The sequence below is a fragment of the Pelodiscus sinensis genome, chromosome 2, assembly GCF_052426305.1.
Source record: "Pelodiscus sinensis isolate ZL-2025 chromosome 2, ASM5242630v1, whole genome shotgun sequence".
Classification (NCBI taxonomy): Eukaryota; Metazoa; Chordata; order Testudines; family Trionychidae; genus Pelodiscus; species Pelodiscus sinensis.
The window spans coordinates 249,964,067-250,025,014 of NC_143053.1; the positions used below are offsets into that span (position 1 = coordinate 249,964,067).

At 45.8% G+C, this 60,948-nt stretch overlaps 1 protein-coding gene and 1 non-coding gene across 2 annotated transcripts; one reads left to right on the plus strand and one right to left on the minus strand.

Moving 5' to 3' along the window:
* Positions 1–14,298: 14,298 nt before the first annotated feature.
* TRNAK-UUU (transfer RNA lysine (anticodon UUU)) lies at positions 14,299–14,371 on the minus strand. Its single transcript has one exon. It is a non-coding gene; the product is annotated as a tRNA-Lys (tRNA).
* A 10,140-nt stretch (positions 14,372–24,511) lies between these two features.
* Positions 24,512–44,757, plus strand: CSRNP1 (cysteine and serine rich nuclear protein 1). The gene is made up of 5 exons (XM_075922854.2): positions 24,512–24,936; positions 34,244–34,442; positions 37,187–37,446; positions 38,410–38,706; positions 40,690–44,757. The coding sequence occupies exons 2-5, from the start codon at positions 34,268–34,270 to the stop codon at positions 41,698–41,700; spliced, it is 1,743 nt and encodes a 580-aa protein (XP_075778969.2). The 5' UTR covers positions 24,512–24,936; positions 34,244–34,267; the 3' UTR covers positions 41,701–44,757.
* Positions 44,758–60,948: the final 16,191 nt, after the last annotated feature.

Here is a 60,948-nt window from a genome sequence, read left to right on the forward strand (position 1 = left end):
CCCACACACACACACTGCCCTTTTAAAATCAGGAATAGAACTGGGTAAAAAAAATTCAGATGAAACTTTTTTCGCCCCAAAAAATTCAGGATGGCCGAACCATTTCACACATGTGTGTTGAATTTACCAAATTATTTTGGTTGGGGTAAAAATTGAAAAAAGGCAGTATGTTGTGTACTCAACCCCTCTTCATAAATAGTGAAGCAAGAGAACTCCTGAATGCTTATTCCAACTAGTTCACTAGCTCATCAGCATGAAAGGTCCTGAATGTGCAGTGAAATCACATTTTAATGCTTAAGATATTATAGAAAAAAGCCTGAGAATTTGTTTGGTGCCTAGAATTACAGGTTCATTGGTGCTACGAAGCAAATACACACTCAGGTTTACAGTAAAAGGATGGTATAGAAAGTTAATGCAAATGACTCATCTGCTGAGCTTTTTCCCAGTATTAGACAGCAGCAAAACACAACTGTGTAAAATGAACTTTGACAGAACTTTTAGTTGTAATGATTTTAATACCTCTGTTAGTAAATTATAACACACAACTGTAAGAACTGTCTTTCCCCTGCAGCATTTTTATGTTTCGTTATTATAGCTATGATGCAACAACACTGTGTGAAAATATGACATAGGCTGCAAAAAGGAAAAATAAATTGTGCTACTATTCACAGTGCTGAACAAATAAAATTGATTGGTATAGTCCTGTCTCCCTGCTCCGTCAAGCTTCCCATTAAAGAAGGTTAACAAATGTTCTAATGAGTAAGGGTTACAGCTGGAAACTTCATAACTGCCAAGAGAGGGAATACTAGGTAGGGAAAGTGTTTATAAATACAGTCAGCTAGTGAACTAATGTGCATATTACATTGTAATTTAGCTTTAGATCTCTAGAACAAACTGGGATTCCATTTCTGTGGGTTTCTGATTTAGTCATGGGAAGATGAGCTAATCAATCATGCAGAGTTACATAAAAATATTAATAGCCTTCTTATGGAATCAAAGGATGAATGAAGGAATGAAATCTACATAAACTGTGGGTATGATAAAGCCATAGTTTGGTTCCTGTTTCCATACATTCACTGATGATGCAGGCAGACGTGACTGTGTTGCAAGTGTCACAGAAGTAGGGGGTTTTCTTTTTTCTTTAATACCCCAGCTCCTGGAGTGAAATAAAATCCATGTTTTTGTTTAAAATCCAAACGTACGTGTCCAGCTCTGAATGATGATGAGAACAGCTTGAAAAAGTGAACCCTTAAAAGACACCAAATCCTGAACACAGTTTAAAAGAAGCTAGACGGACAAATGTCTTCGTTTTTCAACCAATGGCATGATTTTGAGGGTGGGCCTGGCTCATGACTTTTGAATGTTTGGGGTTGGCGACACTGCACCTATGTGCACAGAAATGCTTAACTTAGGCCTGGTCCTGCTGCGCTCATTCATCTGGGATGTCAATGAGTGTTTTATCCTGAGTAAGGGCGGCAGGATTGTGCTGCTTGTTAAGAAACACCCATTCTCCTACTCTCCCTATCTGCCACTAGTTAAGTGGGTAGCCTTCAATGTTTATCTTGCGGCCAGTCATTTCCTTACACAGGTCTTTCACACCCACAGATGTCAGCCACCGTGCAACTGCTGTTTTGCGTCCTTAATACTGACAACTATCCCAGCCTGGCTAACAATCTGTCAGACAAAAGTCCCACTTTCTCCTTCTTCCTTCTGGGTGCCCTCCGACTTCGCTCTCTCAAAGGTTCTGAGCATCGCGGTCAGTGCTGTTTGCACCAGGAGGAAGTTTCGCAGCCTCGGCGCTACACGAGCAGCAGGAGTCTTGCTGCTTGCTGCTCTCATGGGAGCGCTGGGAGTGGATTTGGCTGTGGTTAGGGTTTCCGTCTCTGCACTTCCGATACCTTTGCCTATATATGGGCTATGCCGTTTTGTAGCTAGCATTGCCTCAGTGAGTGTGACCAATCTAGAGTTGGCTTCTTAGTCACTTCTGTCCCACAAAACATAAATCATAGTAACTGTGACTAGCAGCATGTGAGGGAACTGACGCTGCAGGATCTGGACAGTTTATGCAGCATATGCAATAACAGCATCTAGCACTTCTCGGCGGCGCTTTTCATCTTCAGCGGCTTTGCAAACAGCCTCATCCTCACAAATCCCTGGTGGCTACTATTACCACTCTGAACAAGTCACGAATTCTCTGCACCTCAATTTTCTGGCGGGATGCTCTGACGCTTGCTTAATACACTGGGGAAGTGCTGTGGTCCAGTGAACTGCAATTCAGGAGCCTGGGATCACAGCTCTGAGTGAGTGCTGCTTCCTGGCCACCCACAAGCTGAGAATCTAAACCTCTGTTACTCTGAATCCGGGGGGTGTTGCAAATTCCTGGAAGCTGGCTGGAGTCCAGCCATTGCCCCATGCTTGGGGGCTCCATCTTGGTGCACAATCAGGCCTTAGCCCTTCTAGCCAGCAACCCCCTGTGAGTGTTGGAACTTGCTGCCCAGCAGCACTGATCCCTCAGATGCCCCAGTAATTAAACTCATTCTCTGTCTGCCACCCCAGAACTCCACCCAAAGGGTATACAGCCCCTGGTTACAATTTTAGCTCTGGCACAATGCAGCAGCTGTGAAGCAGACAACAACACACACACTTTGCACAGACTCTCTACCAGCTGTATTCTTTCCTTAACAGATAAAGCACAGGAGAAAACAGATCATACAAAACAACTGAATATTTTAAATGCAATGGCCCTCACTAGCTCACCCTTCCCCTGGGGGAGTCTCTGTGCCCCATGAGGCAGGGTCCTCCCCCCCATTTCCACTGAGCCCCGGAGGGAGCCATCCTCATCTTAATCTGGTGGAAAATGGGTCTTCTCCCCATTTCTGCCCTGGGAATCCTGCTAAGGTGACTTACTTCTCTTCCTGGTAACTTTGCATTCCTGGCAGCCTCCCACCCACAGACAGGAGGAGGAAATGGCTTCTCCCAGTTAGAGTAAACCTGCTGTTTCTCAGGGGGTTGTCTCTGGTCTGGCAGAGGCATGACACAACCCCTGTTATCTTATGGAGGGGACAGTAATTTCCTATGATACAATTCCATAAATTCATCCACAAATCAGAAGTAATACAGCCAGAGCCCCACAAATCACCACATTCAGCAACCCCAAATCATCACACCTGGTTTCTGTTCCTGCCTCTGCTACTGACGTGCTACGTGACCTGCAGGCAAGTCATTTCACCTTGCTGTGTCACTGATTTCCTCTTCCAGCTTTTGGGCTGCCGGGCTGGCATAATTAGACTGAAAGGGTTAGGCTGGTGACTGGCTGGGTCGTCTAGCTGCTCTTGTAGTGCAAACAAGAGATAACATGCTTTGAGATCCCCACATGGCAGTGATTGCAGAATGGCAAGTATTCAATTTTTAAATAGCCCAGCAATCCAGTTCCCTGGCGAGATTATACTTGCACAACATTGTTTTACAGTAGGGCTGTGCTACATTTCATGGCAGGGCTCCAGCCTTGTAAAAAGGCACGTCACTGCGAGCAGTTTGGCTGTGGACTGCCGCTGGAAAGCATGTCACACGCCACCGAAGGATGCAGTGCCGGCTCACGTTCCCTTCGTGCAATTTCTATTTTGTGTTCTGACATCAGTCAAAAATGCCAATCGGATGACCCAGCACAGCCGTCACGAACACAACGGCCATGTTTACACACCCTGATATCACGCACGGCTTTCCGCATCCAAATTCCTACCAGGAAAGTCAGGGTTGCAGTTTCATTGGCCCCAGGGCAGTATCATTTTCAGTCCGACGGCAGCGACACCCGAAAACCCAGCAGAGATCCAGATCACATGCCGGATGAGCAGAAAGGAAGGCTCCGTCCCTGCCCTAGGGAGATAATGACCCAAATAGACAAGACAAAAACAGGTGAAAAGAAGTAACTTCATCCCCATGTTACAGGCAGGGAGTTGAGGGTCCCAGCTTACCCCAGACCACACAAGATCGCTATGGCAGAGCTGTGAATAGAACCCCTCTGAACCCTCCTAGGCCAGCATTGTCACACCCACTGACTCCTGTAGTCCAGGCTGAGCATAGTTCGGGGAGATCTGTCACAAACTCACTGAGTGACCATGGGCCAGTCACTGATCTTCCCAGTGCCTGTTCTCTCTCTAAAGCACTTTGATCTATGGGGGGTGGGGAACCTTTTTGGGGTCGAGGGCTGCTGACCCACAGAAAAATCAGTCGGGGGCCGCACAACAGTGAGAAGCCAAAACACAAAAAACGGTCACTGGCGTGGCCCCCGACTCAAAAGGGGAAAGTCATGCCCCACATTCCCTCCCACACCAGAGCCGAGGGGGCCCAGGCTAGTAGATTTTGTGTGCTCCAGCCCCCTGGTGGGGCAGCAGGGTGGCTGGAGTGCCAGTGCAGGCTCCCCAGTGCAGCAGGGGAGCCCTGAGCCTCGAGGGCTGGATCCAGGCGAGCTGGGGGCCACAACCGGCCCTAGGGTATGAGGTTCAGGTGCAAAGCAGTACAGGCTGGACCTCTCTGGTCTGGGACTCTCTGGTCCGGCAACATGCCTGGTCTGGACCGTGGATGTTATCAGACCAGAGAGCCCAAGTAGCTGTCAGCTGGGAGTCCGGCAAGGGACCAGCAGTGGAGTCCAGCCAGCAATGGCTGCAGGCTGGAAACGGAGCCCGACGAGACATGCAGCCCTGGGGCTGGGAGCACAGCCCGACTGGCAGCTGCTGGGGGCCAGGAGTGAGCAACAGCCAGGAGGGGAGCCATCCAGGAGGCCAGCGCTCCTAGGTCCTGACCTCCCCAGTTCCGGCAAACTCCCTTGTCTGGGACTGTCAGGTGCTGAGGGTGCCAGACCAGAGAAGTCCAAGCTGCATGGGCACAAGCATCTGCAGGTGGCTCATTGAGCTAGGAGCAGGCTAAGCTCAGTCCTAGGGAATCACTGCTTAGTCTCGCAAGACTGGCTCATGCAACTGACTCCCGGTTTCAGAGGGCAGGAAGGGAATGGGTGCCTTGTGCTCTCCTTTGGGCTCAGCCTCCCACTTTTTGCCGAGCTGCCTCCCTAGACAGGGAGGCTCTCGCACGTTGGGGCGGATTCAGGCCACGTTTTGAGATCCTCTGGAGACAGCAACGTCAGCACAGATTCCCGGAGGGCTGGTGTCTCTGAACATCCCACTTTCGACAGAGCCTCTCCAAGGCTGGTCTCAAGACCGAGTTGGGCCCTTTGTTCTCCTGGGAGTCAGGGAAAAGTCTTGAGCTGGGAATGTCCTAGAGAGATGAAGAGGCAGGTCCTTCCTGTCTCTTCCCTTTGAATGGAAGTAGCTCACTGAGAGCCCTCCTCACTGAGTCCCCCTCCCTTCCCGGCCAAAGCAATCCCCTTCGGTCACAGGTCAGCACCCCTGGTGCACATGCAGGTTCTTCCTTCTTTCCAAGCTAAGCACAAGGTTAGGATGGTTAAAATTCAGACCTAGTGGAGGGAGGCACAGCTCTGTCAGAGACACCAGGGAGGCAGTATTGCCCACTGGATAGGGCACTAACCTAGCACTCCGTTCAGCTTCCTGCTCCACCTCTCTAGGCCAGACTCACACAAGGACGTAGGTGGTTAAATGCCTCTTTAGACATCGATATGCCAGAAACAGGCCACAGTGGGATTCACAAAACCCCCTGCTCAGCTGCCCCCAGTCCCTGTAGGGGCCCAAACTTCCTCAGTGCCTCAATTTTACAGTAAAAGATCCCTAGGCAACCATGGTCCGGCCTCCGAGCATGTGCACGGCAGCCCCAGGCCCAAGCATCCAGATGCCTACGCCCCAAAGCAATTCACAAACCAGGCAAAGGGAGGCGCTCCTCTGCCTATCTCACAGGCGGGACCCCATTGGGTAAGCCTGCTCAGAGCTCGCCTGCTGGATCAGGTCCCTACAGAGGAGCTTATGCAAAAGAACTGCGGGGGAGGGGCGTGTGGGTAACCTTGGTTTAAGTCCCCTCCTCCCCCTCGCACTCCACCTGAGTTTGAGAAGGGAGTTGGACTGGGATCTGCCACCTCTCGGCTGTGTCTCCTCCCCACCGGGCACTCTCGCCTCTTGAAGCTCTCCCAATGTGGAGTAACTATTTTTAAAAAGCATTAGAGTAGGGGTGGCTGGTACCCTGGGCTCTCACTTTTCCCCGCTTGAATCATTCTGGGGCTCAGGCATCCAGACCCATGATGTGAGGCTACAGCAGGTGTGATGGATAGGAAGAGCACTGGCTAGCACTCGGTGACTAAAGGGTTAAACCCATGTAGCTCACAATGATAGCAGAGGGGCTATCCTATGCAATACTTAGGACTATCATGTCTCCAAGGAATTTGAGGCATGGAAGGGTGTGTCTAGACTACAGGGTTTTGTCGACAAAAGTGGCCTTTTGTCGACAAACCTATACCTGCGTCTACACTACCGCCGTGTTCTGTCGACAGTAAGTCAACAGAACGCGGCAGTTTTGTTGACAGCGGTAAACCTCCTTTTACAAGGAAGAACACCTCTGTGTGGACCCAGGGGAAGTGAACTGGACCATGAAGGGATAGGGAGAAAATAAGAGGAAAATGTATATTTAGTTGTGATCGGGATATTTTTCTTTGTTTTGGTTGTTTGGTTAAACTTCTCTGTGTGAATTCCATGAACACCATAATTTAAGATACAGCCCAAAGAGACTGTTTTTTGTGTTTTGATCTGTTCTTTTCTCAGTTGCTCTGTAACACCTAGCAACCGAGTATGCTTTATCAAGTGTATCTTTTTGTTTCGGTAATAAAATCCCCTTTTTTAAGGCAATGATTTTACTCTTGTGTCCTAGAAGGTAACAGGAGGTCTCTATGCGTCTCTCTAGCCTAGGAGGTCAGCTATCAAAGACACAGTTTGTTTTCTGTGTTTTCTTTTGTTTCTTTTTTCAAGCTCTCTTGTGGCAGAAGAGCTTGGGATGCCCCTGGGGAAGGAATTCAAGTGTTCCTTCCTGATTTTTTCAGGGTTCTTTAAAAAATCACTTGATGGTGGCAGCCTATCTTCCAGAATCAGTGCATCTGTGACTCTGGGGAGGTTTTGTTGTAAGCAGAGCCTATAGAGGCAAGGTATTTAAAGTATTTTGCGAGCCCCCATCTTCTGCACTCAGAGTGCCAGAAAGGGGAACAGCCCTGATGGCCCAGGGGCCAGATGCGGCCCACCTAACACTTTGATCCAGCTCGCAGACTGCATCTGGTCACTTTCTATTTATATTCAATTGCCCATGCCACCGAATATTCTACTTAAATAGTCCCTGGCTCCTAGTTGGGGTACTATCCTGGCAGGGGCCAGAGCTGCGAGCCTTTTAAATAGCCACAGCAACCGTGGGCGGCTCCCAGGCAACATGGTAGCAACAGAGGTGCGAGACTGGTGCTGTGTTTTTAATTCAAAGCCTCCAGCTTCAGACAACTCTGTGGGGGAGGCTAGTCCTCAGCCCTGCCCCTCCTCCCCAGGCCCCGCCCCCCCCGGGGGGGGGGCGGCTGAAGCCACCCGTGACCACGTACCATGCAAAAATTAAGTGGTCCCCTCTGCAAAAATTATTGCTCACTGCTGGGCTGTAGTGAGCCCATGTTGCGGCAGAAATATAGGTGCCTAGGGACAGTCTACTGCAAAAATGTAGGCACCAAGCAAATTTAAGTATCTGCAAGGTTCAGCCAGGGCTGGCCTTACCATGAGGTGAACTGCGGCAGCCACCTCAAGTGCCAGACTGTGGGGGAGCGCCACTAGGACCCAGAGTGTAGAAAATTGTGTCTCTGCTGGTGCATATGTATTCTCTCTGCTCTAGATGCACAGAGATGGTGGCGTGCTGTGCTGGAGGAAGGAGGGCACAAGAGACCTAACAGGCAGGCAGGAGAAAAGGTGGGGTGCCCAGGTGTCCGGTTTTGAACTGGACAGTCCGGTATTTGAGGGTTCTGTCCGGGAAACAAATTGAGAAATTTTCTAATTAAGTAAGTTTTATTATTATTAGGAGTATCAGTATGTAATTGCGAACTGCCTGGCTGGGAGACACGCTCATGTTGCGTCAGTGTGTCTACCAGCCAGGCAGTACGCAACTACATGTGGGGGCGGGGGGGGGGGGAGGAATCTCCAGGGCTGGACTTGCTCTTGCTTCTCCAGGACTGTGCACAGGACGGGCAGCGTCCCGGGTTCTGTGCGCACCCGGATCACTCCCACTCTCCCGCCGCTCTTCCCCCCGGCCAGCCCTGCTCCTCCCCACCCCTTCCCGGCCAGCCCTGCTTCCCGCTGGCCAGTCTCCATCTCTCCTAATCTCCCCCGGCCAGCCCCACTCCCCCCGACCAGCCCTGCTTCCTGCCGTCCGGTTCTCCCCACCTCCTCCTCCTGATCTCCCCCCGGCTAGCTCCACTCCCCCCAACCCCCTCCCAGCGAACCCTGCTCCCCGCCAGCCGGTTCCCCCCCCCCCCCCCCCCATCTCCCCTGACCAGGCCTGCTCCCCCAACCCCTCCCCCCCACCAGCCCTGCTTCCCGCCAGCCAGTTCCCCCCGCACACACACCTCCTCCTGGCCAGCCCCGCTCCCCTCCCAGCCGGTCCTTCCCACTGCCATCTATGATCAAGTGTGTCCGGTATTTTTTTTGAAGCCACCTGGTAACCCTAAGAAAAGGGGCCATGGGGGCGTCATTTGAGCTCCCCACCTCAGGTGCCAAAATGTTGTGGGCCGGCCCTGGGTTCAGCGGTAGCTGAGCAAGGGCTGTGTGAGTCCCCAGTTTGGGGACTTAGATGCCTAAAGGGTTAGCTAGGCTCCCCATGTCCTATTGTGAATGTAGCCCATACATATAAACAATAATTAACTTCCAGTACCTCATTCCATGCTCTGGCCTTTTGCTTCTCCTTGCTAAGCGCTCAGATTGATACAAATCCTCCACATGGTCAGCATATGATGCTGAAAGTAAATGACACTGGGCAGGCACCATGTGAGCAGCAGAAGAATAGAGGGAAGATAATCGTCCTGCAGTTAAAACCAATCTACAAATGGAGATTTGCTGCAGTTTTAGTTGCTTTCCTTGGTTAAGTAGGTTTTATCAGCTGGCGCTTAGCTACACGAACATTGAGTAGCTCTGAGCTAAGCTCTGTTGTGTGTCACCGTGAAGTGATCTACGCCACAAGATGCCTGATCTGTGAGTGACACAGGACAGGGTTTTTACTGCAAATTTTGCCACAGATTAATGCAATCGGGTTATAATAATTATAACAAAAACACTGCTGTCTTGTTACAGGCCAAGCGGCATGACAACTGTGCAGCCTTGGAGACATCCAGTCCTCAGCACGCAGCCTGAGTAAGGCCTGTTCTAAAGGAAGCTCTTGTGCTGATTTCACTAAGAGCAGTTTAGTAACAACTTTTAGTACAGTTTTTTAGGGAGCAAGTTTAAATTGAAATCACTCCTGTACTGCACTGAGGGGGGCCAGAAGTTAGCTAAAGCAGTGCTAGCTAGTGCGTGGGACAAAGCTCAAAGGCCCTGCAATAGAGAGGTAGAGGACAGAAAGTATTATACCCATTTCACAGGTCCCTGCACTAATGCCCAGAAACAGGCAGTGACTTGTCTCCGATTACACAGGGAACTGTGGCAAAAATAGGAAATGGACTCCATCCTTTTGTGTTCCCAGACATTACCTTCACCATAAGACCACCTCTCTCCCTAATCATGCCCTCCCTTGGGTATCAGGTCTCTACTGCATAGGGAAAGAGGTAGCAGGGATTGATTTTTTTTCTTTTGCACTAGCTACTAGCATGCAATAGAATGGAACACCCTCCTTCCCCCCCCCTCCCCCCCCCCCCCCCGCCCCCCGCAGTTTATGATAAAAGGCCCTTATGTTGCATTTCAATTTGTGAAAATTCTCTTCTGCTATTCTCATGTATCACAGTTCTGGAGTCTCGCATAATTATTTTTACAAGAAATGCTTTCAGACAAATAAGTCTGGGGAGGCTTGTAATTTCTATTACCTCATGGCGACTCTATTGATAGACACCAGCACACCTTGTGAGAATTAGAGAGTATAAAGTAATGGAGGTTTTGTCCTTCCGAGACAGAGCTGCTTGCAATGCCTGGCTCGCTGCCAACAACACCAATTACAAACCTAGAGTAGGAGACAGGTTTTAATGCTGAAAAACTACCATATTTCACCTAACTTGTTAATGACGAAGCCACATTGTAGCTTCCACTTTCTTCAAGGCCTGCTAAGAATCCAGGAGCATGACATATTGTAAGTGCTCTAGGTGTCTGCTTATAGATAGTTTATTGCCGTTACCTTTGGAGAAGGCCGGATTTCAGTCTACTGTTAGTTGGCTCTGCTGGCACTAACAATGTCCTACCAGCTCTTTGGAAAACCTTTATGTAGACTGATGGAACAGGTCAGTATAAAGAGCAAATTCCAAGCATTGCCATTGGTAGTTCTTTGAAAAGGACAGATTTGATTATTGTGAGAGCAATTGCCTTGAAAGACAAATGGTAACCGGTTTATCAATAGAAACATTTAAATATCAAAATTATCAAAACAGGAGAAATACAGTGTACAAACAGATCTTTTCCATCTCTGATTTCTGGCATCATACTTTCTATGGACTCCGAAGTTACTCTTGATCAGACTAATTAAACACCCAGATGACTGAATTGAATTCAGTTGGTTGTGTAACATTTTGATGCACCTTACAATTTTTGTCCTGCCACTAGTCAACTACAGTTGAGTGATTTAGTTAACTACATGACACTTTCACAGTTCATCTTTCATGGCTTAATTTTAAAGCAAAACTTTATAAACTTTTCCCATGTTGACCATTTTGTGTGTTTATGAAGTGCAGAAAAATTATGCCTGCACACCCTGGCAAACAGACTACTCTCTCCTGATTTACCAGTGTGGCTCTATGCAGAACATTGCACTAACTTGCTACAGTATATACCCCTAAAGGCTAACAGAATAGCACATATGAAAGAAGGTGAGAGGTTAGTTCATGGCTTTAGTTAGTGGACAAGTAATTTTCAAAGTAATAGCGCCCCATATATGCAATATAAACTCTATGCTTCTGATTGTCTTCTCATTTTAAATCATAAATCATGCCACTGAGATAGCTGGAGTTACACTGGTAAAAAATCAATGAGGAGGAGAATTAGGCTTTCTTCTGTGTCAGTTTCAGGATGTAACCTTAGGCCTGGGCTACAAAGTTAGGCTGAGCCAAGTTGTATGTGTGTTTACCCCGTCATCACAAGCAATACAGTAACACCGTCTCCCTGAACAACAAAGAGCCATAGCTGACATGCTTAGGTGACAGCAGTGCAGGTGTAGAATCTACATGACATGTGTCAACCTTAGCAGTCCTCCAGAAGCTGTCCCACAATTCCCCAGTCCTTGCAACAATGGGTGCTCGCCACTGATAGGCACACCCCTCGCTGGAGCAGGCAAGACATGTTGGGCAGTGATGAAACGAGACTGTCTCAGCCCAGCTAAGGAGCAGTCCAAGGAGCAAAAACATTGTGCAGACTACATAGGGGATGCAGAAATGGGGGAACACCAGGGCTGAGCAGCAGTGCCACATTTCAGCAAAGGAGCTTCGGCAGCCTGCCCCCACAGCTCCAACCTTCCTCTTCTACAACGACCCACATGTCATACTCGGTGTGGATCCCACCAGCACCCCAAATTCAAATGTGGGCACTTCTTGGGAGTCTAAGATGAGGACTCCTGCAGTACACAGCAAGGGGGGGAGAGGCACTCATCCCATCCAGACATTTACAGAGCAAAGACATTGGCTTCTCAATGCTCACTTCCCTCGCAAAACATTAGAAAATCAACATTAAAAACAGCGTGGCAGTCTGCATTACGCAGCCCACCTCCGAGCAGTGGTCTCTGCTCAGACGGATGTAGGAGACACAGGTCTTCCATCTGCTCTTCCATCCTTTGGCTTGTTGGGCAAAGCAGGGGACCATGCAAAACCCTTTAAGAGCATCTAGATTGGCAGGGACGCTTTCCCGCAAAAGCACTTTTTGCGGAAAAGCGTCCGTGCCAATTTAGACGCGCTTTTCCGCAAAAAAGCCCCGATCGCCATTTTCGTGATCGGGGCTTTTTTGCGCAAAACAAATCAGAGCTGTCTACACTGGCCCTTTTGTGCAAAAGCTTTGCGCAAAAGGGACTTTTGCCCCAACAGGAGCAGCATAGTATTTTTGCAAGAAGCACTGATTTCAGACAGTAGGAAGTCAGTGTTCTTGTGGAAATTCAAGTGGCCAGTGTAGACAGCTGGCAAGTTTTTCCGCAAAAGCAATTGATTTTGCGGAAAAACTTGCCAGACTAGACACAACCTTTGTGTATCGGAACAGGGGTGCCTTTTTGCCATATTGAGTGGTCCCAATAAAAGTTTCCTGGAGATACTCAGCCATCCTCTCCCAAACATGTCTGGGGAGGAGGGAGCAGCCTCATTTCTTCCCTTGGAACAGGAGACATTCCACGATGCCTCCCACTGGTACCATTGCAGTACACAGTCTAGCAGCATGCAGGCCCAGGTGGCTTTGGGAGGCCAGTTGCAGCTGGTTTCTCTGTGCCTCTGTCACCCTCAGGAGTGAGATTTCAGACTGAATAACCACGATCTGGGAACATAGTGGCAATAGGCACTCCACTTGGCCTGTTCTCATCCCCATTGGTACCCCGGTGTTTCTATGCAACAGGACACCCTCCCTGCCATGCTAGGCCAGACCCCCCCATAGTCTGAGCGACAGAGCAGCGCTGTAACAAGGACTCCAAAATTAAAGTGGCATTCAATATTTCTTTTTTACAGGTCTTTATGGGAACAACATAAGGGTGTTTTGAGGCTTCTCCTTTCCTTTCCAATGTGACGGTAAATCTAATGGTAGATCCATTTGTTTTACCCAATAGCCTAGCATCATACCCGCTTCTGGCCTGCTGCATCTTTTCCCAGGAGAAAAAAGTAGACCAGGGAGGATACCTTCTCTGCTGTCCTCCAGTCTTTTCCCGCCACTGACAGTGAACACAAGGCTTGGAGAAGCTATATACCACGACCCGGCAGAAGAAGTGAAAATGGAGAGGGTTGCTACAAGAGAGGACTAAGGGGCACCTCTGGAAGTGCATCAGAACATCATGGGTCAGTCCAGGCAACATTCTCAATGCTAGACAACATTTATCAACCCACATAATGAGAGACCCTGGACACAGCAGCCTTTCCAAGCCATAGAAAATCTCCCAGGTCGCTGCTCCTTACACATAATTGGGCAGCGTGGTACAAACTCCCTAAACCAAGCAATCCATGCAGGGTGGGGGGAAGAGAAGCAAGGAGAACTGTAGCTATACACAGAGATGTGCAAAAACCACAGGAGCCACTGTGTGCTTTGTAGCAAGGCTGACACACTGTCATGCTTTTTCATACACAAACATAAGCATGTATTGTTTAATTGCATTTTTACAATACAGCGCCCTCTTTTACAGTGCTGCTAACATGGTTTGAACCTGTGTATTTGTTCTGTAACTTTGTTTCCTGCTTCTTTGCATACAATAAAGTTCTATTTTTGGAAACTTGGCGGGTTTTTTTATTTTTGTCATTTACACCAAGCATAATCACTGCATTACAGCACTCGTAATAACTTGTCCATATTTATGTTCCGTACACAAGAAGACTCATTCGTCTATAAAGGCATCACAGAACACTACTGTGGCTGACTGTTAACACCTCCCTGAGCAGCAGAACTCCATGGTGAGCTCTTCTCTTAGCTTGTGTCTAGCTTTTCAAAATGAGCAGGTAGCCAAAGCCCCTCACTCCTCCATGTCCGTGGTAGGCTTCCCTCCTTTGCCTCACAGATATTAGGCAGTACACAATATCCAGCTACAAATGAAGAGGATGTTGACTTCACTGAGATATCACCTCTTGGTAATGCTTTCCTCTACCAAGCACATGCAACTGTCTCCCTGTACCTGCCAAGCCTGTATTTGACTCTTTCTTTGATGTCATCAGTAGGGCTAGTTTATGGTTTTGTGAGCCGGAGGAGCAAGAGGTAGATTGGGCCCCACAGTATCACTATTGGTATTTCAGCATTACCCATAGGAATGAGTTGGTCCAAGAAGATGCTCCATGCTTGCAGCTTTGTGAACAATCTTGTGTTTACAAAGGCGAGCACATCACATCCCACATGGATATCAGTAGCTTGCCCATGGTGATCCATTTCCGCAGCCAGAAAAGAATAGCCCTTTCTGGGTATGTACTCATGAGGCAAGCAGGGAAGGAGTCTTGCATCATTGGCCCAGGGAAGAAGAACAAAGGCTCATAGCCTGACCAGGGACTTGAACCCTGGACCCTCAGATTAAAAGTCTGATGCTCTACCAACTGAGCTAGCCAGGCTTGCTTTGTAGCTAAAATGAGTGCCACACTGGAATGAGTGCCATCCACTGCCTCACTGCAGTTTGGGAACCCCACTTGTGCGGGTCCGTCCACTAATTCCTGCACACTGCTGAGAGACACAGTCCTGTGTCACAAGATATGCTTAATGGCCTTTCACACTTGGAAACCAATGGCCCCCGTTGCACATATTTCAATCCCAGACTGACTGTTCATTGATAGCAATGCAATGCTGCAGACTTCCAAAGCATGATCACGCTCACTTCTCCACTGTCCATGCAGCTCACGCTGTCCTCCCTGCACTGAGGGTGAGCTCCAGGAATGTGGCCCTTCACGCATAAAACTTCTGCAGGTGCTGGTCATCGTCCAAGACTTGCATTATGATACCACCCCACCAACCAGTGCTTGTTTTTCAGGCAATCCAGACTGCAGAGCTGTTCCGTGAATGCCAGCAGCAATCCGGCATTTTTATTTCGTGTGTCCATCAGCAGCCCACTATCGTGGTTAAACATCTCCTCATCAGCCTCTTTGCCCACCTGATTGTCCTAGTACTTGTGCAAGGTTTGCAAATATGGAAGAATCATGCTTCCTGTGTTAGCAATGGTCATTAGACTCATGCTGAGCTCTGCAGGGTCCATGCAAGTCCCAGAATAATGGCAGAGGCTAAAAAACGATCCACAAGACGGTGGGGGTTTTAAAAACACCACACAAATTATGGGGTGGAAAAAGCATTGTGTGGGATGGAGAAAATGGCATTGAGGGGAACTGAGTCCTAGTTCCCAGAAATCCAGGGGCGAATGGCTGTATTCCACAAAGCACCACAAAAGTGTCCCATAAGCTAGAACAACAGGACTATGTAGCACTTTAAAAACTAACAAGATGGTTTATTAGGTGATGAGCTTTCGTGGGCCAGACCCACTTCCTCAGATCAAATAGTGGAAGAAAATTGTCACAACCATATATACCAAAGGATACAATTAAAAAAATGAACACATATGAAAAGGACAAATCAAATTTCAGAACAGAAGGAGGATGGGGGGAGGGGGGAGGTAAATGTCTGTGAGCTAATGATATTAGAGGTGATAATTGGGGATTATATATCACCTTTGATATATATGGTTGTGACAATTTTCTTCCACTATTTGATCTGAGGAAGTGGGTCTGGCCCATGAAAGCTCATCACCTAATAAACCATCTTGTTAGTTTTTAAAGTGCTACATAGTCCTGGTTTTTGTTTCAGCTACACCAGACTAACACGGCTACATTTCTATCCCTATTCCATAAGCTAGAGTCAGACAAAAGCAACAGGTACATTGGACTAGCTACCTGTGGGGTACCTGTGTGCAAGTGTAACCCACACACCTAGGCTATGTCTACACTCGTGGCTTCTTGCACGAGTAATATGCAAATGAGGCTAAGCATGGAATATTGCTGAGCCTCATTTGCATACCTAATGAGCCACCATTTTTTTCAGAAGAGGCTCTTGTGCAAGAAGGAGTGTCTACACTGTCCCTTCTTGCGCAAGGAAAACCCTCTTGTGCAATGCCTTTCTTCCTGAAAACTAATAGGTGTAACGGCATTGTGCAAGAGGGTTTTTCTTGCGCAAGAAGGGGCAGTGTAGAAGCTCCTTCTTGTGCAAGAGCCTCTTCTGAAAAAAAATGGTGGCTCATTAGGTATGCAAATGAGGCTCGGCGATATTCCACGCTTAGCCTCATTTGCATATTACTCGCGCAAGAAGCCACAAGTGTAGACATAGCCCTAATGTGGTTACTGAGCAATGCAAGTGGCACCTAGACCACAGCAACAGTTAAGACTAAGAGACCTCTACAGCATGGGCTGGATGCCAGCTGGCTTTTAGCTCCTATACTCTGCTTCAGAGGGCCCAGGTTCAAATCCACCCAGTGGCAGTTACATAAGCACTCATAGTGCATATGCACAGCACTGACACAAGCAGCCAGATGTGCACACATCAGGGATGTACAAAAAGCCAGCAGCTATACACATGGCCCAATAAAAGATGTTACGTTGCCTACGCTAAGGCCAACACACTACACTAATACTTAGTCTGTGGCTCTTTGTGGGTGTAGACTGCAGCTCTTCAAGGCTCCCTGGCAGAGTGATGCAAACAGCTAATTCTCAAAGGAGGAAGCCACCCCTCTTCCCCCACTTTCTGTAACTTCTTTAAAAGGTGGGGGGAAGGGGAGGCTCATTTTAGTACTTAATCTGGTGACTTCAGGAGCTGGCCCTTTAAAACCAACACCAAACATTGTGAGTGTGGTGATTTATTACAAACACACAAAAAACACCTCAGCAATTGGCAGCACTGCATTAGCTTTGTCATGTCTCCATGGGCTACACTCTGTCCTCTGGAGGAAGCACCTGAAAGCACCAGAGCACAGGGAAGAGATTTGTTCCCAATAATGTGTGTCAGAACCCATTGTTGGATGGGCCTGGCTGCTTGTCTTCTGGACAGACTGTGGTCTGAGCACTTAGCAGCAACAAAGCACTGCAAGCCGTGGCATCTTTACAAAGAACGCTTTTCTCCAAGCTGTTGGTTTGGCCTCTGAGTTAAGTAGACGCAGGCTTCACACTTCATCTGCAGTGTGTAATAAATTAGTCAGCTACAATTAGTTTTCATTGTACTGGGATGGGGTTTTTTTTGAAAATTTTAGAGTATTTGGTTATATATATATAATTATCTATTTAAACGTATTGAATGTGTGTATTGGTAGGGTTGTGCACAGGGTATACAGTAGTCACGTGGCTCTTTTGATTAATAGTGATTGCAAATTTGGCTTTTGAGTCACATACCTGTGGGTGCCACTGCGCTACAATAACGCTGCCAACAACTGTATCATGTGGGTCAACCAAACTCTGTAGTGTAGACATGGCTTTGTTTGCACACATTTCTCCCACCATCCTGGCAACTTCAGGACCCACTCCCCATGCAAATCTTGGTTTAATAAAAGAGTGTAATAGCCCACACTAGAGAGCAAGTTACACACAGCTGATTGAGCAATCATTCAAACATGCATTTCACAAGAACAGACACAACTTGAGGTTCTTTTCTACTTTTGTTTTAGATGCAGGTGTGGAAGGGGTTCGAGCACAGAGAAACCATGGGTAGATGCAACACCATTTGTCCAGTTTACACAATGCGTTATACAGATTAAGAACTCATTTTGTCCGATTGTGAAAAGTGACTGGTCTGAGCAGGGATGCCAGCTGGCAGTTTTACCAAACGTGATTGATCAAGGGTTTCTTTTTCTCCTATAACTTCATTTGAAAATCAGTGACTACTCTGTACAGTAGCACATGGGTGATAAGATAAAAGGAGATAAAAAAGGCTGATAAGGCATTTAAGGTACGTCTACACTGCGGGCTAAAGTTGAGTTAAGACATGCAACTTTAACTACGTTAATTGCATAGCTGAAGTCAAAGTAGCTTAACTCGACTTTTGGCACTGTCTACACAGCAGGAAGTTGAAGGAAGAACACTCTCCCTTCAACTTTCCTAACACCTCCTGAAATGAGGGTTACAGAAGTCAGAGTAAGAAACCTGTTATTTCAAAATTATTTCAAAATAACAGGCTTGCTGCATAGACGCGCACTCTGTCATTTCGAAATAACCTGAGTTTTTTCAAAATGAGCATGCAGTGTAGACGTAGCCTAACATTTTAAATTTGGTTTAGTGCTATGCACATTAAAACATTACAAAGTAGAACTAAATTATTCTACCTTGTGAATTCTGTAAGTACTTGGAGAACATGTTTACAAAAGCACTGATTTCACTGCATTGATTAGAATGGGATTTGCAGGAAAATTAATAGTTGGCAACTTGGAACTGTGCTTCTGGTCCCAAATCATTCATACCCATTATCACCCCTTAGTTTTCTGAGTTCAGCTCCCTGTTCTGCTGGGCCAGATCTGTGAACATAAGAACATAAGAATGGCCATACTGGGTCAGACCAAAGGTCCATCTAGCCCAGTAGCCTGTCTGCCAACAGTGGCTGGCACCAGGTGCCCCAGAGGGGGTGGACTGAAGACAATGATCAAGTGATTTGTCTCCTGCAATCCTTCTCCAGTATCTGACAAACAGAGGCCAGGGACACCATTTCTATCCCCTGGCTAATAGCCTTTTATGGACCTACCCTCCATGAAATTATCTAGCTTCTCTTTAAACTCTGTTCTAGTTCTAGCCTTCACAGCCTCCTCTGGCAAGGAGTTCCACAGGTTGACTATGCGCTGTGTGAAGAACTTTCTTTTATTAGAAAAAAAGATTCCCACTTTGTGCCAAGTCCCTTCAATTTGCCATAACTGATCAAGAGGGCAGTATTGGAGCAATACAAACATGGCATAGAGCCAGCATAGCTCACTTTGGGGCAACTCTCCAAATAACCCTCACCACAGGGAGCATGGTAAGCGTGCTTTGGGGAGAAAGGGAACATGGCTGTGGAGAGCTACTGTGCTGTGGCGGCTGCAGGACTGCAATCTGCTGATTGACAGCTCCTGACGCAGTCCTAATTTTACTGGAAGCCAGGATATCCCTTCCTCCCACCCCAAACCCAGTGCCAAACTTAGTCTGGCTGCACTGATAAATTAGACCCTGTAACTTCAATTTCATGAATATGTCTTCTCAATAGACCTGCTGCTTTCCTTCGTCTTGGTGTCACTGCATTAAACTCTCATAAACCCTGAGCTTTCCCTTTGAGAGGTGAGATTGAAATGCACACTGCATGGGCCCAAAAACATAAGAGTCACACACACTGATGTAAATGATACCTACCTCTCTGCACATGGTATCAGCCAAAGCCTCAGAAGCTGCAGCATAGACAGGGAGGCAGCCAGAGGTCTAGGGTGGGTCTCAAAGCAGGAGGAAGTGAGGAACCAAACTGCAACCTAGCCTCAATAGCCCTTGACACAAGCCCTGCGTAGGAAAGCCTGTACTCATGACATTTTCCTGTTAGGAAATATTAATCGCAGCAGTGTCCAAACATGGTAAACAAAACCTCAAGGAAATTGTTCCTTTGGAGATCAAGTGCTGTACACTATCATAGCCAGGAAAACCCAGTACATTAGAGATAAGAATGTACTGTAATTGGCATACTATCAATTCAGTGACATATTTACATATTGCCTGAGTGACAAAGACAAGGGTTAGAAAGGTGTATTTTATTGGACCAATTCCTGTGAGTAAAAGAGACAAGCTCCTCTGCAGATCTGAGAAAAGTACCTGTCACCACTAAACATGAAGTGGAACTGACGGTTAAGCATAAGACATTAACACATATTGCAAGAAGCCATTCAAAATTACAACCTTGGTGTGCGATGAGTGGATTGTTTTTTTCTGTATTGAAGCTGGTTCTCTTGGGAATAGGGTGTCCATTCCATGTGTGATCTATTTCTCTGGTGGGGTTTCCTTATTTGATGACGGTAGTTATTTGGGGAACTCCTAGATGACGCCTACCACCTCACACTGGAACCCATATGGGGTTATAGCCAACAATTACAATCTTCATGGGAACCAAATCCTAGAAGAAATCTTTCCCAAATTTCCTTTTCTGGCTTCAAACAACCCTTCACACTCACAAAGCTCATCATCCAACCACACAAGCTCCTCACAGACTAGGACACACCTAGTCAAAGCAGCAACAGATCTTGCCAGAATGAACAGATGTAACTTTCAGCCATAACTCCACGGCTACAATAATCAATACCCACCACCCTGCACATCTTTCAAAATCTAGGGGTCCTAATCATGCCTGCCATACATGTGGTGTATCTTATCCAGCACACTAAAAGATATCAACTCACCCACTTTGTCAGGAAAGATTCAGAGCAATCCAGGCCACGTGGTAGACTGGGTGCATCCAAACAATATTCACTTTAATATGTCTGAATGTGAACATATACATCTAGGACAAACACAGTAGGCCATATTTACAGGGTGGAAAAGGGGTGTTTCTATGCTGGTTCTTTCCTGAAAATAATTGGATGTTGTGGTGAATAATCAGTTAAACACAAGCTCCGGGTGTGATGCTATGGCCAAAAAAAATGAATGTGATCTGGGGATACATAAATAGGAGAATCTTGAATAAGGTTGCAAGTTTATTACAGTTTATATGTTCCTACAGAAAGAACAAATATTTAATAATGTGCTCTCTAGGAAAGAAAGGTATAACATGATCAAATAATCCAACGGCTGGAAGTGGAAAGTAGGCAAATAGTAGGCAAATTCAGACTGGAGTCAAGGCATAATTAACCACTGGAACAGTGTAGCAAAAGCTGTGTTGGATTCTCCACCACTGACCATTTTTAAAGCAAGATTGGGTGATCTTTCTAAATGATCTAGGAATTATTTTGGGGAAGTTCAGCATTATGCAGGAGGTCAGAGAGGATGCTCACAACAGCTCCTTCTGGCCTTAGACTTTATAAATGTTGCCTGTATGACATTTGTGTCTTCAAAATGCTATACAAGCCATTATTAACCCTAATTAGACTCCTGTGAGGTAAGCAACTGTCATCTTCACTTTACAGACAGCAGCTCAGGGCCTGGAGAGAACTGAGGAACAGAAAGCAATGTCATTTTCTCAAGCAGAGTTTGATTTTGAGTGACTTAATGTTCGGGTCCGCAACCTGATTTTTAAAAGTCAATGGAGCTGCAGGTTCTCAGACCCTCTGAAAAATCAAGAATCCTCATGGCAGGCACCCAACAACTGAAGCACTGATTTTTGAAAACGTTTACCTCAATTATTTGCCCACAGTTAGGGCACGTTTACACAACAGGGCAAAAGTCAATTGCGTAGCTGAAGTCGAAATAGCTTAATTCAGCTTTGGGCACTGTCCACGCAACAGGAAGTCGAAGGAAGAACACCTTGCCTTCAACTTCCCTTACTCTTCGTGAAATGAAAGTTACAGGAGTCGGAGTAAGAAGTCCTCCAGCTCGCCATTATTTCAAAATAACAGCTTGCTGTGTAGACACGCACTTCATTATTTCAAAATAAGGTCAGTTATTCCGAAATAACGCTGCTGTGTAGACATACCCTTATACATTGTGAGAAGAGCAGAGATCAGGATATTGGATGTCCTGGATCCCAGCTTTGGATTCAATGGATGTTCTGGGCTATGTGGCTCAAGATAATAGAATGTAGAATTATTAATTTCTAATTCTAATCTGGGACAGGAGCAGATGAGTGTAAATCACACCTCTTGGCTCTTTAATCAACTATTTGAATTGAAATGATTGTGGTCATCAACATTCGACTAGGTCAGAGTCTCTGACCAGCAATCATATACTTTTCTCAGACGACTTGACATGTTAGCTCCAAAATTAAGCTTTCATTCCGAAAAGAATTAAGCACAAGATTTTCAAGAAGGAAGATTGAAAGAACTGGGCTTGTTTAGTTTGGAAAGGAGAAGACTGAAAGGAGACATGATAGTGGTTTTCAGGTGTCACAAGAAGGAGGGAGAAAAATTGTTCTCCTTGGCCTCTGAGAATAGGACAAGAAGCAATGGGCTTAAACTGCAGCAAGGGAGGTTTAGGTTGGACATTAGGAAAAATGTCCTAACTCTCAGGATGGTTAAACACTGGAATAAGTTGCCTACAGAGGTTGTGGAATCTCCATCTCTGGCAATTTTTAAGAGCAAGTTAGATAGACATCTATCAGGGATGGTGAAGACGGTAATGGGTCCTGCCATGAGGGCAGGGGACCAGTCTCTATGACCGGGTCCCTTCCAGTTCTGGTATTCTATGATTCTATGAAAACAATTCAGTCTAGAAGGCTATACAGCTTCAAAGCCCTCAGTGCAACTCTCTACTCCGTATGTTTCAGACGAGCAGCCATGTTAGTCTGTAATCGAAACGATTTAAAAAACAACTAATAGTACTGCAGCACCTTAGGGGCTAATAAAAAATGTAGATGGTATCATGAGCTTTCATGGGCACAACCCAAAAAGCTCAGACCATCTACACATTTTGTTAGTCTCTAAGGTGCTGCAGAACTATTCATTGTTTTTTACGATTTTTTCCATTCTCTATGGCTGTTTTAAAAAAAAAAACCTTCAGAGTGAAAAGCCACCACCTACATAATGCCTTGGTGTGTTTACATCTGAAACAATAGCTCTGGGGAGAGGTGTGAACTTCCCTATACACTGCAAAGGCAGATGCTCAACACTGAATATTTCACAGATGATTCTTGAATGCAAGAAAGATGGATAATCAAATTAAGATGTGCTCCAGTGCAACTCTTATCCATCTCCTTTAAAGGTGATAGGGGGACATACAGGCAGAAACAACAATTTTAGAGATCCAGTCCCTAGGATGGGAAGGGGCGTACATGGAACCACAAAATTAGGATCCCAAAATATGTCAGCAAAACCTCTGGCAGATAATACTAGGGTCCACCATGGGACTGAAAAGCCAGGACCATTGTGAGTATTTTGTCTTGTTGGGACCCTATGAGTTGGATTGGATACAGGCCAAGACTACCACCATGTATCCAAGTAAATGGACATCAGATCTGGTGCTAATTAACTATTTGCCCTCATGACCCTGTCCACCGGGAGAAGAGAACTATTCTTACCTCTAGGAGTTGTCAGTCTGGGTTAAGTATTGGGCATAATGGTGAAGCGAAGCAATGCTGGAGCTAAGTTTGCCCAACCAGTACTCACATCTGGTCTGTACATAAACAGATGTTAGTTGTGGGCCTCTATCCCATCCAAACCAACTGAAAGGCACCAACAAGATCAGGTACTCACAGCACCAATGTCAATGTCAATGTGCCAATACACATCAACTCAAAATTGACTATTACAAATCTCAGGCCTCCCCCCACTCGCAATTCTCAAGGTATCTGTGGTCATTGCATTCACACCCCCATCTAGCTCTTGACATTTAAATGGTATCCCACAAAGTAGTCTGGCATGTCCACTCCAGCCCATGATTTTTTATCAAGGTCATTTCCTCTTTGAAGCAGCACAAACCCCTTTGTTCATTTGTCTTTTCGAACCCTCTAAATCACGGGTTCTCAAACTGGGGGGGGGGCGTGCCTCTCTGGGGGGGAGAGAAGGAATTCCAGCGGGGTGCGAGGAGACCCAGACCCCCCCATAAACTCCCTCCCCAAGTTTTGCTGCTATTTTTGTTTTTCGGCCCCGGTCAGTTCCTTTTTCTCTCTCTCTCTCTCTTTTTTTCTGCTATGGGGGTGGGGGGCGTGAGGGTTTCTCAAAAATCAAAAAGGGAGCATGAAGCTGAAAAGTTTGGGAACCACTGCTCTAAATAATACATCTCAAGCAAAAAGAAGCTTCACTGGAAAAGGTGACATCCTCCTCCCTCCCCCTTCTTTAATATACAGTGTAACCCCGATGTGTCATCCTTTAACAAGCCTTCCTATAGCTCAGTGCTATTTCAAAGCAATGAACATACCTGATCTCACTGGCACCAAAGGTTCAACTCTGGGCTGCTTTAACTCACCCATTCATGATGGGAGCGAAATACAGTGTGAGAGGCCTTCAGAACCAAGGTCCTGCATGTGGCCAAAGGTTAATAAAGATTCCAGTGCATTCTCTGTAAGTAGTGCTGCTTCTCCCACTGCCCTGGGCTAAAGATGCCCTTTCTTTCATGTGCCAGTCCTCTGCTGCTTTCCATCCCCCAAGTGGCTGCCTTTCATAGATATTGCAGTCTATTGTTTGTAAAATACTATATATCAATGTTTGCTTGTGGCACCCAGAGGACTCAGTGGGGTAGATACACAGGTCTCCCTTAACCCATTTCAGCCACATTGGTCTTTGGACCCTTTATTCCAAAGGCAGGCAGGTGCCATTGTCCCCTATGACAGACTGGGAAACTGAGGCACGGAGCCGCCATGAGCTGCCCCGGGTCAAAGGACCGACAGAGAAGGGAACCCAGCATCTGGACATATTCTCCGCAGATGGGTAAACCAAGGCTCTGTTCAGTGCCATGACCTCAAAGGTCACACAATGAATCAGGAAGGGCACCTTAGCTAGAACCCAGGAGTCCTGCGTCTGGCGCCCTGCCCCCCTTCCCCTGATTGGTGTGAGGTGTGCGCCGTGCCCCTCTGAGCACAGGAGCCCTTGCTGTCAGTCGGGGCCTCTCCCAGCCAGACACTGACTCATTCTCTCCCCTTCCCTTGCTCCTTGTAATTTCTCTCCTAGAGGGGAGGCAGGACTCGTTCTGCTCCCGGGCTGCGCCGAGGGAGGGGGGCAGGAAGCGGAGTGTGGGCTGGAGGCAGGCAGGGCTCTCGCCGTCTCTGGCTCCGGCTCCCTTGTCACCGCCTGCGTCAGCGCCCAGGAGTTTTCCACTGACGAAAAAGGGCAGCGCTGCTGAGCCCGGAGGAGGAGGGACGCGCAGAGCCGAGCCAGGCACAGCCAGTCCTTCCGCAGCTCCAGACACAGCAGCAGCCGCTCGTCTAGACGATGCGAGGCTGAGCGGAGGGCTCCCGTCAGTCCTGCGAGCTCCGGAGCCGATCCGCCGGGACTGCTGGCGCCTGCTCGGCTCCGCTGGGTGCCCCTCGGTCTCCATCGCTCGCCGCCCCCGGAGGAACCCAGGCGCAGGTAGGTGCCTTCGGCTGCTGCGCTCTCGGTGCGGCCGGTGCCTGCGCCCGGAGGGGGCTGCTAGGTGGCCAGGCTGGGGGGTCGGGGTGACTTTCGGGAAGGGGAAGGTCTCCGGGGCTCGGGCTGGCTCCCGCGCAGCTGCAGTTCTTGGGGAGAGGAAAGGGGGAGCAGCAGAGGCGCCGGAGCGGGCGGGGTGCACAGCGCGCTAGAGGGGGCGGCGCGGGGAGGGGGCGTAGGAGAGACCCCCGCTCTGTAGGGGACCGGCATCCGGCGGGGGAGGGGGTCAGCATAGGCGCCCGGACTGGAGGGGGCGGCAGCCGGCGAGGGGGCATAGCAGTAGAGACCCCGGGACCGGGGGGGGGGAGCAGCAGAGACCCCCGTAAGGAAGGGGACCCAGTAGCAGAAGCCCGCGGACGGGAGGGGGCGCCGCAGAAGCGTCCGGCCCGGAGGGGGCGGGAGTTAGGGGGCGCAGTAGCAGAAACCCCCGGAGGGAAGGGGGCGCAGTAGCAGAGGCGCCCGGGCAGGAGGGGGCAGAGGAGCCGGGAATGGGCTCAGCGCAGAGATCCCGGGACGGGAGGAGGCGGCAGGCTGGAGACGGGGGGCAGTAGCAGAGACACCCCTTCCCCTGGACTGAAGGGAGCAGGGAGCCGGAGGGCGCAGCAGCGGAGGCGCCTGGACGGGAGGGGGTGGGGAGATGCGGAGGGGGCGCAGTAACAGAGACCCGACGGGAGAGGGCGCAGCTGAGGCGCCCGGACGCGTGGGGGCGGAAGGGGCAGGAGACAGCCTGGAGACTGAGGGGGCGGGCAGGCAGGCAGGCAGGCACCCGGCTTGAGAGCGGATGGGGGCGCCCCAGGGCGCACAGGGAGCTAAGCTGAGTCGCGGGGCTGGACCTGGCCGCCGGGAGGAGGGGGCGTGAAGCAGGCTCCGGCTCAGTGGGGTGCCTGGTGGCGGCTCGGGGGCAGGTTTGCAACCCCCACAGCCGGCAGCGCCTGGGGGCCCGTGGGAGCGCCCCCTGCCCAGTCGGGGCGGGGGGCGCGCTTGGAGAGGGCGCACTTGGCCGGCGTTACCTGCTGCCGGGGGCAGGTGACTTGCTGGGGTAGATTCACAGCCCGGCCCCACACGTGAGTGCCCGAGCGTAATAGGCGCAGGTGTGAGCCCCGGGCAACGCCAGGGCCAGTCACACTCCGCTGGCAAATGTTCCTCCTGCTGCTGAGACCCGTTCACAGTGGGTACATTGAGTCCCCTCCGCGTGTCCCGGAGTGAGACGCGCCAAAACGGTTCAAAAGAAGTTAATTAAGGAGCTCGGGTCCCGCAGGCCGAAGAGATAATGATCTCTGGCTCCATGCTGGGCTATCTGCTGGGAGGGGAATGCACATTCCCTCTGGGCAAATTGACCAGGCAGGAGATTTCTTTTGCTTTTAAGGAATTTGATGCCTGCTTTTCTTCCTGCTTCTGTGGTCCCAGGCGTGCCGGGAAGACACTTTAACATTGTTTTATCCACCGAGGAAACGAAACTTACTCTGCATCAGAGCCCTCCCCAGTGGACATGCAGAGAAGATGATTTTGGATGTAGTGTCCTTTTCTAGTTGTCCAGGAAGTGTCTGAAATAGCTTTAGTAATTTCACTTGGCAGCAGGAGAAAAAATGTATTTTATGACATTCCTTAAGGATTTGTTAATGCTGCTCATGCATCAAAACTGGTTTCATGCCACAAACGTAAATGCAGAAAATAACTTTTTATTTTTGTGTTGATGCTCAGTTTTGTCTTGAGAAAAAGAGCAGAGTACTCTTCCTTTTTAAAGGCTGCAGTTTGCATTTTCTTTCGGTACTGGAAGAAATGTGGGAACTATCGTTGTATCTTCCAAATTTACAAAACTGACAGCATTTTTCCATTGCCACAGCAACACCTACTGGTTTAGAGACAAATTGATCAGCTGCATTGTCTTGCTGGCCAAACATCAGGCAGAGAGGTGCTTTCCCTACTGCGTGTGACTTTTTCTGTGAAAAGTATGCAAATCAACTTCATCTTCCCAAAGCAATTGCTCTAGTCTTAATTTATGAAGTAAGCAATCTGGCATTTCTTTCAGAAAATTATTTTCTTTCAGAAAGTTATTTTCACTGAAATTATTTCTTTCAGAAAGTTATTTTCACTGGGGAAAATAACTGGTAAAGTTTCATAAATGTACATTTTTTCCCCAAATCAGATGGGTTCTTTAGATTGTGTGTCACACACACATTATACAATCTAGTCTTGAAAATAGCTGATATGCATGATAACTTTTCACTATAGTAACGATGTCCTACTAAAACATTAAATTAAAAACATTGGAATCACAAGAAAAAAATTATAGCCATCTACAAATGTAAATGTGTAGTCATTTGTTGCATTGAGCTATCAAGTCATCTAACATTTTACAACTGGAGCTTTTGCTAAGCAAATTTAAGTGAAGCCATCAAGGTCTACTCTATAGGATTGTTTTAGGGTCTAGTGAATGTGTGTTTCATTAGACCATACAGCAGTGCCTGCTGGTAAGTCTTTTAATAATTTATTGCATGAAAAGTGTGCACACTCATAGGAGAAAAGGTAATGTACAGTGTGTACCTACTGGAGGACAAATATGGAAACCTGTTGTGAATTATTCATAAGGGGTAATCAAATAGAGGATTTTCCTAGACAAAGTGCACAGTCTATTTTCATATTTATTATAATAAGATCCCTGTCAAGTAGACCTGGAAGCTTAATTTCTAGCAGCCAAATCAGATAATCTATTGTGTATTTTGCTGGTTTTTATGTCCCTGGTCAGCTGTCAGCAAGAAATAATGGGCCACCTAATTCTTGGTTTTTTTTTAAAAGGGTTAAAGAAAGCACTTCTTTAATTCTTCCTATGAAAAATATTTTGGCATAGGAATAAACTCAATCTATAAACCGATTCATGCTTTTATTCTGCCACACTGACTAGTTCAGTTTTTGCTGTTACATGGTAGGCAGAGTCTATTTTTACCCAGAGTAAGGTTATGAAACCTTAGACCCAGCTGGGTTAAAATGATCTAGTTTGAACTGGAAAGCAAGGCCTGTGTTTCTTGGAATACAGTCAGTGAGGCTGGTTTGGTTACTCCTTGCTTTGCACTCCATACTTGAGCAAGAAACTGGGAGGAGAACTACATTTTTTTCTTGCACTTTTCTTTCTATATGAGGATGGTTCTTTTTGTGGTCGTTTCTGCAAAATGCCTACATCAAACCTGGTGAATATTGTAAGGCTAGTGCATGTAACAGAAGTGCTGTGGAAACCTCTTAATATCCAGAAAATTAAAAGTTTTAAATGACTGGATGCTTAGTGAATCAATATCAATAGAGTACTGGTTATTAAATAATCTGGAAGCTTCAGTGAAAGCACCTCTTTTTAAAATATCTAATATTCAGATGGTTAAATTAAAAAGATCTGCTCTACATCAGGTTTTGTTAATGCTAAAATACCAAGATCAGTCTCACCTGCAGTCAACAGAGGCATGTAAATGAGTGCTATCAAGTCTTACTCCAGACTTGTTCTGTGAGTGTATTCACTGCCCTTCCTGATTAAAATACATGGTGGTTTCTTAAAGCTAATATTTGTTCTTGTCAGACATGCAGATCCACCATATAGCTCTAGGGGTCTGAGCTGGATCTGCAGCTGACTCATCATGGATCAACAGAATTGCTAACTCATTTCCAGTTGCAGGATCTTTATTCTTGTTGAGCTATGAGCCAGAAGGAACCCACTTTGACTCTTAGATGCCAGGTGGTTTGCAGAGCTGTTGTTTTTTTTACTTGTAAAGAGAACAGATTTGATCTTAACGTTATCAGAAAAATAAATATTTCAATCCTTGACATTTTTACAAAGTTGCTTTTCAGAATAGAGCTGCACTTTAATTCACTTTTGCACAAATCTTGAATTCCTTCATGCATTGGCTCTGCAGCCATAAAACCAAACTTTAAAATGTCACTGCAGACTGATGTGGATTCTGATGCTCTTTATAAGCATGGATGTCCAGCCTGGTACTTTTGAATGCTGAACCTGCAGCAAGTGTAAGGCATGTCAGCAGTTAGACTTAGATGATTACCCTACAAACCATTCAGTTGTACAAAGTGAAAATGTAAATAGTTTATATTCTGTAACAAGAGAGCAGCAACTTGCATACCCAAACATAATGTCTTGTGGAGTTAGTTATAAATAGACTACAGGAACACTATTGTTTTTGGTTGCTTTTTCTCTGTTTGACTAAATAAATGCCAAATCTTCTTAAATCTAAATTACTTGAAATATTTACTGTTGACATGTAGTCCAAGAGTAGGATAGTTAAAACATGAATTCCTTGCATTCCAATGTATTAGGGCTTGGCCCTGTGTCTTGCTGAGAGCCAGAAATAGGACTTAGCCATTTCAATTCCTCTTCTCCCACTAGACATTCAACCCCCATCCTCTGCCCCAAGTTTGATGTTCCAAAAGAGAGAGAGGGAGGAATGCACATCTGGGCTAAATATTTTTTAGAAAGTATTCCCAGGATAGTGGGAGCTGCGGTGCTAGTGGAATTCCTGCGGGTTTGATCCATCGCATTATGTACTTGTTCAAAAAGCTGTTTTCAGTAAAATAGATGAGTCAGGAGTCTTAGCCAAGAACAGAATGTCTTTTTTGGCAACCAAAGGGAGATGGGATTATTTTATTTCAGGTTATATAAAAAAGCAGCGGAGGGGGGAACTCCTTGTATATGGTACTTGCAGACTTTGTGAGTGCAAGAAGAGCACTCTTTTAGAAGTTGCTGTGTACAGATTGGTGGCTTAGTCTTAAGTCTGTATTTATGTCCTATATAGGCATTTGAATTGTGGAATACTGCAATTAAAATAGCCTCGTGAGGGATAAATTGGCAGTCAGGTTTTATTGGCTGAGCATTCAATAGCATACCAGACATCAGAGTTTCAACAGTGTCCAGATCACAGGGACAAATTCAACTGTCACAGAAAAGTGGGAAAGTGATTGGCTTTACCTCCAATGTTTATTCTTTAGGATTTTTCTTTTTTGTTGGGTGCAGCTAGACATTGAACCATACATGTATGGTTTGTGAAAAGTTTTTGAAAACTCTACCTAGGAAATGTTCCATCTTAAAATCAAAAACAGAAAAGAGAAAAATGTTCTTGGGTAAGGGGCGGAGCAGTTTCAGTAAAAGCTCTTTTCCCCGTTAATCAAGAATTGTGTTTGCATGATGTCTACTTACGCACTGACTGCAATAAAATATTTGAAATAACTTGGCTGTTGTGGGTTAGCTCAATTCCTTCTTATGAAGAAAAGGGGAAACATTTTTCCTTCTTTCCACTCTTGGGGAAAGTATCTAATGCATTGTGAGCATGTCTATGGTAATCCCAAATTATAACCTATCTTGATCATGTTTTTTTGCACCAGTCCAGCTATCATTAAGATAGTCCTGTTTATTTGTGACATGATTTGCTGGGTCTTTATAAACAGACCAGTGTGTCGCCTTATTCATGAGTTTCTATGTTCACTATTAATTTTCACATTGGTAACAGATGTGTTGTTGTGGTAGCATTGTTGTAGCCTTCATTTTCAGTATTTCTAATGTGCCAGCTTTTTGCCTGCAAGTGAAACCTTTATGGTCTCGGTTCTCTTTAATGCGCAGTAGTAGCTTATCCATACCCCAAAGTGCTAGATATCTCTCTTGAGGCACAAATTAGTGACTAAGCAATCAGAAAGATGGAAGAGAATCCAGAATTTGGAGTCAGAATTTGGCTGTTAGGCCAGGTTGGAAGATGGTGGTTGCTGATTTCAGTACAAGTGGCCTGTGTTCACAAATTTCAAACGTAATACACTTCCAAAGTGATAGTTTACATGGTTTTGAGGGTAAAGGGTTTTGCTGTAAGCCAACCTGACATAGTCTGTGTTTATTTCTCTGTTATTTATCTTTGATTTGTAGTGTGACCTTGGTGGTTCTGCAAGTTTCCCTGTTTGCTGCTTGGCATCTATCAGAGTAGCCATTAGGCTGGCTCCGATAGTACAAGCAAAAAGAGGGTTACTCTCATCCCTGTTTGTTAAAATGTGTGATCTCTTGCAAATGATGTAGCTGAAAGTCAGCATATTGGGGTGGAAGGTGACAGTGACGTAAGAGTGGGGTGCTGATACCTCCCCTTTACATCTGTCCTCCTCCCTCAGCTAAGACTGTTAACAAAGGCGGGGCACGGGGCAGTCAGCAGTCCCCAGTGCGCAGGCTCGAAGCAGATCAACCTGGTGTGCAGGGCCAGCAGGCTCAGAGGCAGCAGCAGAGCCCACTGAAATGCAGGGCGGCAGCTGGGTTCCTTGGCATGAGGCCAGCAGCAGAGTCCATGGCACACAGCGGGGCAGCCAGGACCCTGGGTACTAGGCCGGAAGCCTGAGGATGCAGCAGTTCCACACCGCTAATTCCCACACATACGCTACTTTCCTCCCTGTGCTCTGAAATAGATGGGGGGTGGGGATTAACAAACACTAAAGCAGGAATCATTGGGCATTATCTCAGTCACTCCTAATTTCCAACTATCTAACTGAAACAGACTAGTAAAAACTGAGCTAAATAAAACCTCAGACTTCTGCACAGAACTTGTTTCAAACCCCATACTGAGAAGATGGGCAGCCGGGGTGGGATGGGTGTGTGTGTAAGCAACCCAGTTCACATTCATTTTGAGAAATCGGGGAGAAAGCACACAGCACAGCATGAACTTATACTAACAACTAAGCTTTCTTTTTGGTGACTTGGTCAGTTGGGAGCGCTTGCTGAACAATATAGTATTGGTGAGATAAATGGAAAGCAGCAAAAGGGTTAAGCCAGGTGTCAGGTAGTACATGTGGAGTTACTGATGGAAGATATCCAAGTCCACCACCTCCCCATCTGTTTTGGATTAAGGCCAAAAAACCAACTGTGGCAAAACCACCTGCAATGTTAGTTCTGTCTCCTTGTCATGTTAGAGCTGTCAACAAGGGGTATAAAAAGAGCCTGGGGAAACAGTTACTTTTTTAATAAAAAATACTGTTTAAAAATGATCTTTATTAAACCCAACTTCAGATTAGAAAGTTCTAGGGCCTTGAAGCCCCAACACTGCCATGCTGCAGTAAATGATTAACTTTCTTATAACCAAAGGGCTATTACAGCCAGCAGTTTTTAACCTTTTAGAGACTATTGTCTAATGGAAAGCTGTTTGTCAACATAATTAATTAGCACTTGTACAGAACTTTGAAGATATAAGGAGCTGTATAAACAGGCTAAGTAGTATTATGCAGTGCTATTGAAATGTTAAAATCCCATCCTTAGAAGGTTTTGAAATATGCATTTTTGAATGGCACTTGGCGGAGCTTTTAAAGAAGAATTAACATATGTAGACATGTTAGACATGCAAAGGAGAGAGGTGGTAATACAATTATGGTCACAAAGAACACATTTGTGCTAAAAGCAAAGTCTAACCTTGATGTACTGGGGGAGGGAGAAAGAGTCATTCTGGCTGTCAAGCATAACACTGGACTTTGTAGGATTTCAAGCCTGTTTCTAATAAGTATCTGAGACATCCTTGCTTTCTGATTTAGTGTCGCATTGAAGGATACCTTTGTATTTTTTTTAGAATTAAATGGACCAATCCTGTGAGATCCGTGAATTCTGTACAGTTCAAGAAATTCCATATAACTTGGTAATAAACAGCATGATAACTGTTAGTAGCCAGAGCCATGCTTCATTTACTGAATGTTTTCTAATGGTTCTTAATATGTGACTTTTTATATTGTAATTGTAGACTTTTTTTGTAAGGCATATGGCTAAGAGAAGGGAGCAGCACTCTTCTGCTTGTTTTATTTCCCATGTCAGTTGTGTTTGGCTGTGTGGACTTTGGATCAAGTTCTATTCGTAGCATTTAGCGACACTTTCTGATAATAGCCTCTTAGTTTCTTAGATGGCTAAAATTGCTTACTAAGAAGCAGCACTACTTGTATCATGCAAGTGACTGAAGCCACTGCATCATCCCTCCCTCCCTAAGAGAGTGGGTGATTCTCATAAATTGCATCTACTCCCCTGCCAAAGGATGTTTCTGAACTCTAGTTGTAGGGTCAGTCGTCATTTCTAGTCTCACATGTTTGTTGCTGATAAATATACAAGTGCACTGGTTTGAATCCTAGTGAGTCATTCTTCCAGTAATAATCTTGTCGTGGTGTCTGGTTATGTGCTCACCCACTTCAAACCTAAATAGACCAGTGATGTTTTCTATAAAAATAGAGGGATTATCTAGGGTTTTGTAGGTCATTGGTCCAAACAGAATTCTCCCTATGAGTGCTCTGACCCTATGGACTCTAAGCTGTAGAGTAAATGCTGTGATTCAGTTGGCATATTATATGCAAAGTATAGTGTCTTTTTGCTGCAGGAAATTCTTATTCCAAAGATGCTAAAGGATTAAACGTGAAGTTATTTGGTGGCTTGAATGTTGGAAAAAGAAATGAACAGCATTTAGAAATCTAGACAAGTGCAGAACTACTTTGTTTTTAATTAGCTCTATTGCTTTTAATTGGTACTGTGTCTGATATATAACACAAAATAAAACCCTGGTTTAGTGAACAGTGGGGCTGAATCGAAAGAAATGGAGAGGAAGGGTTGTTTCTTGCATTTGATATATTTGTATTTCAGTGCTTCATTTAATAAGTCCCCAGGGGACTGAAGCAAGTAAATCATGCCGGCTGATTGTTCTCAACAAACTGGCTTCTTTTTGTAATTAGCAAGAAACAAGCTGTAACTGCATAGTAAGTGATTTAGGCAATGAGTTAACATAAAAGATTAGTATGCAGAATGTAATACTTATTGTTTATTAACATTTCGGTTGATGGAATGACTGTGTGGAAGATCTGTTGTCCTTTCGTGTGTGTGCAGTAAGTAACCTGCTACTTTGTACAGTCTTAATATGGGTGGAAAGAAATTCAGTTAAGTTACCAGGAATAAGGTTTGAAGTTACAGTGAATTAGGTAAAAAATGTGAACCACAGAAAGTAGGAGAGATTTGGGGATGTTTGAAAACAATAGCAGTTTAAGCAGTAACCAGTTATATTATGGTAGAAATTAGGGAGCAGCTTTCATGGATGGGAATGAGTTGATGTAGGAACTGAAACCGTGAGGTGAACAGGCACAGAAGCTGCTGAAATTCCAATGAAGCCCTCAAAATAAAGCTTAAGTGGTTCTCGGCAGGATCAAATTTCACCCCAGTGAAGAACATCTATTGTCACCCATGTTTTATTTTTCCTCTCTCTCTCTTATTTTTCAGTTATATGAAAAATACCGAATAAACATGAGCGGGGTATTGAAAAGAAAGTATGATGAATTGGAGGATGATGCCACCTACTGTTCCTCTTCCTCCTGCTCCCCTTTCTCCTCTTCTTCGGCCTCATCAGGCTGGGAATCGGAGGAGGAAAACTCCCGAGGAGACAGCAAGCCCAGTACTGCCTTAACCTCCAGTTTCACTCGTAAGTATCCCATGACAATCTACATTGTTATGTCTAGATGGTGGGCCTGTTATCTTATGGAGCCTACATACATCCAAAGACTCTGCAAACAGACTTTTAAATCATGGTAATGACACTGTGGATGGTTATTACAGTCGCTCCCAGGATCTTAGCAGACGCTGATTTATTCATTGGAAACTATGGAATGAGTCTATGAAGTCTAGTGCATATAATTTTATAAATATAAATATTTACTTAGCCTATATTTTAAGGATAGTTTTCTTCAGCTGTTTTCTCCGCTAATTTGTAACAAATTTATAACTTTACATAGATGCCATAATATGTGGAGAAAGTAGCCTGATAAGTACCTAAATCTAACTTCAGGTATCTAAATGGTCAACTAGGGGGCATAAATGTTAGTTATAGGTGCCCATTTAAAAAAAGAGTAGATAGAAATGATTAACCAGTAACTTAATTAGTTAATATAAACCATTTCAGAACTGTTTCATAAGCAAACCAGATAACTTGCCAAATAAGGTGATACATTTGACATTGACACCATTGCTGGAACAGATAAATGCTAATTTGTTTTCCAAGTAGCTACTACCAATTTGGGTTCATCTGGAAAACACATAGGAACTTCCCTCACTTGTCATCCAAAAATTTCAGTGCATACATTGTTCAGCTAAGGGAAATAGCTTTACCAAATAAATTATACTCGAGCACCGAAAGTATCTTGCAGTTAAGGTCCACTTAGCAGACATATACAAACATGCACTGGTCTGAAAAGGCATTAGAAGTCTTTTAATAATAAAGAACTTCATTCTTTTTTGTCTTCTGGGTTTTGTGAAATAACAATGAACTTTCTGTACACTCTCGCTCAGTTGAAAAGTGTCAGGAAAGAGAGAACCATTTTTGCGGGGAGCAAGATAAAATATACTCATTTTTTTGCAGGCAGGGTGTTCTGGTAAAGCAGTGTTAAATGCTGAAGCCAAGACTACAGAAAAATGCTGTGCCCAGTGGAAAGATGTCATTAAAATGATGACAGTGACTCCTGTGAGATCTCGAAAGCTTTGCTGATTGATTAAATCAAAGCTGCTAACATAGCTGCGCCAATACTCTTTAGACTCAACTAAGTAATGGTTGATGGTAAATGAAGCTTACTTTTAAAAGTGGACATGACTAAATCCAGTACAGCATTTCTCTTAAGTTTCAGGGGCAGCTGATGCTACCCCAGCTTTGGAAACATCCTTTTGTGTTTGCAGCTGGTGACTGCAATTCACTGTCCACAGTAGTTCTGGTAAGGAGAGGAAGGACATGGTTCAGGCTCAGCTTTGGAATCCAGAGATGTGAGCTCATGTCTCTGGATTTTTCGGAGCCTCAGTTTCTCATCTGTAAAATGTGGATGATCATTCTTCTCTTTCATGTAGTTAGATTCTAAGCTCGTGCAGGATATTTATTACCTTACTCAGTGTGCATACATAGTAAGATTCAATAAACAACTGATTTAAGCTAGACCAGTGTGAACAAAGCTACACCAGTCTGTGTGCACTAGGGAATTGCACGATATAGCTAGACTGATGTAGAATAAATTCAGTTAAACAGGCGCAACTTTTCATGGACAGGCAAGGCAAGTTTTTAAACTGCTGTTTTAGCTAAGAGGGTAAGATGGGACTGGAGGCCATTGTCATTGGGAAGATATGTCCTCCCAATAACTGGAGTCTTCCCATTTGCCATGTGAGGTCTGTTTAAATAGTTGTCCATGGTTTGAGCTCTCAGATTTGATTACCTTTATGCTGACTCAGATTTCATCCATTTTCTGTGAGAATTAGCAGAGATTGTGGGCAAACAAGCTAAGCTTGTCTTTTGCTGCCTCTTCTCCCTAATATGTTCATGTTGCAGGAAAAATAGTTCCTTAAACCAATATTGCCACAATTTTGCATTCCATAACAGAGTGATTCTGGAATTACTACTGTAGGCTAGAAAATCCAATCTGTTACATTTATATTCACATGAGACAATGTAGAGTTAAGTATCTTTGGAGAGATTACATTTTAAACTTTCTAAATACATAAAGCATGGCATAGCTGTTTAAGATAAACTACTGTGTTGTATTAACAATGTTTATATTGGGATCACCTGTATAAAGATTAACATCTTTGCAGCTGTTCTCAAATTAGTCTCCTGAGAATAAACTGCAGATTCATAGTTCCTCCCAGTGGATGTTAAAGGAAGTGCCATAAAAGCAGCTGTTGATAATCTTGTGCTCTCCCATATTAGCTGAAGCAACCAACCCATTTGGGGGTCAGCAAAATAGAAACTGAAGAGCAAACACAAGGTTCCGTAAAAGCCATGATGCTAACAACATACAGAGAAGACACTGAGGTGTTTAAAATCTCTCTCACACACACTCATGCACACTCTCACACACTGTTTTGTGAATAATAAGTAACTGTTAAATGTCCGTGAGGAAATCAGTGTGAAGAAGAGAAAAACAATTGTTTCTTAGAAAGCATATTCAGTCATCCTTGCTTGCAGAAATATTATTGGCTGCAGTTTCTTGCACCAGCGTCACATGCCTTGAAATGAGTTTTACTGCACTTCAGAGCCTGTCTACTGATACGCTGACCTAATGCTAACTTGTTGATTTATGTAGACTCCCTGGAAGTCTTGTACTCTTTTTGCAGCTATTCACATTAATGTGCATCTGTTAGCTGGAGAGCCATGTTGACCTCGTGTCTTTTTTTCATTTCTGCCTTTTCTAGCCACATCCATCCTGAAGAAAACCAAGCGGCTAAAGAAGAACAATGTGGAGTTCGATCAGGTCACTGTGTTTTACTTTCCACGCTGCCAAGGGTTCACCAGTGTGCCCAGCCGTGGCGGTTGCACCCTGGGAATGATGAGCAAGCACAGTGTGTGCAGGCAATTCACACTGGCAGAATTTTCAAAGGAACAGGAGAATGTCCGGCGGGAGAAACTCAAAGAGCGGTTAAAAGAGGAGAAATTGGAGGCATTGAAATGGAAAGTGAGTGATAACACGGGATTGTTTATCATTCACTGATACAAGTCTTTATGAGTAGCTTTTGGCCAATTTACCATTAGGGGCCCCTCAGAGGTCTAAGTATCCGTTTGGACATACCCAGATCCCTAGAAGCCAGTGTTCAGGTGGAGCACTCCTTCCTCCAGAGGCAAAGAAACTGAATTCCATGAATTTAATAACTTACCAAGTCTTTAGAGGAGACTTTATCCTTGTGTGCTCAGTGGCCGCCTCACATCTTTCTTGAGAAGAATAAAGGTTTGCCCTGATGTCCTTGCTCAAAATGTTCCTCTTCCCGCTTGAGCAGTTTACTAGTGTCTTACCTCACCACCTAAAAGTCTGCTGCATTTGCAGCTACGTCTACACTGCACCTTTCTTGCACAAAAGCCTATGCAAATGAAGTGCAGATTAGCATATTGCCGCACTTCATTTGCATAATAAATTGGGGGCTGTTTTAGCCTCACTTTTTCAGGAAGAATGGCTCTTGTGCAAGGGGGGGGTTTGCGCAAAAAGGGAGCCATCTACACAGCTCCTTTTTGTGCAAAAGCTTCTTACGAAAAAAACTGCCCCTCATTAATTATGCAAATGAAGAGCGGCAATATGCTAATCCACACTTCATTTGCATAGGCTTTTGCGCAAGAGAGGTGCAGTGTAGACTTAGAAGCAGAACTAGACCTGTCCCTTCCCTTTAATTTCTGCCCTTCTGCGTCTTAATGGCCACAAGTTTTAGGCCCCTTTACACTGGTTCTTCCTCACAGCCATTTCTTCACCCCTTCCCCAGGCACTTGGCAGATACCCATTTGGGAAAGGCCAAGGTGCAGTAATAGCGGGTGGGGGGGTATTTGTTATCATGGCTCAGTTCTAAGTGTATGTTTTCCGGTATAGCTGCCTGTTGGTTTCTGTAGCGTATGCGGCACACTGACTTTGTCTTCGTCTATTCTTTGGGTGCAGCTGACTGTGAACAGCACAGCAGAGTCTGAGGAGGCCAACCAGCTCACTACTGAGGACATATCCGACGATGATGTGGATGTGAGCAATGTGGAATTGGAGGACGGCTTCTTCCTCCAGCCTTACCCTGCCAAAAAGAGACGCGCTCTCCTCAAAGCCTTGGGAGTGAAGAAGATCGACAGAGAGGAGAAACGGGAGCTGCACAACATCCGCCTGTCCCGCGAAGACTGCGGCTGTGACTGCCAGGAGTTCTGCGATCCAGAGACCTGCAGCTGTAGCTTAGCAGGCATTAAATGTCAGGTACGTGCCGCTCGCTCTGCTGTCCGAGCTGCATGTTGTGCATTGCATCCATTAGGGATGTATGAGTGAGGCTAGAGCTCAGACCAGGATGAAACTTAATATCAGAAAGATCCTTGCACAGATTGGAACTATGTTCACAGCCACGTCTGCAGGCTTGACACAAGCCGAAAGAAAAGGCAGATGGGGAAAGTTAGCTAGTTCTAAGCAAGCCCCAGTATATAAATGAGGTTCCCTTGCTAGCAAGCCAGATTGTAAAATGCTCGAATTCTAACTTGCATTTAAAAAATGTGTCCTGTCAAAGAGACGCTGCTGAGCTCTGGCCACCTGCCTTTAAAATGGCATATGTGTACATATTTTTGTTGCCTGTATGTCAGAACAGTGAAAATTAGCCCCTTCTTACTCCTCTCAAGATCCTACAGTAAATGAGAGTTGCAGTAGAGATAAAGTTCGACGATTTCTGCTGGACAGGTCCACACCATGGAATGCCTAATGGGTGCTGCATTTTTTATTTTTTGCAGTCATGTGCACACCCCAATGTCCTTATGCATGTTTTCACAAATCCACCCTGTGTGAGAAGCTGGTCTCCCACACTTAAAGCAGGACTGATGCATATTTAACGATCTATTGGGTTACCAGAACTGAACTAGCAGGTGGAGCACAGGGCTGCATCGGAGGCACATACCAACAATGCTTTTAGGTCACACGTTAGGGCTTGATTTGGATTTCCTGGCTTTTCTTAGTTTATAGCCCAGTTCTGAAGAGGGATCAAAGGGGGCTGATAGTCTGCAGCATATGATGTAGTAGGAAGCTTCTCACAATCTTCAGAATCTTCCTCTATTTTAAAGCACCCCCCCAAGAGAGGAGGTAAAATCAGATTGAGTTGGCCTGTATCACCATTTTGACGTCATTCCATTTAGGAATTTGTGTTCAGTTTTTCCTTGTTGGTGCTTGCCCATTAACATATATTTTGCAAGATGTATTCCATGGCTGTGGGGATGGATGTACGTGGAGTGTGTGCAGCCTAATTTACAGCACATTTTACACATTCCTTTGAGGGATGTTAAATTTCGATTAATCAGATTAGTCGATGGGGATGGGGGGAGGTTCTCGCTATCCCCGCTGCTGTGCCCACAGATCTTACTACATTTAAAAGGCAGAGGCGTAGCAGTCAGGATCCGGTGTGAGTGGGAACTGTTTCAGTCTCCACTCAAACAGTTTCCTCCATTGCACCTCTGCCTCTCCCCTCTCCCTCCCCCCCCTTCTCCCGCCACCGCATACATGGTGCTAGGGAGAACCAGCTTTTAAACCAGCTCTCCCCAGCACTGGCTCCTGCTCCCCCGCTTGCTGCCTCTGGTACAGAGGCAGCAAGGTGGGGTGGAAGCAGCTAGTTGAGTAATGACTCGACTACCCAATAAGCCTAGACTTATTGGGTAGTCGACAAGTTGCTCACATCCCTAATCCCTCTCTAGTGGTTGGTCCTCTGAGGATGAATTTACCAAGGTGACAGTTATGGCAGTTAATGCTTTAGTGCAAATGGTAGAAGCTCTGCTTAATACCAGTGGGGTCTTTAGATCAGTCCCAAGTGACTACCATGATAGCGCATGTTATGTGTGCATATGATAGTCAGTACATAGCTCTTTATATTATTTGTTCAACATCTTCCACTCACACTTCCTTTGAAAAGGAATATGCTTTACCCATTAGACCTTTTCATCTCCACCATCCTTCTTCTAAAGAGTATTTGGTTTTTTTTTTACCTGCTAGCTGGTGTGCTGTGGTGTGAAGATGCGTTCTCAGCATCATTGAATAGAGGCAGTTTCTACTATATAGATCTTACCATACTGTAGTTTTGCATTTTCCTCACAACTTGGAGTCACTTTTCTTTCACCTTATCCTGGGGTTTATGGGCTCTGTGCCTAAAAGCAGCTAGGCATCAGTAGAGTCTCAGACATCTAACATTGTGTCTTCTTTGCTCCATGGCAGATGGATCACACTTCGTTCCCTTGTGGCTGCACTAAAGATGGCTGTGGAAACACGGAAGGGAGAATAGAATTCAACCAGGCTAGAGTGCAAACTCACTTCATCCACACCATCATGAAATTGGAACTGGAAAAGAACCAGCAGAGCAGTGATAGGAATGTAGAACCCGAATCGTCGTTCCGGGACAGACTCCATCAATTTGGGTGTTCATCCGGGAAAAATGTGTTTGAGGAAAGAGCTGTCCCACTGACTCCAGCATTTCAGTTCAACATGGATCTAGAGACTGTGGGGGAGAACAGCTGTAGCAGTGATATGACAGACTCTTCAATTTCATCCATTCAGAGCGAGGATTCGGAAGAACAGTACGAGAATGTCCCGTCAGACAAGTCTCAGTCTGACATTGATGATGATGGCCTGGCAAGAATACTCCATTTTAACGACTCTGACATCGAAGACAACAGTAATAATTGCCAAGATAACTTGAGCTGTTTCCATCCTGCTGACTTCTTTAGTGCAAACATTGAAGACCAGTGTGGTACAGTGGCTGAAAAATTCAGCACTGTAAACTACTCCGGCCATTTGTCCAACATCTCTGAATGCCTAGATGAAAATGCCAATCAGGACGCTGGTTGTTTTCTAGATGAAACTGCTGATTCGCACTGTGAGGGGCTTTCTTGTTGCATGTCATCTTCAACAGAGCAGTGCTCAAAGAGCTACACAGATCTCAGCCTTTCCTCTGACTCTTTGGATCTTTTTCAGTCATTTTCCGATTATAATTTGGGACCTCTTTATAACTCCCTAAAGGAATATGAGAACCTGGATAATTTTTCAGCATTACAGTTTCAGTTGCCTAATTTTCCTGGCTTTCCCCAGGCGGGAGACCAGAGCACCTGTTTCCTGGAGTCTCTAATCGGCTTGTCTGAATCTGTCCCAGAAACCCCCGTCCCTTTCACAGACAATCAGCTTTTAGAAGATGCTATTAAGTCATCACTAATGGAAACAGTGAAAGTTTAAAAAAAAAAAGAAAAGGAAAACTGAAAACTGAAGTACTGAGCAAGCTTTCACTGAAGGAGAAAATACTACAAAAAGCTTTCTAAGCAGACAAATTATTTTTGGTCTTTATAGGACATGGACACTTTGAAATACTGCAGCTACAATCAGTTCCTTTGCTGTTTGTGGAAAATTTATAAGCTTTCATAATGTGGAAAAAATAGAAGACTTTCAAGTACGAATTTACCTGTGTTTTGTACAAAAAGACCTATTAAGAAATACTCCTTGTTAACATTGCCAGTCATACTCAACAGCCCCTTCTAGAAACTATTCCATGTTGCAGACACTTTTTAAAACATCTTTTGAATCCATATTTATTGTGAAAAATGATTTGCATAAGAGTGAGCCTGACATGCTCTTATGTTTAAATCTGAAGAGGTTTACAGAAAAAATCCATACACTATATCTATAATCATTTTTCATCTATTTATTGCAAATTCCAGAATTTAAATAGCCACCGAAGCTTGAACTATCACGAAATCTTATTTAAATTGGTAATACCTCAGATGTATTATGTGTACAATCATATTTTTTACATAATATATCTGTATTTATTTATTTTTTACCTTTTAGTACATTAATAGCACTGTGGTTTATTAATGACCTGGAAGTGCAATAAAGTCTTTAGAAGCACAGACCCTAAAGACGACAACACTGTTTTTTTTAAAAGAGACGGAAAGGTGTTAACTTTACAGATTGTCAGACCTTTTCTGTCTTTGTATAACATTTGTAAAAGAACCTAAGCCAGGTGAAGTTTGTGAGAGGGGGTTGGGTTTTTTTCATAATTAAAAACATCCTTATGGTAGCTAAAAATCCTTTCATGGACGGGATTATACAATGGTATGCGTTATCCATAATTCTGCTATGGAAAACAACCTCCCTAAACTATTCAAGAAATAATACGAACTAACTATATTTAAAAGAAAACTTTTTTTCATAAATTATTTTATAATTTTATTGAATTTCCTAAGGATTTGGCCATAAGATCTTTGGTGATCTATTATGGTGCCTGAATATGCAGAGGAACCATTAGCCGCCACAGATGTAGTGAGGGAGACCTTTCCAGCCTGTAGAACTTGATGAGAGCAAAGCAAATTAGAGCAACATTGCTCATGCTCTTGATTTAAGTGCTCCTTAGTACACTGAAGTGTCAAGAGTCTAACCAATTGTGAAACATACTGGGCCAGACTATTTATATGTGTTTTATAGATACATTGATACAAGTAAAATTAGATGAAAATGAAGGTGTTGGATTATTTATTGCTTTTATATATTTTAAAAAAACCTAAAATAAAAAAGTAAAGCTGAATAATTTGGAGCATCTTTTTAAAAAAAATAAATAAATCTAACGATCATTTTAAAGGGTATTAAAGTCCTTCTTAGGTATATGTGTTTAAATCAGTCTGAAAATAGGTCACTGGCCATTAAATATAATTGGACATAATCTGTATTTTAGTAGTACACTAAGTGCCTATGCCAGCAGTACTAATGTATGTTGGTCTAATTTGTATATCCCAATATCATGGTATAAATCTACCAGCTTTAGAAGTAAGTTTAAAAGATTAAATTCTTCTATGTGATGCAGTCATACCTGTACTTGAGCAATAGCCAAATGAGGCTAGGGAATACATTTTTCTTTTTAAAGCCTGGTGTACATAAAATGAGATGTCCAGCTCAAGCTATTTTAAACAAAAGTTGTGTACGTAGCAACACCATATTCTGAATGTAACCCCACAGCATCTGCCTTGCCAAACAGGCTAGCATATGCAGACTCCCATGCAAGAAGAGATGGCATCCGTTTGACTGATTTTAGGCTACACTAAAAACCCATATGAATAGTTAGGCAAAACGCTTCCATTGGCTGAACCGTAAATAGAGCAGACTATGGAAATCACCATGGTTTTTACCTTCTAGTTCATAAATGATTATTTGACATTCTAATATGCATGACAAAGTTGTTCACAACTACCAGCCATTAGGAAATTCTCACACCGGAAGAACTATTTTGCTGATTGTAGATTTTTCTCTTGTACTGAGCTGGCCATGATTATAACAAATTGTACTGTGACCCTTTGCAGCTGTGACTAAACAGCTGGATTTCAGTAAAGTTGCAGGTTGCGTTGCTCGGGAGTCCATTGGTGCTGTCTGATTTAACTTCCTCAGACTCCACTTGCCTCTCTAGGACACCCTGCATCTCACCCCTGGAGTCCCAGCTATCCTGACTGAGCCCCGGAATTCCTTCCACACTGGAACCCTTACTAAGGACCCTGCACTGTGCTGTGCAGAGCAATGGTACACTTGCATACAAGTCTTACCTAGCAAGTATTGCTGGATAGGACTTGGCTGCCATGCAGTAGAGCCATTGTTGGTGAACTATTGGCAGATAGAGATTTCAATCATTTTTCTTTGTTCTGAAAAAACCACCCAGCTATCTAATTGGTGGTAGTTTCTATTCAGATGGCATCAAAAATACTGACAAAAAGTGTCTGATACCATTCTGTATTTATTGGCACTAATGCAAGATTATGTTTCAGAACATTCCTAGGTTTCTCTGCATATATATCATTTTAAAAGTGAATGATGGGGATAAAGATTCCTGCCTTCATGGGTTTTTTTTCTATAATTTATTCATTTTATTTGTGTTGGTGCCAAAAAAATCATTTTTTTCTTTTTTCAGGGCACTGAACTGTAAATATATATATTTTTCCCTCTCCGTATCTGTGTAAAAAGTTGCCTGTTAAACAGTTTAAAAACTGGGTATTTATTGACACAATCTGTAATTAGATAATGTATTGATTGAAACGCTTTGGTTTCAGCATAGCTTTATTTTAGCTTTCTTTGTGTATATATTGTGATTATGTTGCTTAAAGGTACAAGTAAAAAAAAAAAAAGCTTTATTTTTACCTTATCCATTTTCATTTGTTAAAAAAGCGCATTCGTCTACAGCTGCTGTCTGTCATTTCATCAAAGCAATATGAAGAAATTTCCATTTACACTCTCAATAAAACAATTTTGTTTGAATATGGTAGTGCCTTTGTTTTGTTTTCTTTCTTGGCTCTTTCAATACAAGTGTGTGCTGAAGTGAGTTAGCTCACAAACGTTTTAATGAGAATGAGTTAAAACTACCAAGCTGCAATACCTGGACTTTCAGTATCTCTGACCTTTCATAAAACATAAAAAACAACAAATGGTCTGGTAACACTTTATAGACTAACAAAACATGTAGCACTTCGTTAGTCTATAAAGTGCTACCAGACCATTTGTTGTTTTTTAAGTTTATCCTGTGCAGACTAACTTGGATACCCCCTGAACTTTCTGAAAACAGTCCAAAATTAGATAAAACTTTGCCAATAATGGCAGGTCCTTTTGATGAGTGTATAAATACTAACTAGCCTTCTTCACACTCTTGTGTTAATAAGGGTACACTGCCACAGGGGCTGTGTCCAGACTCGGGGTTTTTTTCGGGAAAAGTAGCCTTTTTCCGAAAAAACTTCCCCTGCGTCCAGACTCAAGCCGCGTTCTTTCGAAATTAAATCGAAAGAACGCGGCTTTTCTTTCGATGGCGATAAACCTCATTTCACGAGGAAGAACGCCTTCTTTCGAAAGTTCCTCTTTCGAAAGAAGGCGTTCTTCAATGTAAATAGGGCTTCTTCGAAAGAGAGCATCCAGACTCACTGGATGCTTTCTTTCGAAAAAGCAAGCCGCTTTTTCGAAAGTTCAACGTGCAGTCTAGACGCTCTCTTTCAAAAGAGGCTCTTTCGAAAGTATCTTTCGAAAGAGCCTCTTTCGAAAGAGGCTTGCAGTCTAGACATAGCCTAGGGGAAAACATTCTTAACTGACGTTCACAAATATGGTAACAAAGTAAAATCCTAGTGGAGACCAGGCAGTTTGTAGTTTTAACAGGAAATATGTCGATGTTAAAGACTGTGGGAGAGCCTGGACTTGCTAGCACATGTTAAAATTAAACTATCTTGCCTTAAGCTGGTGTTCGTTACTACCATGTTAAATGGTGTTAGTTACCACTACTACCATAAGAACTCACCTTGTTTTTCCTAGTGAAAACAAAGTCTATGGGTAGAGTTTTTACCTCACACTAATTGATTGTATTAATTGAGCTAATTGCATTTATGAAGGCAACTCTAGAAACTCTCCAAACGTTTGGTCCAGCATAAACCACAATGTTCTATAGTCTAAGAAGGGACTGGAACGGGAGGGTTCGCTGCTGGTCTCAAGAGAGTGACTCCCACCCTTTTTCATCAGGCCATCCTTGGTCCTTCCTGCCAAATTCGGCACCATCTAGGAGCTCTCCCCACTGCAGCTACGTGGAGGTGGGGCAGAGCTGAGCACTCTTCTGTCCTTAACGCTGCTTATCTATTCGAGCACATGCTCATTTAAAGTTTCGCAATACTCCTTTATAACCTCCTTCGGCTGCCTGCTTTGTCCATTATTTTCAGGATTTTCTGGAAAAGCAGCTTGAGGGGTTGGGAACCAGGGGATGGGGTTGCCAGCCACCCTTCAGCTCCCCTAAGTTACCCATAAGCTCTACAATGGGGTAGCTGATTGCTGTGCTGGGGGAGAGGAGGGGAGAGGGATGCTCATGTCAACATGGTTCCCCCCCACCCCCATTCCATACCCTATGTCCACAAAACAGGTCACAAACAGCTACAGATTGTTTGAACTTCCTGATCTACAAACTGTACTTCAAAGGGCAGTGTACTTGAAATGGGGTCTGCGTACTTAAAAGGGCAATGTGCAAATCTTTCTGACACACACACCCCACCCGTGGCATTGTGCAGCTGTGTATGTGCCAGCCCAAGGCAAGAGTGGTGCGCACCCGTGGGCTAGGGTGGGTTTATCATCAGGTTCAGTTTCTGCAGGGAAGTGTTTGCAGCCACTGGCCCTGCATCTATGAAAGCCCTTCCTGCCGCAGTCCATGCTGCCTTGGAAAGAGTGAGGATTCTGCCGAGTGCTAGTTTTTCATTTAGTAGCTCGACATTCTCTGGGAAACATTCCACCCTCTGACTCCACCACCTCAAGCAAGCTTCCCAATCATCACTGCTGTGTGCAGCATTGTTTAAAATGATTTAAAACTTAAACTATGTGGCTACGTCTACATAGCTAAGATTTGGTGCAAATACTTTTAACGCAAGAGTTTTTGCGTTAAAGTATTTGCACAAGAGAGCGTCTACACTGGCATGTGCTTTTGTGCAAGAGATGTGTAGACGCGTTCTTGCGCAAGAAAGCTCTGATGGCCATTTTAGCCATCGGGCTTTCTTGCACAAGAAATTAACGTTGCCTGTCTACACTGGCCTCTTGTGCAAGAACAGTTGCACAAGAGGGCTTATCCCTGAGCGGGAGCGTCAGAATATTTGTGCAAGAAGCCCTGATTTTATACATTAGAACGTCAATGTTCTTGCGCAAGTATTCACGGCCAGTGTAGACAGGTGGCAAGATTTTGGGCAAAAGCGGCCGCTTTGGAGCAAAATCTTGCCAGTGTAGACACAGCCTATATGTATGTACTGTCTTTGGTAGGCTGAAAAACCTTTCCCTGGAATCTAACACCCTCGTCCCTTGACCTTAACATAATTTCTCTTAAAGTAGCATTTTTCAGGAACATGATGACGATAAGCGAGGAGTTGCTGTACTCTAATGGAAACTCATGGTGCACATCCTTTTCCGTTAAATGGTAGAAACCAAAGAAATTAAGAGTCGTGGACCTTCTGACTTTTCTAAACCAGAAGAGCACCTTTCCCCTCAGGCCTGACCGCCTTGGACAAGCTAGCAGGGCCAAGTATTCATGTCACCCTGCCCCAATCAGAGCTAAATCTACTCTAGCACTGAAGCCCAGTATTCACGAAAATTCCTCACCGGCACCCACATGCTCTGTAGGGGTACCAGGGTCCTCAGCTGTACTCGGACACCAGCCTTGATTCAAATGCCACCTGCACAATGTCTCAGGCACCAGAAAAAATTAAAACTTTCAGTAGTAGGAGACTCCTCCCGGCCTCATCTCGACTTTCTCCTCCCCTTTGCCCACAACACTTTCTCTGCGGAATCTAGCAGGGACCTTCCTCCTGACATCCATCCCCATCCTCTTGGGGATCTCCCAGATAGATCAACTCCGATCATGTCCCTGGTCACCAGCAGCAGACTTTAGGGGGATCCAAAAGGCCTGAGTACCCCCGATATCCCTGTCAGACATTCCCTTGGACCTTTTAGCTCTAGTCCTGCTACTGTGGACCTCCAAGTCCAGGACTTGCTCTGCCTAGATCCTCTCCACAAGTTGTGGCTCTTTCTTAGGCCTCCCAAGGCAATGAGCGGGCAAGGAAACAGCATTAGGAGGCAGAGGATCGGGAGGAAGGTTCAGAAGATTCATCTATCCTGTGAATGCGCATGTAGGGACATTCTCAAGCCTGTCTCCCATTGAGAGGGCTCCCCTCCATAGATCCGTTTTCCAACAGCAAATGCCCTTGCGTCTGTGCCAGAGCAAGTACCAGCCCAGGGTCCTGTTCTCAAGGCCCCCAGGTGCCTAACCCCCAGGTGCCCTGCTGCCCAATGAAATGCACTCCCCTGTGTTAGGCACCCAGGCTGCCCATACAGTGCATGGGGAGGTGGGTGCCTAATGAAGGGAGTTGTCAGAAGCCTGCAAGATGAGCTAGGAGGGCAGTGCTGTAGGCATGGGCTTGGGAGTGGGGAGGGAGGAGGGGTCGGAAGCGGTCGTCACGAGGCAGCCCACGGCCTGGTGTCCAAACAACACGCTTCGCTGTCTCGTGCTCACCGATGGCCTGCATTTCTTCGCGCCCCCTGCTGTCTTTTGGTGAGGTGCAATGCTCCCCCGCAGTCTGTCGGTGGTGGCACGTGCCCATCCCCCTTGCAGCAGGGGCTGGCTGCTGCCCTCAGAGGATGCCTATGCACCGACGCCATGCCAGAGAGCTAGGTCCGTCCTCCCCTCCCCAGCGCATTTGGGAATCCTGCTTTAGGGCCATGTGTGCACCCAGTCAAACACCCACGGACGGCCCAAGTCAGCTGCTTCAGGCTCAGGCTGGAGCCCAAGATCTGGGACCCTCCCTCCAGCACCCCCCATGTGGGAGTCCCAGAGCACAGGGTCTGGCTCAAGCACAAACATTGACACCACAACCACATAACCCCCTCCCCCCAATCTCCAGGCCTTGAGGCAGCCCCGATGGTGTCTGTCCCTCGTGACCCAAACCAACACCTTCCCTGATTTCTTCACCAAACCACATGCACACCCGGGAGATCCCGAGCAGCACTCTTCAGGTACGTTCAGAGCCCTCCTGAGCCAGGCCAGAGCCTGCCAGGCAAGCCCGCCCTTTATTTGTGACAGGCCGCCTCTTCCCAGAGCTCAGGTAAGCGGCTCATTCCGTGCATCACAAGCTACAACCAACAAGGAGCCTCAGGACCACACCCGCCCCCATGAGATCCCAATCCCAGAGTAAGAAATAGTCCTACCTCAACACGCTGGCAGCCCCTTGGCCCACAGCCTGAACCTGAACGTGCCTCAGGTGACACAGTGCCAATTGGGGTGCACTGGTTGGATTTTTAGCTTCCCTGGCCGGATACTGACAGACGGCACGGCACGACTGCTGAGCCCTGTCCCCCATTTAACACCAACTGTGGCTCTTTGAGATGTTTTAACCATGTGGATCTCAAAAGCTGTCCTTGACCCCTGCTCCATTGGCGTCCGTCTACAACTCACCTGAGGCTTGGGGCTTCCCCCTCCACCACGAGGGAGCTGGTGCTCCAGCCCTGTGGCCCTCCCCAGCCCTCTCAGTCCCCCCCCCCCCCCGCAGCGCCTGCACCCTACCTCTCATCCAGCCCTCCCACCTCCATCCCGTTCCTGCACCCTACCACCCTTCCAGATCTACCAACCCCTAACCCACTCCTGTCCCCACCTTCCCATCCAGACTCCACACCTCAAGCCCGCTTCCTGGCAGCCCTCTTCCACATACAGAATGCCTCATCTTTTGGCCCCACTTTATAGTGTGGAGGGGTCCCACAAAATAAACTAGCCTGGGCCCCCTAGGCTCCGGTATGTGAGGGGAATGAAGGTCAGTTACCCCCCAACCCGAAAAAGCTTCCCCACCCCTGCCCTACTGCAGTCTCAATTAGTGAGGGTACAGAGAGGCAGCCAAGGCTGGTTTGCCCTGTATGACATGAAGGGTGGGGATCTGGCGGCCACAGACACGACGAGTCCTGCACATGTGTGTGCCGGTGTGTGTGGCTGTGTCCTGCATGCACGCGACCCAGAGAAAACCATTTGACATCCTATTTACTGTCAGGTAAGTCACTGGGCTTACTGGCTAATGCTGCCTTCGCTTCAGTGGCTAATAAGCATTTGAGGCTAAAGGGCCCCTATGGTTCAAGAAAGACATAGGGGGTAAGCCTCACCTTGTCTCTGGCCCCCACAAACCAGAGCAGGCTGGAGCTGTGTACAGGGTCTCTAAAAGCCGTGGCTTGCACTGGCTCAGCACAGACACTGTGTTAGTGAGCACTAAGGCTTCCGTCAGAGGCTGTTCCAGAAGCACCAGGGGTAAGAGAGGCATGAGGAAGTGATGTGCCGTGGCCAGTCTGGGAACTGCTGCCGTGGCCAAAAGAACAGCCCAGGATAGCTGTTGTTACTTACCTGGGCCCCAGGGCACTCTAAGACATATGGGGATCATAGACCATCTCAGAATCAGGCGAGCACAAAAGAGACGTAAAGCCACCTTCCCTCCTTTCACCTGGGCAGTGAGCGCCTCCTTTCTCACTGGGTGAGAAAATCAATGTGAGATATGTAACTCCAGCTATGGAAATAGTGTCACTGGAATTGATGTACCTTGCATCGATTTTGGGGGGGGAGCCCTAAAGCAGGAAGTCAATGGGAGAAACTATCCCAGTGACTTTCCTTACTCCTCACAACTCTGAGGAGTACTGGGATCAATGGGAGTGCCCTCAGCATTTAATTTAGCGCATCCTTACTAGACCCACTAAATCAAACCCCAGAAGACTGAGCTGTGGATTATCGATCGTCCAGTAAGTATAGACAAGGCCTTAGTGTGGATGTTACTCACATTCAGGAGCAGGACCAGATTAAAAAGGGGGTTTAGGGGCTTCATCCCAGGGCCCTACCCCACCCTAGAGCCTGCATCAGTAGTTGGAGCCCCCAACCCTCCTGCACCACACCCATCCTTCTGCTTCAACCTGCATCCCCCTCCTGCACACCGATCCCCTAATTTTTGGCTCTACTCCAGCGCCTAAGAGAGCCCACAAAATCCAGTAGCTCTGGGCCTCCATAAAAGTTAATTGGGCCTGCCCAGATGCTTGACTTCTATGGGCCCCCTTGTGCAAAGGAAAGTCTTTGAAGGACATGCAGAATTCTACCCTATTGGGGAACAGATTCAAGGTGAGCAGGTCAAACCCCTGCTGTGTTGAAAGGGCACAGAGTCACCCATCCCATCCGAAAGATCAGCACATTCTACCCTGCAGAAAGCTCAGCGTGGCCACCTTGGATAAGTAAAGGTAGGACCAAGCAGAAGACCACAGCCAGAAGTCCAAGTCCAACAGAGCGCTGGTGAGATTGTGTTAGACTTGTTCGGCCAGCATTGTCCTAGAGTGCAGTGCAATGGAATGAGCCATGCTTTGCAAAACCTACAGAGTCAGGGTATGGCATCCTGGACAGGGAAAGCCAGGCAGGGGGGCACCCAGGCTGCTAGCTGAAGTCCCAAGAAAAATATTTCATGGTGTGGGACTCCACAGCAATAGAACTGTTTGTTTTTCAGCATAGTCTTCAGTGGGATTTATGCCAAGAAAAATCAAAACTGAATCTTCAGACTACCCTCCCTGAGGTTTTGGTTTTGCCTAACGAGGAAGAATTTGGGACCTGTATAAGCTCCTCCTGTTTCCTCCATATTTCATTTAGACAAGAAGGCAGCTTCTTGAAAGCAAGCCAGTTGCTGTAATTATTTCTGGGTGGCCAGTCCCAGAGAACAAGCATTACTGTTAACAAAGCTTTTTATGTATGAACTTCCTGGCGCCTTCTGACAATTCACAGAATGTGGCATTCAGGTCGCTACAGATTAATGACCTACAGCAACACTAGGGCGGTCAGCTGAAAATAGTGCTAAGGAAAGTTCACTGTTCCCCTAAGATGCATCACAGAAACGATGCTTGTGCATTTCAAAGGCTAACGTTTCGCAGCCTCCCAATTCAAAATAGCTGCCTAGAAGGAGGGCATGTGAAATCAGACTAACTAAATTGTTGCAGTGTTTGCACGTGTGTGTGTGTGTAGCACACAGGATTGCTGATATAATGACATGCCATTTATAAGAGAGAGCAAAAAGGGACACTCGGGTGTGATTTTTAAACCTAGTTACATTGGCACAAATCTCAGGGTGGCCACTTACCTTGGTTGGAGTCTGATTTATATTGGGTTAGCTCAAATTGATTCCTAATTGACTTCAGCTATATGGAAATAAGCCGGTCCACACAGCCTTTTCTACTGGCTGAAGAAAATGAATATTTGAAGATTGCCTCTTAAGGTAAATCAGTGCAACTTTCTCATACAGCCAAGTGCAAGGTCCAAAATCCTGTTTGACGTTGTACTGATGTGAACAGAAGCCAATGGGCCTGAATCGCGTTTTCATAGCTATACCTACCCTGGTATGCAGAGCCAGCCCATCCATAGGATGGTTCAGGGCAGCTGCCCTTGGCCCTGAGATTTGGGGAGCACTGCAGCATCTGCCTCAACCATCCTAAGGATGGGGACCAGGGTGGCCGGGGGATTACCTGGGTGGCCTGGCATAGGACAGCAACTGAAGTGCCCCTCCCCTACACTCACTGCAGCGACGGGAGCCAATCCAGCAGCCTGCTCTGCTCCACCGCATTCTCCCAAGCCAGGTCACTTTCTATGGTGGCAGGAAGCGGCAGCTGCTCCCAAAACCTGCTGCCATCCCACAACAGGCCCCTGTCAATCCCCTGGCTCACATTGCTCGGGGGAAGGGACTTCAGACAAGGGGTGCAATGGGGACAGGAGGGGTTGGAGTTGGTGTGGGGGTGGGGTACAGGCAGGGTCTGTGGCAGGGAGATTGTCCCGCACCTCCCTAGGGATGGCCCTGCTGGTATGACTTCAAGAGAGCTGCTTTACAATGGTGTAAACAAAAGGACAAACATGCCCAATGTGGGTCCTTCCCCCTCAGAAAGGATGTGGATGCATTGGAGTGGGTCCAGTGGAGGGCAACCAAAATGATTAGGAGGCTGGAGCACATGACCTATAGGAGAGACTGAGGGAGTTGGGTCTGTTTAGTCTGGGGAAAAGAAGAGTGAGGGGGGATTTGGTAGCAGCCTTCAACTTCCTGAAGGGAGGTTCCAAAGAGGATAGAGAGAGGCTGTTCACAGTAGTGATAGATGGTAGAACAAGGAGCAATGGGCTCAAGTTGCAGTGGGGGAGGTCTAGGTTGGCTATTTGGAAAAACTATTTCACTAGGAGGGTGGGGAAGCACTGGGATGGGGTCCCTAGGGAGGGGGTGGAATCTCCATCCCTAGAGGTTTTTAAGACTCGACTTGACAAAGCCCTGGTTGGGTTGATTTAGTTGGGATTGGTCCTGCCTAGAGCAGGGGGCTGGACTTGAGACCTCCTGAGATCTCTTCCAGCTCTATGATTCTATGATTATTCAGGCACCAGCATGAGAGACAGCAAAATGAGGCCTACAGGTTCCCAAATTGCCTGAGTTTGGCGTGATCCAATACACAGTACCAGATCAGGAGGCAGCAGGCGAATGGAACCTTTGTGTGGGCGAGTTCAGCTCTGTACTGTGACTGTCCAAAAGAAAACAGCATCATAGAGAAATCTATGTACATATTTTAGAAATGTGCATCTGTCTGTTCATGCGTCTGTGACTCCATCTGCTTGTGCTAGGAAAACGGGATCTGCCTGGAATGGGATTGTTTTCCACACCATGGAAAGGGAGTGTCTGGGGTTGATTAGAGAGACTTCAATACTGCAGAGTGACCACTGAATGTAGCTGCACCACCAAGATGGGGCCATGACTCACCATCTTGCCATCCACAGAGCCAGGTTAGTGGCCCACCTGACCCAAATCCCTCCCCCCTGAACTTGGCTGCGGCTCTGGAGCAGGATGGGGGGAAGTCCCACTGGACGGAGGTTGGGGAGGAGAAAGCCCTGCCCCACCAGGAGGGAGAAAGCCACATCAGACTGGAGAGAGGGATGGAGAAAGCTCCGTCACACTGTAAGGAGAAAGGCCCCCAGTCCAGTCTACTCTTCAGCCCCCTGACCTGGGCCTGCTGGGGATGACCTGTGCAGCTCCCTCCCCCAACCCTTGTATCTCCTGGCCTTGGCCTGGGGAGTGTTCTTTGCTCTCCCCCCCCCCCCCGCCAGACTAGCCCCAGGAGAAGCTGAAGGGTGAGGTGCATTGTCCCTGCCACTCCTGGCTACCCTAGGGAGAATTCAGTGGCCACTCCCATCCTCCATCCTGATCCCCCCTGCCACTTCTCTGAGCTCCCCTTCCTCACACTCCGTGCCCTGATTCCTGCACCCCACCCTAAGCCACTCCTCACCTCTCCCTGACTCCTGCACTGCCCACCCCCTGCCTTGAGGCCCTCTGCACTCCCAAACCCTCACTATCACACCCCTCCACACATCCCCAGTCCCCTGCCCTGATCCCTTCCTCCTCCCTCCTCATCCCCCCCAACTCCTACATGTTCCCCACCCCCAGTTTCCTGCCTTGAGCCCCTCACATCTCCAAGACCTTGCCCTGACTCCTGCACCCCCCACACTGCCAACCCCCTGCCCTCAAAGACCCAGGCAATGTCAGCTAAGTCTTCGAGTAAGTACATACAAATGGGAAAAATTTGCATGGCTCAAAAGGTCTTTTCAGAAATTCCAGCGTTTTATGGAAATATCTTTGGATTGATGTTGAGAAATCCCTCTGAACCAAATGCTGATGGGGGAAAGTCAGAAAACACTTTGGTGAAATGTTACATCTTTCTGCAGACCATGGTACTTTTAAAGCGAGGCCTGGTCAGAAAAGTAACTATGGAAACGGCATCCTCTCCTGCCACCGATCGCTTCTGTGTCAGTGTTCAGCATCCTTCTATTGAATTACTGAGAAAAAAAAATGTTTGTAATGCTTTTTACTTCTGCAAAGCCCCATTTTAGGGTGCATCTACACTGCACCCTTAGCTCGAATTGCATAGCTTAGTTCGAGTTAATTTCTAAATAACTTACGGTGGGGGAGGTCTAGGTTGGAAATTAGGAAAAAACTATTTCACTAGGAGGGTGGTGAAGCACTGGAATGGGTTACCTAGGGAGGGGGTGGAATCTCTATCCCTAGAGGTGTTTAAGTCTCGGCTTGACAAAGCCCTGGCTGAGTTGATTTAGTTGGGATTGGTCCGGTATTGGGCAGGGGGCTGGACTTGATGATCTCCTGAGGTCTCTTCCAGCTCTATGAGTCTATTTCAAAATAATTTCGAAATAGAGAGCTATTCTGAAACATCCCTTAATCCTCATGGAACGAGGTTTACAGGGACGTCAGAATAGCTCGCTCATTATTTCGAAAGCTATGTTGAAATAACGGGCGCGCTGTCAAGAGGCGGAAAATGCTATTTTGGGATACCAGCAGTATCCTGAAATAGCACGGCTGTCCAGACACACCCTTGAGAAGTGTGGTTCCACAATAGCTATTCAATTGATTTCCCCCATGTAGACAAGGTATTTCATGATGCTAGTATCTGAGCTCCAACATTTGCTTACTTCTCAGGCACAAAGAGGTGGGGCATGGCTTTATGGACCAATGAAAATGCTACCACTAAAAATGCGAGGCTCTTTCTCAGTGGTGTTTACAATCTAAATTAGATGTGATAGCATAAGGGATGGAAAAGGATGAAAGAAGAGAACTGTGTGAGCTCACATTCTTAGCCATAGGCTGGGTAGCGAAGGAGGGAGCTCCAGAACTGAAAGCTCAGATGTCTGTAGCCAAGGCTGCTGAAGGTGGGGGCAAAGGGAGCAGTCGCCTCAAGCTCTTGCAATTTAAAAAGAGATCTGGGCCCTTTAAATCACCGCTGGAGCCCTGCATGGCACGGCCTGGGAAGAGGAGAGGGCTGGCTGCCCCTAGCCCCACCCCTTCCAGGGAGACCAGAGCAGAGTCTCTTCCACATTGCCCAGAACTTGGGAAGATTGTTGCCAGTCCTGTTTGCAGCCGGAGCTAAAGAACAACCTCTGTAGCTAGGAGCCTCGCTGTCATCTGCTGTGGATAGGGAGCAGAATAGGACTCAATACAGTCTGAGCAGTGACTTATGTGTCTGGGGTGAGCCCCGAGGCTAGAGAACAACTGGGGGCTATGTGCACATCATGATCATTCAGATTAAAAAATTAACTGAGAGAGTAAAACTATCGCAGGAGTGGGGGTGGAGATACAGTAAATGCATTTTCTTGGCAAAGAATGAAAAGCATATATCTCGCTGAGGTGTGATAACAAACAATACACACAGCCCAGGTAGTTGTACATGTTGGCAAACACAAGGCTTAACCCTTTCCTGTAACTTTTATGTAAATATTTCTTCGATTTAGTAACCATAGAAACAAAGCTATATTTGCTGATATCGTTACCCGGGTGAAGTGCTGGATGAATCCCAGCTGAGCTTTAAGATACGCTCAACCTTCTGTTGTAAGGATCGTTAAAGGTTTGGCGTTTTTTTTTTTAAACTATGTCCTGTGAAGAAATCCACTAACCACTAACAGATGTGCTGCTTACTGTGCTGCTTTCTCTCCAAAAGCATTGTTAGGAACAGAGCAGCATGTTGGAACTTGTATTCCCCAGAAGTGGGTTAGAGGAACAGGCTGCAAACACACTAGCTCTGAAACATACGGCGGAGGGAGGGGAATTCAATGACAGGTGCATGAATTCAGTAGCCTCTGCTGGTGAAAAGCAGAAATGCACAGAGCTCCACGCTATATTGAATATTTCCCTTTGGGGCTATTCATCTGGGTTAGAGTCACCATCTACTGAAGAGAAATTAAAGGCTGTTTCTCCAAATATGGACCCTACTGTATGGCCTAAGAGAGCCAGACTTTGGTGGAGGCATTTATTATTTGTCTAGGAGGAGACAACATGTATGTGAGAGATAAAGGATGTGTGACATGAGTCACAACTGGGATACATGTGCACAGGTTTGGGGAAACTTGTTCAGAGAGGCATTGTGACCCAGTATAATTGGGACTTGGGATACATAAAATACAATTTTGACCTCATGAGAGTTTTGCCATTGACTTCAGTAGGGCTATGATTTCCCTCCTAGTTTGTGTTATCCTGCTACTGATCTACTGTGTGGCCTCAGTCAAGTCACTTCACCTCAGTTTCTCCTTTCCTCCTTTGTCTTTTCTTTTCTTTCTAGAGTGTGACTTCTTTGAAGGGGGGGATTGTATCTTACTACTGACATGTGCAGAACCTCCTCAAGGTTTGTTTGGGCCTCCACATGCTATTATAATACAAATAAAAACAACAACAACATGCCAGAAGGTGCTCACCAAAGCATGGCCTCCAGCAACCAAACCTGGATCTCTCTTGAGGAAAAAGACTGACAGCTGTGCTGAAGTTTTAGGTGGCTTAGTGAAGAGCAATTGTTACACAAACTTCTGCTATGGAGGGTCAATCATAGGCTGACTTACCCCCACAAAGTAAAAAGTATCATTCTTGGACAATCAGGGGCCAGTAACAAGTCTACCAAAAGGATTAGCTTAGATAACACTGGGTCTATCTTTTTCACCCTCTGCGGGCCCAAGTGAGACATTAGTGGCACATAGGCCTCGTGCCAGCGTTCTGCACTGTGGTAAATTTCCCAGAATAAAAGTGTCCTTGTTTTGCATGTGTGGGCTGGATACAGAAATGTCCAAGTCTGATTACACCAACATTAGGCTCTAACCTGACAAAGGCAAGAAAATCCAGAGTTTACGGTCACCAAGCCAATAGCCAGCATACAGCCTCACCCCAATCTGCAAAGCACAGATTTAAACTCTGGAGCAGTAAATCATTTTCTTAATATTTTTTTTTATTATTTTTCCCTCGAGCAGAAACCTAAATTCAGTAACCTATTCCTATAGTAAAGGGTGTGCAATTTCCAGTACAAGGAGGCAGGCCAGTGTAAATCAGGATTGATTCCACTGAAATCAGTGGCCCGAATTTTGCCTCCTGCCCCCTACATCACACACAGTGAATCTCCTTCACACATAGTGCTCCTTTATCTCTTTAGCTTCCAGTCATTCCAGTAGGGAGTACAATGTAGAATGCCCTAGCTTTTATTTTGTCCAAATCCCTGAACGAAACAGGAGGGTGGAAAGCACAGGGAAGATGTAACTGACAACGTACATTAGCACATTCCAGCAAGAGTCAAATCAGAGTCAAAGCAACATTTATTCCATTCCCCACCCTCACCTTGCCACTTAGTCTTTTAGATTAAATAAAGGCTGATTTGACTTTAAATATGAAGAAAAATCTGCATTTTAGAGCCCATTTCTATTGGTTTGGTCCTTTTATCTAGCATAAAATGTCTGGAGCCGGAGTAAAGATCTCAGCCTATCTGTACTATGTGTCTGTACAGTACCTCGCACAATGAACCTCGATCTTCATGTGGTGCCTCTAAGAACTTTAGCAATCCAAATTAACAATAATAAAAATTGACCATCCAATAGTAAGCCAGACAGCAAATTACATTCATGAAAAAAAATTCATGAAAACATGATCAGTTTCCAGAGCAGGAAGAGGCTAAATTCACTGAATTAAACTATTTGTTATGAATTATTTGCTCAGCTGTATAAGTAATAATAATTAAAACTCCCATAGCTATTATGTAAGACACTGTTAGCTGTATGGCTGGCATGTGTTTCCTCTACACATAAGGAACTGTTTAGTCAGAATGTTAATCAATGGAGTCTATGCTTATAATTTCCCATTAGGTTAATTGTGCTCCCGTTGCATGAAGAATAGACCCCCATTTTATTGATCCATCAGTCATATGAACTGTGAGTAATGGGTTTAAATCCCAAAGGGACTGGAGAACAGTATGGATGGGTTTGCACAGTGCAGTGTATGCGTGAAAGCAGAGAGAATTCCGTTCTTACGCCACGCCCATCACCGGGATGTCTGAGACCCCAGGGCTGGCTCCGAAGCCCATTGAAATCTGCTCTGGTTGACTTCAGTGGACTTTGCAGCTGGCTCCTAGTGAAAAGACACCACACAGAAGTAGAGCACACAGACAGTCTCCTCATTCCAGATCCTCTGGCTTCTGGCAGTGTTGCCTGCCTTTTCAAGTGAGCAAAGAGACACTCATTTTTGTAGTTGGAAGAGTTTGCTAGGCCTCATCTTGCTCCCTTTGCCTTTCCTGGGAGTCTTGCCATTTTCTTCAGTGGCTGTAAGCCTTTAGGCTCCACCTAAGGTCAGCCACCCAGCGGCTTGGCCATGCAGCATGATGAATATGCTCTCAGGACATCCACCCGCCCCTGCTCTCTCCGACTCATCCAAGGCTGTGGCAGCAGAAGTTGGCAGTCTATAGAATAACTGCAGACTTCATAATAGCCTCTTTGTGCCAAGAGAAATTTAGGTTTGATTTGAATAGCATGCAAGAGAAGCCCCTGGAGGAATTTCCTTCAGTGATTCAGTATCATGTCTCTGCAAGGCTGTAACTTTAAAGTGACAGACCCTTAATTTTTAAAAGACTGGATTTAAAAAGGCCACAAATCTGCCTGGTTTATTTTATTTTATATATTTTTTTAAATTTCTCCTGCTTTGAAATACAAGAAACAGCTTTCTGCCTTTTATCCTGGTGGAACTATCCTGTGGTGCTTGTCTCTCATTGTTAATTAGAGCCACTGCAAACTCTGCCATGCCATCAGTGCTGGATTATTGGTTACATGCTCTTTATTTGCATTGGGCCAGACTCTGAGGTCAGGTACTGTGGTGTAAAAGGAAGAGACATGCCAGGGGAATCACTGGTGTTCTTTCTGATTTAATCTGGTGGCAGGGAGAGCAGAATCCGAGCCCCTTACAGCTTACACACCCCAATTCACATATGTTGCCTAAGCCCACTCTACCCACAATTTATGCATCATTTGACAACAGGAGGTTCATCTTCATGTTGGTTGGAATTGGACACTGGGTGTTAAACGAATGCACTTCTACCTGTGCTGTCATGTGGGGACAAAAAGCGCTGTGCTTTGATCACTGGCATTTGCTCCTTTCTTGTTCTGCTCCATTTCTTTTTTGCAAGCTCCCTGTGTAGCCACTTCTTACTCAGGGCTCTTGGCACTTTCCTTTCCCTATGCATGGCCAGCAGGTGAGTTCTTTGAATACTTAGAGGTATGGAATTGCTTCCCTCCTTTCTTCATCTTCCGTTTGGGCCTGGCTGGAAAACAAGAGTTAAACACGGCAATTAGTGACCAGGCAATAGAGCTTTTCTCCTCTAGGACACAGAGCAGGACTTCCAAAGGGGCCATGTATCGGAGGGGTAGCCATGTTAGTCTGAATCTGCAAAAGTGACAAGGAGTCCTGTGGCACCTTATAGACTAACAGATGTATTGGAGCATAAGCTTTCGTGGGCAAAGACCCACTTCATCAGATGTGTGTCACTGTAGGGCCATTAATAACGATAGATGGGCCAGAGATGCCAAGTTCAGATCCAAAGCTGTATGGACACATCTCTGCTAATAAACGGGCTAGATCCTGATGTGTCATAAATCATAGAAGTGCCACTGCCCGCAAAGGAGCAATGCCAGTTCGCACACAGCAAAGAAAACCCTGCAGCTGACCTGGGCTGACCAACTTGGGCTTGGGCTTCATTGCTGTGTGGACGGATATTTCTTTGCTTTGTAGACATACCCGCTGTGGCCCCATAGTAGTACATAAACCAGCATATCGAGTGCTGAACAGTTGTCTTGATTTAGTTGAGTGCCAGCGGATCAGCTCTGGAGGAAATTTCACGACCACCACCACCATGGGCAGTATTGCATAGCTGGGCAAGTGGCTTATGACACGAAACATGAGACATTAGCCCCGGCAGATATTTATTACACAACTGCCACCATCCCTGGTTTTCCTTCTCCTTTGTGGCCCCTCACCTCCGCAGAGGAGTCGACCAAATTCAAGGCCACGAAAATCCCATCATGGACTGTGCAATCTGACTACCCCACAACACAGGATCTCCACT

What these genes read in the sequence shown, in the direction of transcription:
- CSRNP1 (XM_075922854.2), top strand. Translation starts at nt 34,268, where the DNA reads ATGAGCGGGGTATTGAAAAGAAAGTATGATGAATTGGAGGATGATGCC. An exon ending in CTTAACCTCCAGTTTCACTC is followed by an intron (nt 34,443 to 37,186) that starts GTAAGTATCCCA and finishes TGCCTTTTCTAG; the next exon opens with CCACATCCATCCTGAAGAAA. An exon ending in TAGCAGGCATTAAATGTCAG is followed by an intron (nt 38,707 to 40,689) that starts GTACGTGCCGCT and finishes GCTCCATGGCAG; the next exon opens with ATGGATCACACTTCGTTCCC.